General features: G+C 45.5%; 1 protein-coding gene across 1 annotated transcript; it reads left to right on the forward strand.

Annotated features, from left to right (window-relative positions):
* The first annotated feature begins 10,007 nt into the window (after positions 1-10,007).
* On the forward strand, positions 10,008-40,341 carry LOC121536458 (protocadherin-17). The gene is made up of 4 exons (XM_041843741.2): positions 10,008-13,503; positions 14,956-15,014; positions 15,300-15,472; positions 39,068-40,341. Exons 1-4 carry the CDS (start codon positions 11,023-11,025, stop codon positions 39,676-39,678), a joined length of 3,324 nt encoding a protein of 1,107 aa, XP_041699675.1. The 5' UTR covers positions 10,008-11,022; the 3' UTR covers positions 39,679-40,341.
* The last annotated feature ends 31,748 nt before the right edge of the window (positions 40,342-72,089 follow it).

The raw sequence follows: 72,089 nt of genomic DNA on the forward strand, positions 1-72,089 counted from the left end.
TAACTTCAGCAGGCTGGATAACTTCAGCAGGCTGGATAACTTCAGCCAGCTGGGTAACTTCAGCAGGCTTGATAACTTCAGCAGACTGGATAACTTCAGCAGGCTGGATAACTTCAGCAGGCTGGATAACTTCAGCCAGCTTGATAACTTCAGCAGGCTGGATAACTTCAGCCAGCTGGGTAACTTCAGCCAGCTGGGTAACTTCAGCAGGCTTGATAACTTCAGCAGGCTGGATAACTTCAGCAGACTGGATAACTTCAGCAGGCTGGATAACTTCAGCAGGCTGGATAACTTCAGCCAGCTTGATAACTTCAGCAGGCTGGATAACTTCAGCCAGCTGGGTAACTTCAGCCAGCTGGGTAACTTCAGCCAGCTGGATAACTTCAGCCAGCTGGGTAACTTCAGCCAGCTGGGTAACTTCAGCAGACTGGATAACTTCAGCAGGCTGGATAACTTCAGCAGGCTGGATAACTTCAGCCAGCTTGATAACTTCAGCAGGCTGGATAACTTCAGCCAGCTGGATAACTTCAGCCAGCTGGGTAACTTCAGCCAGCTGGGTAACTTCAGCCAGCTGGGTAACTTCAGCCAGCTGGGTAACTTCAGCCAGCTGGGTAACTTCAGCAGGCTTGATAACTTCAGCAGGCTGGATAACTTCAGCAGGCTGGATAACTTCAGCCAGCTGGGTAACTTCAGCAGGCTTGATAACTTCAGCAGGCTGGATAACTTCAGCCAGCTTGATAACTTCAGCCAGCTGGATAACTTCAGCCAGCTGGATAACTTCAGCCAGCTGGGTAACTTCAGCCAGCTGGGTAACTTCAGCCAGCTGGGTAACTTCAGCCAGCTGGATAACTTCAGCCAGCTGGATAACTTCAGCCAGCTGGGTAACTTCAGCCAGCTGGATAACTTCAGCCAGCTGGGTAACTTCAGCCAGCTGGATAACATCAGCCAGCTGGATAACTTCAGCCAGCTGGATAACTTCAGCATGAGAGAAACACTATACACATGTTTATATAGATTGGTGTCTATTAATTGAGTAGCATTTAGATAAGTGGTCAGTAGTTCAATCGGATTTCAACCAAAAACCAGATATTAACCAAAATAAGACATATTTTTCATGACATCTTCATCTTTTTCGTGACGTCAAAAAGATTTCATGAAAAATACGTCTTAATCTGGTTGTGATCTGGTTATAAGATGTCCCGACCAGTAAAACACGTCTTTATCATGTCGTATGCCCACTGGGTTAGTTTCCCTGTCACATTATAGTAGCATGTAACACTAATTTGGGTTGTTGTTCGTACCACCCTAGGTGTCAGGGTGTCTTTCACTTTGTAAGCCTAGACAGGGTAAACATCACTAAGAGACTTTAGAAATGAATAGATTGCTCTTTCAAACATTAGCAAATGAATGCATTGATATTCTTGTGGTAATGTTTGGATACAGAAGACACTGTGACACCGCTTTTGAAAATGACGTTTCCATCCCAACAGATATACATGTAAAGATAAGACGTCTCCCCCTTACAACCCAGTAGGCCTTGTCCTGTCTGTTGAATTGCTTCTACAACCCAGTAGGCATTGTCCTGTCTGTTGAATTGCTGCTACAACCCAGTAGGCCTTGTCCTGTCTGTTGAATTGCTGCTACAACCCAGTAGGCCTTGTCCTGTCTGTTGAATTGCTGCTACAACCCAGTAGGCCTTGTCCTGTCTGTTGAATTGCTCCTACAACCCAGTAGGCCTTGTCCTGTCTGTTGAATTGCTGCTACAACCCAGTAGGCATTGTCCTGTCTGTTGAATTGCTGCTACAACCCAGTAGGCCTTGTCCTGTCTGTTGAATTGCTGCTACAACCCAGTAGGCCTTGTCCTGTCTGTTGATTCGCTGCCTCGTCTCCAGTTAGGCATGCGCTGAGTTGCCATTGACTTGTTGGAGGAGATATCCACTGCTCTCCTTTGAGGCACCCTTCATTTGACAAGGAGAGGCAGTCGACCCTATAAAAGGGTTTTATTCTGAGTTAAAGTACATTCATTAGCAGCCTTGTATTGGGGATGGAGTGGGGGTGGTTCCTGCCACGCTACACTCCTTATCAGACTCTAATTGTCCTTATCCATAACAGAGGATGGCAGGGGACTGCAACGTCTTTCACATATGCCCCTTTACTGTCACAGGAGAAGTTGTACATTCGGAGCTTCCAGGAAATTGATCTTATGGAGTGGCACGCAGAACCCAGAGCAATGTGACGTCACCTTGAATGCACATTACTCCCCTGATTGGACTGGCAGGTGATATCAGAGGATAAAGCACGCTTTGACCTTGTGCTCACTCATCACAACAAAACACAAGGAGCAGACAGCGTCAAATCACCCATCCATCACCTAGCAAGTAGTATTGCCTTCAGATTGCTGATATCACCATGGCACCGTTTAAGATAGCTGCACTTTTTTTTTACATCTGAACCTAGATTATTTTAAGGGTCTTATTAAATATTGCATAACGAAATGTGTCTCCATTCATATTTCATCCTAGGGTGTAGTAATTGATTTCATCATCCCCCCCCCCAAGTTATTTTCATGATCAGAACGGGGGACATCAAAAAGCAGTGACCCTCGTTATAATCTCTTTGAAATGAAAACGTTTATTTTCTGCTCAGGATCTCTCCAGTAGCTCCAACTATGTCTCTAAGGTGATTCATTTCCTAACCTGCTTCTTCAGTGCCGGTCCAAGGAGTATTCAGCCATCCATCACACCTACTGTATATCACTTCCCCCACTGCCGTATGTGGGCCACTTGAGCTAGGAGTTAGACTAGGCGTCCGACACATCCCTCCCGAGGCTGAGGATCAGTGTGCTAGATTCTGTCTCGGTGGTGCACGGGCAGGCACAGGCACAGAAGTCAAGTGGCACACGTGTTATATTGACGCTGATAACACATGGGTCGTGTGAACTGAATGACGTCCCTACACTACACCACTCCATTTCTAAGCCAAGGGCTCTATTTCCCAGATCAACACAAACAGAAATAACCTGCTGTGCAGCATACTGCTTGTAGGCCTGCTGTTTTATATTGTAGTGTTGTTCTTTTTCTACTGAAAGACACAGAAAGTGGAGTTGTGGCTTCTATCAACGTAATTGTCTGCATCATTTCCAAGATCTATATTTTAATATATTTTCCTTTATTATTTTCTCCTAACCCTAAGGAACAATGTTGTTACTCTACTGTGATTACAGCATCACTACACAGGTATAAGAGAAACTGTACCCAGCTGTTGTCCGGCTCAGGGATGTACAGTAGGGGAAATGCTCTCATACTTGACCATATCAAGAGCACTTTCATCTACAAAGGATTTTAATTTATTACATCTACACAATGGCTCAAGAGACATTATAATGCTGACGGTTATACAACAAGTTCCTCTACTATCATACAGCACTCGTGGAGGGTATTGGACGGGCTTAGAATACCCCGTCTGAAAACGTGCAGGATTCTCCACTGGTGTTCCTTGAAAATAATTGATTGATAAGCAGTTAATTTGCATTGTTCAGAGCGTATAATTGCATTAGGTCTTTGAAGGCACATTGTCCATGGTAAACAGAGAGCTGGTCCCCATTGACTTACCTGACCAAAGTCTGTGTTCCAACACCGCGCATTATCGTGGTTCAGACGTGAAATGCTTTCTGTGATGCCTTGTACCAAATCTGTAACTACTACACATTCATTAACTTGGTGTTTTGGAGGTATTTCTTGGAGGCGATGAGCTGAAATACAGGCAGGCTGTGACTCAGATATGAGCTGATAAACAGGCAGGCTGTGACTCAGATATGAGGTGATAAACAGGCAGGCTGTGACTCAGATATGAGCTGATAAACAGGCAGGCTGTAACTCAGATATGAGGTGATAAACAGGCAGGCTGTGACTCAGATATGAGCTGATAAACAGGCAGGCTGTGACTCAGATATGAGCTGATAAACAGGCAGGCTGTGACTCAGATATGAGCTGATAAACAGGCAGGCTGTGACTCAGATATGAGCTGATAAACAGGCAGGCTGTGACTCAGATATGAGGTGATAAACAGGCAGGCTGTGACTCAGATATGAGCTGATAAACAGGCAGGCTGTCACTCAGATATGAGGTGTGTGACGTCACGAGAGGCTACACAGCTTTCATCGGGATTGCTCAAGTAGTGCAAGGAGACAAGGTTCAAACAACACAAGGATTTTATTATAGGTCTTGGGAAATTAACGAAAATATAACAAAATTCTGTTCTCTTGTGGCTCTTTAAGGGTTAACAGTTCAGGGATGTCTCTTCCACATCCAAAATCATAATTCTCACTCGCTCAGATAACTTTTCCCCCAGCCTTACTGTAGTCCACGTTGCAGCTAGTGGCCAACCCAGCAAAAAGTCCTTCCAAATGTCTCTCACGTATTTCCACAGGTGCATATATCCAAAGGTGAGTATTTCCCAAAGGTAAGTATCTCCAAATCCTTATATTCCTCATGGAAGTGGACGTGCAGCACTCTTGTCCTCCCGAGAGCCCAGGTTGGAGACTGTGTCTCTTCCCTTTCCAAACCTTCAGCTCATCAGCTCCTCATTTGTTTCAGCTGCGTGGGAAGATTGGCCATAGAGGGGTGGAGTTCCCGACCATACCAGCAGATGGAGCCATAGCTGTCTGGGTTTGCAGCCACCTCAGGGGGATGTAACGTCCCTCCAGGACACAGCCTCTCGTGACATCACACATCCCCCTCCTCGGGACCGACGTCCTCGTCGGGGTAAAGGCAGCGAAGAAGGCATCACGCCGGGAGAGGGCGTCCGCATTGCCGTGGTGCTTGCCAGACTGCTCTCTCTTCAACTCCTCCAACTCTAGGACCAGGGACTCAGCCTCCTGTTGTCTCTCCTTGAGTTTCTTACTGAACGCATCAGCCTTGGTTTTAGCAGAGTTTAGCTTCTGTTGAGCAGCTTTCAGTTCCTTCTCTCTCTCTGCCTCCGCATTCTTCATCTTGTTCTCCAACACCTTGTACTTCTCCTCTGCCTTCTTCTGGACCTCCTTACTACTGCGCAGGGTCTCCTCACACTCCTCGATGGTCCTGCGCAGCATCTCCAGCTCCTCCTGTTGCTTAGGGAAGGAGCTCTGTTGGAGTTTAGCCTGGAGGATATCTAACTCTTCTGTCTTCATGTCTAACTGTTGCTTTAACAAACGATACCTCTCAGCGGTCCCCTTCAGACCAGACAGTTCTTTGTCCAGATTCTGTAGCTCCGTCTCTGTGTCGGTCTGGGCACCTGCCATCCCTATCAGAGCCCGGGGCGGGGAGTGAGTAATTCGGAGGATTGCACCGGAGCCTTCCCAGGATGAGTCTTGCCTCTCCGTTTCCGAGGTACTCGGGTTATCCTCTCCTGAGACTCTCTCCAGAGTGGGTAAAAGGCTGGGCAGTCTCGTCCAATTAGGACAGGGACGGGGAGGGGAATCAACCACCCCCGCCGTCGTGTGTATGGTTCCCCGTGTGCTGGTCATTGTAAGTTCAGTAATGGGGTATTCTCTGGTGTCCCCATGGACACAGGGAAACTGGGAGGACTTTCCCCGGGGTCAGACACGTTGGGCCCACCAAATCCTTACGCACCAGGGTGGCCCGGCTACCAGAATCCAGTAAGGCCTCCACATCATGGTGATTCACAGTTACCGGGCAGGTGGGGGGTCGATCTGGGCCGCCATCTACGAGTCCCAAGAGCGAGGCAAAACGGTGTGTGGGTGCTGAGCTGGAGGACTCCGCAGTGGGCATAGGTTCCTCGGCTGGTTTCCCACACTGCCAGGAGATATGTCCCATCTCCCCACACCGGTAACACTGTCGAGTTTCCCCCTCCTGGTGTACTCTTCTTGGACCCGCCTGGTTTCTGGCTCCCCCTGGAGCCGGGATAAGTCCTGACGTGGCTGGGTTCGAGACCTTGGGGTCCTTTGGATGGGTTCTTCCCATTTGTGGTGGGGCCGCACTCCTGGGGTCTTTTCGGGAAGCATTCAGCATCTCCGCTGTGGCCTGGTACTTTTCCACAGCTTCCACGGTCAGATCAGCCGTGGTCAAGGCCTGTTGACTGATGAACCGTTTTGCCTCATAAGGCAGGGCGCGTGAGGTAACGATCCACCACAACGGCCTCCACCACCGCCGCTGCTGTATTCCTCTGCGGATCCAGCCATTTCCTTGCGATTCGGACAAGTTCATGCATCTGCGCCCGAGGAGGTTGGTCTGGTTGGAAGGTCCAGCTGTGAAAGCGCTGGGCCATACCAAACTTTGTGAGTCCATATCTGCTGAGGATCTCAGACTTCAGGGCATCATAGTCAGTAACCTGGTCAGGGCCCAGGTCCCGGACAGCATTCAGCGATTCCCCGGTTAGAAAGGGGGCTAACAGACCAACCCACTGTTGCTTGGGCCAGGCTTCCCTAGTGGCCGTGGCCTCAAATGCATGCAGGTATGCCTCAATGTCATCGGTAGCTCCCATCTTAGATATAAAGTCACTTGCCTTTATTGGGCGGGTATTTTGGACCACCCTCTGTCTCTGCAACTGCAATTCCTCTGCCTTCAGAAGGTTGGCTTTCTTTTGCTCCTCCAAGAGAGCCACGTTTGCTTGCATCTGGGCTTGCTGGCCAGCAACAAGGGCTTTCAATATGTCCTCCATTTCAGTCGGGCGGGGAGCCTACGGCCAACTTGGAAAACTGGGTGATCAAACCTTCGGTATCCTCCTCTGACATGCACTATTAACGCTTGAGCGTGCCCGTATTCTCCACCATCTGTGACGTCACGAGAGGCTACACAGCTTTCATCGGGATTGCTCAAGTAGTGCAAGGAGACAAGGTTCAAACAACACAAGGATTTTATTATAGGTCTTGGGAAATTAACGAAAATATAACAAAATTCTGTTCTCTTGTGGCTCTTTAAGGGTTAACAGTTCAGGGATGTCTCTTCCACATCCAAAATCATAATTCTCACTCGCTCAGATAACTTTTCCCCAGCCTTACTGTAGTCCACGTTGCAGCTAGTGGCCAACCCAGCAAAAAGTCCTTCCAAATGTCTCTCACGTATTTCCACAGGTGCATATATCCAAAGGTGAGTATTTCCCAAAGGTAAGTATCTCCAAATCCTTATATTCCTCATGGAAGTGGACGTGCAGCACTCTTGTCCTCCCGAGAGCCCAGGTTGGAGACTGTGTCTCTTCCCTTTCCAAACCTTCAGCTCATCAGCTCCTCATTTGTTTCAGCTGCGTGGGAAGATTGGCCATAGAGGGGTGGAGTTCCCGACCATACCAGCAGATGGAGCCATAGCTGTCTGGGTTTGCAGCCACCTCAGGGGGATGTAACGTCCCTCCAGGACACAGCCTCTCGTGACATCACAGGTGATAAACAGGCAGGCTGTGACTCAGATATGAGGTGATAAACAGGCAGGCTGTGACTCAGATATGAGGTGATAAACAAGCAGGCTGTGACTCAGATATGAGCTGATAAACAAGCAGGCTGTGACTCAGACACGAGCTGATAAACAGGATGGCTGTGACTCAGATATGAGCTGATATACAGTTCAATCTCACCCTCTAATCACGCTGTTACAAGGTGGAAAGTGAATTTCATAAATGAGACGGCTAAATATTGTATTCATCCTCGAAGCTGTGTACCTACTCTTCACTACTTGTCATTCTGGCTTCTCCAGTATTACAGCAGCTCAAAATGTGCAGTGGCATCGTAACGCACATTTGACTGTGAATCAATCAATGCACCCACGTGTTCATGCCACAAACAGATGCAGATGAAAGTTTATAACAGAAAGAAAAGCAATATGCTCGGGGGGAAGATTCTCACCGTGGCACAGGCTCTTCAATCTCCACAGAAACAATTGGGAAATGGACAGGCTCACGTGGAGGATAGAGGCATGCATTATGGATCTAAACTTCACATTCATTCAAAGGGATCTATGATAATAGTAAGAAAAATGGATGAATGTGTCAATAGTATTGTCAATAGCAGTCCTTTCCTGTTTTTTTTTTTACTGACAGAATGATAATTAGAGCTTGGCTTTTTTGCTCTTATCTCTCACCTGCAGAAATGTCCAATTTATGCGGGCTGCACCTTGGGCTGGCAAAGTTGATGCTCCCTAGAGGAAGACGGCAGCATGTTCCAGACAATATAAATTAACCTGGGGACGACTTAAGGTTGATTTAGAGCCGGAGAAACAAGCAATTTAATGATGAACCTGCAACTATACTGATCTTGACCTTAAACTGACATTATTCCCTCTAAGAAAGACCATGTCGGTGCATACTTTTGTATTACCTAGGAGACCGGTACTGCACTGCTCTGGCCAGGTGAGAATTAAAATGCAAATGTCACCTGATTGGAAAGAAGAGTGGATGAAATGTCAGTTCATCTTCCCAGGATCTGTCGGTGATAATAACTATGGCTATTGCATAGAAAAGGTGGAACAACAAGTGTGATATTTACGATATGAAATAGGAAACATTCTCTGAATATAGAGCACATCCCCACATAGACCAATAATCCCTTATACGAATTGAGAACGTGTTACGTCATCACTGTGATGTTGCTTTTTCTTTAATTTGATCCTCTTGTCAGACTTCTATCTATAGTGACTCACTACAACCACGTGAAGCTTGTATTCTTGAATCACGAATCCACAGTCAGACCCTGCAGAGAAAGGAGATGAGAACAAATCAAAATGTGTCATTACGGTAATATAAAAAATTACAATTGGGTGGATTGGGAGTATTGGATACAGGCTGTACAAAAGTTATTTCGGGTGATCATGTCCGCAAGCATTTCACCAGTCAGAAAACAAAGGGCTGTTGTTCTGATTGCCTAGCCCAGTAGCCTGGTACCAGCCCCTGGTATGACCCGCCTTTCTGGTTCAACAGGACTGACCACCTTTAACGAGCTCTTTCTGGTATGACCAGTGCTTGAATTGGGTAGGAGCTCACCTGAGTACCAGCAACTCAAATGTTCTACTGCTTGAGCTCCTGTTCCTCCAGCCTGGTCTCATTGACTAGACGTAACATATTAAAAATGTAAATCCGGGACACTCAAATTAAGGGAAAGGGAAGGTAAAAGGGGATACCTCGTCAGTTGTACAACTGAATGCATTCAACTGTAATGTGTCTTCCCGCATTTAACCCAACCCCTCTGGATCAGAGAGGTGCGTGGGGAATTAGCATGATATGTTACGTTTAGTATGGTTACATAAGACAGAAGGTTGCTTAAGGCAAAAACAAAAAGAGAGTGGTTGGTTGGGGTGGCCGTATAACGTGAACGTCTAGCAACCCAAAGGTTGCGTGTTCGAATCTCATCGCGGACAACTTTAGCTAATTAGCTACTTTTCTACTACTTACTATTTTTGAGCTACTTTGCAATTACTTAGGATGTTAGCTAACCCTTCCCCTAACCCTAACCCTTTTAGCTAACCCTTCCCCTAACCCTAACCCCTAGCCCAGGTAACGTTAGCAACAACAAATTGGAATTCGTAAAACATATCATACGAAATGGATTACTGAGATCCACAAATTAATACATACAATACGAAACATAACATCTCATACTAAATTGAGTATCTCGGATTTACGTACATAATAATAAGAAATGCTCTGAGACCAGGTTGGTTCCTCTTATAGAATATTAGTTTAAAAGTATTGTGGAACTCCTGCACCTAAATGTAAAAAGTAGCACCCAAAATGAGTAACGGAACCTATTTCAGTCCAAGTCATGCACTGGGTCACCACCCTACCCAAACCCTCACAGGTTTTACCAGTATTTCTATATTCATTCCTATTCACACACACACTATCTCTACTTCACATCCAGATGTATTAGGAACAACATCCACTAGCACGTTTTCATCTCCAGCTCTCTGCTCAGTGCGCTCACATCAGTAAGTGAGTCACGTACCAGTGGAACAGCCCTCCTTCAATGCGAACTTGCCAGACCTATTGGAGAAAACCCCCAAGGCAGGATCTGTCACTATTTCAGTCATTGGCTGGAAGACGATCAGAAACATGTTAAATGCACCAAGATATAAACTAGAGTCGGCGTAGGGCGTATTGAGGATTCTAGTGGTAACCAGATCTCAATGCCAAGACAAGAGCTGTTTTCAACTGTTGACGTGACCAGAGAATTGAACACAGAAAAAAAAAACGGGCAATTTTGAGCATATCGGGAAATCTACAACATTGTGCATCTGACTTGTTGGATTTTTGTAACCTCTAAAGGATCAGTGTTGATGTTCTTACCCCGAATCAATGCAGGATGCAAGAGTACAAGGTCCAACTGGACTGGATTACGGGATTACTGGACTGATTATAGGTCAATTATCGGGCAAAAGTCCTTATCGCTCTCCAGATGTTCGTGAATGAAAGGACGTAAAACGTGGTCCCGAAGGAGCATATTTAATGGTGCATCTGCAGCTATAGGATACTTTATGGGTTAGTTAATGCAGCCTACATGTTCATAACCTGTATGCAACAGTGTGTAGCCTAGCTCTCACAGTAAAAGTATACTGTGTAGATGTTAGCCGACTACGCTGGAAAATTTGTCGTTGAATGAATATCTCATTATTTTGCTGTAAACTAGGTGTAGATGTCGCATGGGCTTTGCGCATTTGTACTGCCTAACCTTCAGCATAGAGGGATGTACAAACGGTTGTAACCTTCTAGCAACAAGGGAAATCATGAACGCTTTAAAATTACTGAATATATTTTATTCACCGCACAAGTTAATCACGTCTGCCACATGTTAAATTGGGCGTTCATCTTTGTTTACAGAAATAGTTCATCATAGCTGTATATGGAATGTGAAGGAGGTTAGAATAACCGCGTAAAAGAGGGAAAAGGCTGGCTCATAAATCGATTAAATATCCTCTGTCGTCTTGGATACAAAACGACCTGTCTCGTGTCATTTTAGTCGTAGTGTGGCTGCTGGACAAATCAACAGGTTGGAAGTTAAAAGGGACATTTTTTAAGCACGCGCATCCTACACAGTAAAGGGATATGCGTCTTTCTGTCTTATTTTTCCTTCTCTTGTGGGCTAAAGCACGGACACTGAAAAATCTCAATTATTCCGTTCCGGAGGAGCAGGGACCTGGAACTGTTATCGGAAACATTGCTAAGGATGCCGGATTTGGACCGGTGGAGAGAGGGAAAAAATCGAACTTTAGAGTTCTGGAGAATTCTGCTCCACATCTCATTGATGTGGATCCGGAGAGTGGGCTGGTTTTTACCAAACAGCGTATTGACAGGGAGACATTGTGCAGACGCAACCCCAAGTGTCAGCTCTCCATGGAAGTGTTTGCCAACGACAAGGAAATATGCATGATCAAGATTGATGTAGTGGATATAAACGACAACTCACCCAGTTTCCCCTCAGATCACATCAATATAGATATTTCAGAGAATGCAGCTGCTGGGACACGGTTCCCTCTAACAATTGCGTACGATTCAGATTCTGGGCAAAACGGAATAAAGACTTATCAGGTCACCAGAGATGATTACAATACATTTTCTTTGGACTTGAAATTGAGGGGCGATGGAACCATATATCCTGAATTGGTGGTTCAGCGCCCTCTAGATAGGGAGGATCAGTCTCATCACACCCTCCTTTTGACAGCCATTGATGGAGGCGAGTATCCAAGATCAGGGTCCATGCAAATCAATGTGAGAGTTACTGATTCAAATGATAATAGCCCAGTATTTGAGAAACCTGCCTACATGCTGGAGCTCCCTGAAAACTCACCGCCTGGAAGAATGCTGATAGATCTGAATGCAACTGACCAAGATGAGGGCAGCAACGGACAGGTAGTCTATTCTTTCAGTGGATATGCATCCGATAGAGTCCAGGAGCTGTTTTCTATTGACCCCAAAACAGGTGTCATTAAGATTCAAGGAGAAATTGACTATGAGGATAGTCCGACCATTGAATTTGATGTGCAGGCCAAGGACCTGGGGCCTAACCCCATCCCTGGCCATTGTAAGATTTCAGTCAAAGTGCTTGACAAGAATGATAACTGGCCCGTTATAAGTTTTGTTTCCGTCCGCCAGGGAGCTATCAGTGAGGCAGCGCCTCCAGAATCTGTCATCGCCCTGGTGAGAGTCACTGATAAGGATTCTGGGAGAAATGGCCAGCTCCAATGCAGGGTGCTTGGCAATGTACCGTTCAGGCTGCAGGAAAACAATGATAATTTTTACACTCTGCTCACAGACAGACCTCTAGACAGGGAACTGAAAGATGAATATAATGTGACCATAGTGGCCAGAGACAATGGAATACCCTCCTTGAATTACACCAAATCATTTCCAGTGAAAATATTAGATGAGAATGATAATGCGCCACGTTTCACCAAGACAGTCTACGTGCTCCAGGTGCCTGAGAACAACATCCCAGGGGAGTACTTGGGCTCAGTTCTGGCTCATGATCCAGATATAGGTCCGAATGGGACTGTGTCCTACTCCATTTTGCCGTCGCACATCGGAGACGTGTCAGTTTACACCTACGTGTCTGTCAATCCTACCAACGGAGCCATATACGCCTCAAGGTCTTTCAACTACGAACAAACAAAGTTCTTTGAGTTCAAAGTTCAAGCTAAAGACGCAGGGTCTCCTCATATGGAGGGCAGTGCTACAGTCAGGGTCAGTGTGCTTGACGTTAATGACAATCTACCAGTTATTGTATTACCCCTCCTGCTAAATGACACTGCGGAAATCATGGTCCCTAGAAATGTAGGCCTGGGGTACGTAGTGACCACGGTGAGAGCAGTTGACCAGGACCACGGTGAGAGCGGTCGTCTGACCTACGAGATCTGGGAGGGTAACGAGGAGCACCTGTTTGAGATGGACCCCGTGGCCGGCGAGGTGAGGACTGCCCATGCTGTGTGGGAGGACGTGGCCCCAGCCGTGGAGCTGGTAGTGAAGGTAACCGATCACGGCAAGCCCCCGCTGTCTGCCGTGGCTAAGCTGATCATTAAGACCATCACAGGAGCCATGGCAGGAGGGGAGTCCAGCGCCAGTGAGGAGCAGCAGCGCTGGGACATGTCCCTGCCCCTCATCATAACCCTCTGCATCATCTCCCTCATGCTCCTGGCTGTCATGACTACCATCGCTTTTAAGTCCAGGCATCATGATAAGGAGGCTGGGAATTATAACTGCCGTATGGCCGAGTACTCCAACTCCAATCCCCCGGTTGGAAACGGCAAGAAGAAGAGGATCAACAAGAGCGACATCATGCTGGTGCAGAGCGAGATGGAGGAGAGGGACTCTGTGAGCAGGATGAACGTGGTGAGCAGCCCGTCTCTCATCTCCTCGCCCATCTGTTTCCACTACCAAGCGACCAGCCCCCTGCCTCTCACGCTGCCCAGGTCAGAGGTCATGTATCTGAAAACCACTTTCAACAGCCTGACGGTACCTCGGGCTGGCTGTCACTCAAGCTTTGCGGGGCTTACCACAGAGACTCCTATGAAGAGAATGTCAGTGATACAGGTAAGAAACAGAGTCATTGAGTTGTATTTCTGTCAGCCTTTTATTCTACCTTATCTCCGTTCATGGTATTCTAATCTGCCACAAGAGAGGTAATTCTTCAAAGCAATACCCACAGGCACCATGCAATCAAACTTCCTTGTTATCATTTTATTTACATTTTAGTCATTTTGCAGACGCTCTTATCCAGAGCAACTTACAGTTAGTGAGTGCATACATTATTTTTTTATTTTTCATACTGGCCCCCCATGGGAATCGAACCCACAACCCTGGCGTTGCAAACGCCATGCTCTACCAACTGAACTACATCCCTGCCGGCCATTCCCTCCCCTACCCTGGACGACGCTGGGCCAATTGTGTGCCGCCCCATGGGTCTCCCGGTCGTGGCCTGCTACAACAGAGCCTGGATTCGAACCAGGATCTCTAGTGGCACAGCTAGCACTGCGATGCAGTGCCTTAGACCACTGCACAACTCGGGAGGTTTTGCCAATTGAAGGACTCAAAAATGCAGCCGATACAGGATAATACACTACAAGCATATTGAAGAAATATATTAAAATATATGTTGGTAGACTGTTTGCAATCTACTTCTCCTCCACAGAGATCCTAACAATTTTGAAATTGGCCCATTATGAGTCACTTCTAGCAGCACCTTACAGGTGGTCTGAATAATCAGAAACTCATTTCTGTTAGATATGCAAACCATGTGAGTCTTGGACTGCGCTGCTGTGCTGTCACTGCCAAATCCGCCTGGGAAAACAAAACCCTGCCTGAAATCTGGGATTGGACAGCAGCTTGTCTGATCACGTTAGTAAAATGTTATGTGCCAGACAGCTAGATGCACACAGCATAACCTTACAATCCCATTTATTGCCCTCCACAAACATGGGCCAGTTCCACAAATCCAAATCCAATGTTGGCAAGATAAGGCCTTTACTAGGGTCCAGATCTGCCTTGTACAAAATGACAGGGTTGCTTATGCAAGCCAGCATATTCAATTGACAGGGAATGCATGTAATTTTATTCAGCACATCAGTATTTTTCGGGTTGTTAATGATGTAAATATCTAGGACAGTCTCCGAGATGATAACACTGATGACAAGGTCTGTTGCTAGGGCATGTTGCTAGGGCAAGTTGCAAGGGCATGTGATCAACACAAACACAATATTGTCATGATGAGTAAAAACGTGGATGCAGATGACAGTGGCTGATGCGTTACTGCTCACAGGCACATACAGTATGGACATGAAGGGGATTTGGTTATTTTCTTTTTATTAACATGTTTCATGTATTCCTAAATGATTCAAATGTACAGATCGGAATGCAGGCCAAGCCATAGCTATGGACATGTCCTTTGAATATCTCATGTTGTAAATATATTCTGTTGCACACATCAATGGAAAACAAATGTCTGGAGCATGATAAACGAATAATTATCTCTGGTTTTATTCTCAGACGGATAATTTCCCCTCGGAGCCCAATAACGCGGCCAACAGGCAGCCATTTGCTCAAAGGTAAGGTCACTAAATGATAACTACCTAACCACCTGAATTTACGTTGTAGTCAATATCAAGGCATCAGGCCAAGCATGTCAAAAAGGGCTCAGGTGCGATCACAAGACAGACAGACGGACGGACGGACGGACGGACGGACGGACGGACGGACGGACGGACAGACAGACAGGCAGGCAGGCAGACAGACAGGCAGGCAGGCAGACAGACAGACAGACAGACAGACAGACAGACAGACACCACCAGTGAGATATTTTTTTATTGAATGTTTCTCTCCCCATCCTGCAGCAGCTCAACGTTTAAGGATGCAGAGCGAGCGAGCCTCCGAGACAGTGGCCATGGTGATAGTGACCAGGCTGATAGTGACCTGGATACTAATAAAGGCTCCGCCTGCGACACGTCTGCCAGGGAGGCCCTCAAGATGAAAGCCACAGCAGTTAATGGCCAGCCTCTCGACCAGGGTGAGTGGAAGCTATCTCTCTGACATCTTGAAGACGCTAAACAGACCCTTGCATCAGACCCTTGTTTTCCCAATCACTGCACCAAGCCAACATGACCCTACATTTACATTTAAGTCATTTAGCAGACGCTCTTATCCAGAGCGACTTACAAATTGGTGCATTCAACTTAGGATAGCCAGTGGGACGACCACCACTGGGGGAGGGGGGGGTGTAGAAGGATTACTGTTAGACTATTCCAGGTATTCCTTAAAGAGGTAGGGTTTCAAGTGTCTCCGGAAGGTGGTCAGTGACTCTGCTGTCCTGGCGTCATGGGTGAGCTTGTTCCACCATTGGGGTGCCAGAGCAGCGAATAGCTTTGACTGCGCTACAAACTGGGCTACACTGGGCTACACTGGGCTACAAACTGGGCTACAAACTGGGCTACACTGGGCTACACTGGACTACACTGGGCTACAAACTGGGCTACAAACTGGGCTACAAACTGGGCTACACTGGGCTACACTGGGCTACAAACTGGGCTACCCTGGGCTACAAACTGGGCTACACCGGGCTACACTGGGCTACACTGGGCTACAAACTGGGCTACACTGGGCTACAAACTGGGCTACACTGGGCTACACTGGGCTACAAACTGGGCTACAAACTGGGCTACACTGGGCTACACTGGGCTACAAACTGGGCTACACTGGGCTACAAACTGGGCTACACTGGGCTACACTGGGCTACACTGGGCTACAAACTGGGCTACACTGGGCTACACTGGGCTACAAACTGGGCTACAAACTGGGCTACAAACTGGGCTACACTGGGCTACACTGGGCTACACTGGGCTACAAACTGGACTACACTGCGCTACACTGGACTACACTGGGCTACACTGGGCTACACCGGGCTACACTGGGCTACACTGGACTACACTGGGCTACACTGGACTACACTGGGCTACACTGGACTACACTGGGCTACACTGGGCTACACTGGACTACACTGGACTACACTGGACTACACTGGGCTACACTGGGCTACACTGGGCTACACTGGACTACACTGGGCTACACTGGGCTACACGGGGCTACACTGGGCTACAAACTGGACTACACTGCGCTACACTGGACTACACTGGACTACACTGGGCTACACTGGGCTACACTGGGCTACAAACTGGACTACACTGCGCTACACTGGACTACACTAGACTACACTGGGCTACACTGGGCTACAATGGGCTACACTGGACTACACTGGACTACACTGGACTACACTGGGCTACACTGGACTACACTGGGCTACACTGGGCTACACTGGACTACACTGGGCTACACTGGGCTACACGGGGCTACACTGGACTACACTGGGCTACACTGGGCTACACTGGACTACACTGGACTACACTGGGCTACACTGCGCTACACTGGGCTACACTGGACTACACTGGGCTACACTGGACTACACTGGGCTACACTGGGCTACAAACGGGGCTACACTGGGCTACACTGGGCTACACGGGGCTACACTGGACTACACTGGGCTACACTGGACTACACTGGACTACACTGGGCTACACTGCGCTACACTGGGCTACACTGGACTACACTGGGCTACACTGGGCTACACTGGACTACACTGGGCTACACTGCGCTACACTGGACTACACTGCGCTACACTGGACTACACTGGACTACACTGGGCTACACTGGACTACACTGGACTACACTGGGCTACACTGCGCTACACTGGACTACACTGGGCTACACTGGGCTACACTGGACTACACTGGGCTACACTGCGCTACACTGGACTACACTGGGCTACACTGGGCTACACTGGGCTACACTGGACTACAAACACGTGTGTTGACAGTCTGTCTATCCCTAATCCTACAGAACCGCCCTCAGTGTAAAGCTAAAATAAATGATGATTACACACTGTACACCTCAAAGAGATTACTGAAATCATAATACTTAAACGAGATTGTAGCGGTATGAATTCTATGCAGCAGTAATGAAATCTAAGCTCTGTTGAGACAGCTTCATATTGTAGCTCAGTGCTGTTGCAGAAATGTTGAACTACACTGCCAAGATGACATGAAGGCGCCATAGTGGAGAATGGATGATAGTTAAGAGGATAAAAGGGTCCGTTGGTGAAGGAAAGAATGTTCAAACATCCTCTGCCAGCTTTAGCAATCAAACGAGCTCATGTGCATTGTAAAGTGTACCTCGATGGCTGTCTCATTTGAACATTTCATTATTTGATTATTAACTTTCTGCAAGCCTTGCTTGAATCACGAGACAGGGACAAAAGAGCATGACAGACACCTTCAGTACAAACAGACAAAAAGCTTTTGGTGACTGCTGACAGAATGCGTTTCTTCTCAGTTGCCTTTAATGGACTGTTAGAATGGTGAAGATATACGTACAATATGGAATCATAAAAAGGAGTATTTCATGCCAGTTATGTCAAAAGTCTTGTTGATGTTCTCAATACATACAAGCATTGATGAGTTTGAAACAATTTCCACTAGTCAAGTCCTTTTCACCACTTCGTCGGATTATGATTGGTTTATGTAGCTCTTTTTCTGTTTGACACGATGCATATAAAAGATGAGGCACGTCTCCCATATACACCTTTCAAACCAATACGTTTTTCCGCCAACTTTAGCATCCCACCAACTTTAGCTTCCTGCCAACTTTAGCTTCCCACCAACTTTAGCATTCCGCCAACTTTAGCTTCCCACCAACTTTAGCATCCCGCCAACTTTAGCATCCCACCAACTTTAGCTTCCCACCAACTTTAGCATCCCACCAACTTTAGCTTCCCGCCAACTTTGGCTTCCCACCAACTTTAGCTTCCCACCAACTTTAGCATCCCACCAACTTTAGCTTCCCACCAACTTTAGCTTCCCACCAACTTTAGCATCCCACCAACTTTAGCTTCCCGCCAACTTTGGCTTCCCACCAACTTTAGCATCCCACCAACTTTAGCTTCCCACCAACTTTAGCATCCCAGCCAACTTTAGCATCCTACTAACTTTAGCATCCCGCCAACTTTAGCATCCCGCCAACTTTAGCATCCCGGCAACTTTTTGCCAACTTTTTGTTATATATGAAGTGTATTGCCGGCAACAAAGCCTGTACTTTTATTTCCGCTAACCAACCTAGTCATGATTGCGATAAAGTTCTGCCTATGGCTTACGACTCGATCACACCGACAGCGTCATTGCATTTTGGTACACCAGAAGTACATTCATTTCTAATGGAACGCTGCGTTTGCCTTGCAGCATTGCGTTGCAGAGGCAGTTGCAGTGCGTTCTCTGTGGTGCATACGTTGGATTTATTGAACGTATGCATCAAACTGTATGCGTCGACGGCTTGACAGAAATGGTAGCAGAAGGTGAATGTTGAACTTTTGTTGCACACATATCCAGATGATGCTGCGTACCATTTCGCGCAATGACGCTGTCAGTGTGATCGAGGCGTTGGTATGACGTCGCCGTAATGCTGAGGTGGCATTGGTAGCACTATGCTCTTAAGCTCTTGATGGTTGCTAAGCAGTGCCCGTTACTATCAATGATGTATATATAAATCATTGGTTACTATTCTCCTTCCAGTTCTAAACTTTGCGAGGCTTCACCAATCTCTTCACATAGCCCACCACATGCACTGTTTTCTTAACCACAACTGGATGGATCCATAAAGAATTACTGTGGGAATAAATATAACTGAATGACAATTTTTGTAAATAATAAAGTAAGGTAATGCAATTGAAGGCATCAAATTGTTGTTTACTGAAACTCCCCAAGTCATCCAATTGTTATAATATTGTCAATTATTTCAGCACCGTTTCGTGCTGCTTTGAGACAAGTGTGGGGACTCGTCTTGATAAATCAATCAATGTCAGAATTTTATTTTCACTGAATCGCCGTTTGGATATTGGTTAGGCTACAATTAGGCAGTAGAAATGTTAGCTAAATTGAGGTGAGTGCTGCTAATGATTGTCTTGTCCAGTTGGCTCATTTAGTATAGAACTTCTAAATGCCTCATGAGCTTAGTTCAAGTTTCGTTCCCCATCAGAACCCAAAATATACGCTTGTTTTACTCCAATGTTTGTAAACAAAGTAAATGTAAACAAACACTGTATAGCCTCAAAACATGGTTAAAACTATAATGTTGATATCATGGATGGTCAGACCTTGCATCCATAGCTCTGTCTTTGAATTTGAGAGTGGTTAAATTTCTCCAGCTTTTTATAGAAACACTTTGTTATTGTTTTAACTGATTTAACAAGTGGATTATTTAGCTCTTCACTCGCAGTCATTTAGTAGCCTAGGCCTGTGACTTGTCTTAACCCAGAGTCTAAGCCCTGTCTATGCCGGGGGAGGGGGGAGGGGGTCTAAGTTAAATTGTTTTAAGATGGTCATACCAAGGATCATTTAGCTATTTGATTTTGAATTTTAAGACCCCTTAAGGTATAAAAAAATATATATAAAACAATTATTGGATGAAACATTAATTTGGCATTACTGCTGTTAGCCAACAGAAACAAACAGATTCCCAACATGGAACAACAGATAGTCCCAAAATAAATCAAAATTAAGTTTGTTCTGAAGTATCTGTCCTATATCTGAGAGATATAAGAAGAGATATAAGAATGATCAGGAAACTATATATTTTTACATATACAGTGCCTTCGGAAAGTATTCAGACCTCTTGACTTTTTCCACATTTTGTTACGTTACAGCCTTATTCTAAAATTGATCAAATTGTTTTTTTTCCTCATCAATCTACACACATTACCCCATAATGACAAAGCAAAAACAGGTTTTTAGAAATTGAAATATCATATTACATAGGTATTCAGACCCTTTACTCAGTACTTTGTTGAAGCACCTTTGGCAGTGATTACAGCCTTGAGTCTTCTTGGGTATGATGCTACAAGCTTGGCACACCTGTATTTGAAGAGTTTCTCCCAATGTTCTCTGCAGATCCTCTCAAGCTCTGTCAGGTTGGATGGGGAGTGTCGCTGCACAGTTATTTTCAGGTCTCTCCAGAGATGTTAGATCGGGTTCAAGTCCAGGCTCTGGCTGGGCCACTCAAGGACATTCAGAGACTTGTCCCAAAGCCACTCCTGCATTGTCTTGGCTGTGTGCTTAGGATCTTTGTCCTGTTGGAAGGTGAGCATTCGCCCCAGTCTGAGGTCCTGAGCGCTCTGGAGCAGGTTTTCATCAAGGATCTCTCAGTACTTTGCGCCGTTCATCTTTCCCTCGATCCTGACTAGTCGCCCAGTCCCTGCCGTTGAAAACCACCCCCACAGCATGATGCTGCCACCACCATGCTTCACCTTTGGGGTGGTGCCAGGTTTCCTCCAGACGTGACACTTGGCATTCAGGCCAAAGAGTTCAATCTTGGTTTCATCAGACCAGAGAATCTTGTTTCTCATGGTCTGAGAGTCCTTTAGGTGCCTTTTGGCAAACTCCAAGCAGGCTGTCATGTGCCTTTTACTGAGAAGTGACTTCCGTCTGGCCGTTCTACCATAAAGGCCTGATTGGTGGAGTGCTGCAGATATGGTTGTCCTTCTGGAAGGTTCTTCCATCTCCACAGAGGAACTCTGGAGCTCTGTCAGAGTGACCATCGGGTTCTTGGTCACCTCCCTGACCATGGCCCTTCTCCCCCGATTGCTCAGTTTGGCCGGGCGGCCAGCTCTAGGAAGAGTTTTGGTGGTTCCAAACTTATTCCATTTAAGAATGATGGAGGTCACTGTGTTTTTTGGGGACCTTCAATGCTGCAGAAATGTTTTGGTACCCTTCCCCAGATCTGTGCCTCGACACAATCCTGTCTCGGAGTGCTATGGACAATTCCTTCGACCTCATGGCTTGGTTTTTGCTCTGACATGCACTGTCAACTGTGGGACCTTTATATAGACAGATGTGTGCCTTTCCAAATCATGTCCAATCAATTGAATTTACCACAGGTGGACTTCAATCAAGTTGTAGAAACATCTCAAGGATTATCAATGGAAACAGGATGCACCTGAGCTCAATTTTGAGTCTCATAGCAAAGGGTCTGAATAATTATGTAAATAAGGTATTTCTGTTTTTTTTTTAAATAAAATTGCCAACATTTCTACAAACCTGTTTTCACTTTGTCATTATGGGGTATTGTGTGTAGATTGATGAGGGAAATTATTTAATCAATTTTACAATAAGGCTGTAACTAAATAAAATGTGGAAAAAGGGAAGGGGTCTGAATACTTTCTGAATGCACTGTATATATCCCCTTATTTATCCCCCTGCTGGTCCAACATCTCATTCCAAAATCATGGGCATTAATATGGAGTTGATCCCCCCTTTGCTGCTATAACAGCCTCCACTCTTCTGGGAAGGCTTTCCACTAGATGTTGGAACATTGCTGCAGGGACTTGCTTCCATTCAGCCACAAGAGCATTAGTGAGGTTGGGCACTGATGTTGGGCGATTAGGCCTGGCTCGCAGTCGGCGTTCCAATTCATCCCAAAGGTGTTCGATGAGGTTGAGGTCAGGGCTCTGTGCAGGCCAGTCAAGTTCTTCCACACTGATCTCGACAAACCATTTCTGTATGGACCTCGCTTTGTGCACGGGGGCATTGTCATGCTGAAACAGGAAAGGGCCTTTCCCAAACAGTTTCCACAAAGTTGGAAGCACAGAATCGTCTAGAATGTAATGTAATTGTATGCTGTAGCGTTAAGATTTCCCTTCAATGCAACTAAGGGGCCTAGCCCGAACCATGAAAAACAGCCCCAGACCATTATTCCTACTCCACCAAACTTTACAGTTGGCACTATGCATTGGGGCAGGTAGCATTCTCCTGGCATCTGCCAAACCCAGATTCATCCGTCTGATTGCCAGATGGTGAAGCGTGATTCATCACGCCAGAGAATGCGTTTCCACTGCTCCAGAGCTATTTTACCAAGAAGGAGAGTGATGGAGTGCTGCATCAGATGACCTGGCCTCCACAATCCCCCGACCTCAACCAAATTGAGATGGTTTGGGATGAGTCAGACCGCAGAGTGAAGGAAAAGCAGCCAACAAGTGCTCAGCATATGTGGGAACTCCTTCAAGACTGTTGGAAAAGCATTCCAGGTGAAGCTGGTTGAGAGAATGCCAAGAGTGTGCAAAGCTGTCATCAAGGCAAAGGGTGGCTATTTGAAGAATCTCAAATATAAAATATATTTTGATTTATTAGTTCATAGTTTTGATGTCTTCACTATTATTCTACAATGCAGAAAATAGTAAAAATAAAGAAAAACCCTTGAATGAGTAGGTGTTCTAAAACTTTTGACCGGTAGTGTACAGTACTTCCATTCATTTTTTAAAACTGGTACCGGGGACCTTCAGATTAGTCTTGTGAGGCTTGTTGGCGTCCTGGAGCAAAACAGAGAACACCATCGTGTTCGTGAGAGTCTCAGCTTTCAATGAATTGTAGGCCATAATAGTTTGTAGGCCAAATCGTTCGGACGCTACAGACGTTTTCGTGAGAAGACCGATTTTCGGGATGTCTCGTGGTCTGACAAACACCGCTCTAGCTCTGTCACCTTTCACCGCAGATGCGGAAGGTTGACATCGGCGAATGCGGTGGATTGAGACACATATCACTAGCTTAAACAGACAGATTTTTATGGGGATTTTAAAAAAATATATGTTAATTACATTTCCACATGGAAAACTTCCACATGACCATTGTAGGCCAAGGGTTAATCAATCAATCAATGTGATTTATTTAGCTGAATCTCCGTCTGTATATTTGGTTAATTCTCTGGCAAATAAGTGGAGGATGTGTAGCTCAGGACTGATCAGAAACATTTAGCCTAAATCAAATGTAGGCCTATTATTTCTCTGGATCACGTAAAGGCAACTCCAAAAGCCTGCGGATGTTGTGATGAAGATACTCTCAATGTAAGACCCTACGCCCTACACCCTACGCCCTACGCCCTATGCCCTACACCCTACGCCCTACACCCTACACCCTACACCCTACGCCCTACGCCCTACACCCTACGCCCTACGCCCTACGCCCTACGCCTGCTCCCTACACCCTACGCCCTACGCCCTACGCCCTACACCCCTACGCCCTACGCCCTACACCCTAAGCCCTACACCCTACGCCCTACGCCCTACACCCTACGCCCTACACCCTACGCCCTACACCCTACGCCCTACGCCCTACGCCTGCTCCCTACGCCCTACGCCCTACGCCCTACGCCCTACACCCTACGCCCTACACCCTACGCCCTACACCCTACGCCCTACGCCCTACACCCTACGCCTGCTCCCTACACCCTACGCCCTACACCCTACGCCCTACGCCCTACACCCTACGCCCTACACCCTACGCCTGCTCCCTACACCCTACGCCCTACGCCCTACGCCCTACACCCTACACCCTACGCCCTACGCCCTACACCCTAAGCCCTACACCCTACGCCCTACGCCCTACACCCTACGCCCTACACCCTACGCCCTACACCCTACGCCCTACGCCCTACGCCTGCTCCCTACGCCCTACGCCCTACGCCCTATGCCCTACACCCTACGCCCTACACCCTACGCCCTACACCCTACGCCCTACGCCCTACACCCTACGCCTGCTCCCTACACCCTACGCCCTACACCCTACACCCTACGCCCTACGCCCTACACCCTACGCCCTACACCCTACGCCCTACACCCTACGCCCTACACCCTACGCCCTACGCCCTACGCCCTACGCCCTACACCCTACGCCCTACACCCTACACCCTACACCCTACGCCCTACACCCTACGCCCTACGCCCTACGCCTGCTCCCTACACCCTACGCCCTACACCCTACGCCCTACACCCTACGCCCTACACCCTACACCCTACGCCCTACGCCTGCTCCCTAACAAATCAGAGTGAGGGTAGGAAAGATATGGAACATGGATCATAAAAGCATTGGCTTGCAAAATAACACCTTTTTTTTAATATGACAGCACGTTGTCGTGACGCAAGTTGTGTGGGAAAAATATTATTTGTATTTTAATATTTAATTATTTTCTCAGCCTTCTATAAAATATATGTGTGTTAACTGTGATCAGGGTTGCCTAAGTGTGTCTTGTCTGTTTAATGAACAAAATAACTATTGATTTCATGTGCGTGGAGCATCCATGTAGCAAATAGGGTGCACAGACCAGCAACATTATGAAACTCTAAATATGCCGTTCTATTCTTTTGAAAATATATTTTATTAGTCTTATAATGTTTCTTAGGACCTGCCTAAAACAAAGTAATAATGGATTTCTTTGTGATGGTGTATATTCAATGGATTTATTAAAATAGACGTCCACCCACATCGGCCCATGTCTACTCCCACTCCTAAACTTGCCGGCATGTGCACGGGAGATATCATAGGCTGATCCCGGCAAGAATGTGGTAAAAATGGGACTGTACGAATTGGGCTGTAAAGAACATTGCCAGATATGTCCCTGGACAGAACTGTGGACATCAGGTCCCTGGACAGAACTGTGGACATCAGGTCCCTGGACAGAACTGTGGACATCAGGTCCCTGGACAGAACTGTGGACATCAGGTCCCTGGACAGAACTGTGGACATCAGTACTGACGTCATCAGGTCACTGGACAGTACTGAGGTCATCAGGTCCCTGGGCAGTACTGAGGTCATCAGTACTGAGGTCATCATGTGGACAGTACTGAGGTCATCAGGTCCCTGGACAGTACTGAGGTCATCAGGTGGGCTACTTTCCACTCCATTTGCTATGAGCTGTGTGTTTGTGGCATGCTCAAGAGGACAGAGATGGTTGCCAGGGGGATGTGTGGGATTGTGTGTATTTGTGTGTGTGTGTGTGTGTGTGTGTGTTGTCAGGGGAAACGGCAGGGCCAGACTCTCTGTGAGAGGTGTAAATTCAATCCCACCTTTCTGGAGCACATATTTCTGAATGTTATTCTCCAGACCCTGTTCAAAGGCCAATCAAATGGACCGATATTGAAAGAGATGTTTCATATGTGCAGAATGGAATTTACACTAAGCACTGATGCTTACTTGACTGGAATGTCAATTAATTTATAGACGTGCGTTTGTGAGATAAGATCAATGCAAAAAAAACTGGGGTAATGCATTTAATATGAATGGCTTGTGTTAATGCTTTTTTTTCTGATGTACTCAGAGTTGTGTCTTTGGTTGTACAAAATATTGTTTTAAAGCTAAACTAATTGTCACACTAAATGGTTACTGTAGGGGTTGGTCAGTTTTATATTGAATTGACATGTAGTTTGCAGACAGTTGATCCGCCAAGCAATCTGTTTCTGCATGATGTATTCTCTCTATAGGACCCAGTGCCCACGTAGTGAAGTGTAGGTTGAAATGTTCTTTACCTGGACAGGATCATATGGCCTGGAACAATAGTATAGACTTAATACAAAGTCACCACAAGCCCAAACAACAGTGTGGATTAAGTAGTGTTTTTGTATTTTCACCTTAATCAAAGACTCCAGTCTCCTCTCAGCTTTGATACAGGTAATGTATGCACCTGGGTGTCTCGCAATAGCTTTCCCCCTATAAAAATGTATTGTCTCCAGGAGCCTCTAGGTGCGTACAAACTGGGTGTCTCTGTTGCTAGGCTTTTTCTATTTACAACGACCAGGCAGGTTCTTTGTCTTTGAAAACGTGTTTTTCCCTTCAGCTTAGCCATAATACCCCACCCTTGTGATCCCTTTAAATAGCTCCTTTGTTTCCCTGGCTTTTAACAAGCATCCACAAGGCACACCCCAATTGTAGATCCATTAAAGATGATTAGTCTTGGAACTCTATGGTGCTCTAAGAGATTTTAATTACACTGACTCTGGCAGGTACATGGCAAAACACAGCCAGATGTCTAGTCTGTCTATGTTTTGTAAGATCAACGACAATGTCTTCAGAAATAGCTACAGTACTGTGTAGCTGTTCTCTCTTAATTTGACCACTCTGTTGTCGCTAAAAGAAATCCTGCGTCTCAGGAAATTCTAACGTGTATTTGAGTTTTAAAAAAGGTTTCTAAAGTTTGTAGTTTCCACTTTAACATTTCTGACTTAATTTGCCCTAATGAAAAATGTATCAACCCCTACAAAAATGTCCATTAATTATAATCTACATAATAATTCACATTTCCTGTTACTGCATGATTATTTTCCTGCTGTGAGAAACTGGTCAAATTAAGATCCTACATCTGTATGTACAAAGGGAATGGCGGTACCATGTGGGTGGTCTGTGTTGTGTGAGACATGGCAAATCTGCATAACCATCCACCACTGAAAGATGTATCTGGGCAAGGGGTGTGCAACTCGTTTGACACAAACACACTAACTTTGATAATGAAGAGCTATTGTTTCAGGCAAGGTGAGAGTCTTCGCCTGTAAGCTGTGAAAATAAACTTTCACTGTGAGTCAAGGTATGATAGTTTCCTATATTTAACCACTTGCCATATGCTTTGCAAAATAAACATAAAATGCCTTGATAGCACCTCTCTCAACAGGTGCTCAACCCATATATAAATTCTTAATTGTCTGAACTCATTTGAATTCAACGCATACATTTACATTACAGTGACTTACAAATTGGTGCATTCACCTTATGATAGCCAGTGGGACAACCACTTTACAATTATTATTTTTTATATTTGTCTAATTTTGTTATTTTTAATTTTTAGAGTATATATATATATTTTAAAAAAATTGTGTGGGGGTGGGGTGGGGGGTGTGGGGGTAGAAGGATTACTTTTATCCTATCCCAGGTATTCCTTAAAGAGGTGGGGTTTCAAGTGTCTCCGGGAGGTGGTCAGTGACTCCGCTGTCCTGGCGTCGTGAGGGAGCTTGTCCCACCATTGGGGTGCCAGAGCAGCGAACATTTTTGACTGGGCTTAGCGGGAACTGTGCTTCCGCAGAGGTAGGGGGACCAGCAGGCCAGAGGTGGAAGAACGCAATGCCCTCGTTTGGGTGTAGGGACTGATCAGAGCCTGAAGGTAAGGAGGTACCGTTCCCCTCACAGCTCCGTAGGCAAGCACCATGGTCTTGTAGCAGATGCAAGCTTCAACTGGAAGCCAGTGGAGTGTGCGGAGGAGCGGGGTGACGTGAGAGAACTTGGGAATGTTGAACACCAGACGGGCTGCAGCGTTCTGGATGAGTTGTAGGGGTTTAATGGCACAGGCAGGGAGCCCAGCCAACAGTGAGTTGCAGTAATCCAGACGGGAGATGACAAGTGCCTGGATTAGGACCTGTGCCGCTTCCTGTATAAGCTAGGGTCGTACTCTGCGAATGTTGTAGAGCATGAACCTACAGGATCGGGTCACCGCTTTGATGTTAGCGGAGAACGACAGGGTGTTGTCCAGGGTCACGCCAAGGTTCTCTGCACTCTGGGAGGAGGACACAATGGAGTTGTCAACCGTGATGGCGAGATCATGGAGCGGGCAGTCCTTCCCCGGGAGGAAGAGCAACTCTGTCTTGCTGAGGTTCAGCTTGAGGTGGTGATCCGACATCCACACTGATATGTCTGCCAGACATGCAGAGATGCGATTCACCACCTGGTTATCAGAAGGGGGAAAGGAGAAGATTAATTGTGTGTCGTCTGCGTAGCAATGATAGGAGAGACCATGTGAGGATATGACAGAGCCAAGTGACTTGGTGTATAGAGAGAATAGGAGAGGGCCTAGAACTGAGCCCTGGGGGACACCAGTGGTGAGAGCATGTGGTGCGGAGACAAATTCTCGCCACGCCACCTGGTAGGAGCGACCTGTCAGGTAGTACGCAATCCAAGAGTGAGCCGCGCCGGAGATGCCCAACTCGGAGAGGGTGGAGAGGAGGATCTGATGGTTCACAGAATCAAAGGCAGCAGATAGGTCTAGAAGGATGAGAGCAGAGGAGAGAGAGTTAGCTTTAGCAGTGCGGAGAGCCTCCGTGACACAGAGAAGAGCAGTCTCAGTTGAATGACCAGTCTTGAAACCTGACTGGTTTGGATCAAGAAGGTCATTCTGAGAGAGATAGCAGGAGAGTTGGCTATAGACGGCACGCTCAAGAGTTTTGGAGAGAAAAGAAAGAAGGGATACTGGTCTGTAGTTGTTGACATCGGAGGGATCGAGTGTAGGTTTTTTGAGGAGGGGTGCAACTCTTGCTTTCTTGAAGATGGAAGGGACATAGCCAGCGGACAAGGATGAGTTGATGAGTGAGGTGAGGTAAGGGAGAAGGTCTCCGGAAATGGTCTGGAGAAGGGAGGAGGGGATAGGGTCAAGCAGGCAGGTTGTTGGGCAGCCGGCCGTCCAAGTCGCAAAATTTCATCTGGAGAGAGAAGGGAGAAAGAAGTCAAAGCATAGGGTAGGGCAGTGTGAGCAGGACCCGCGGTGTCATTTGACTTAATAAATGAGGATCGGATGTCATCAACCTTCTTTTCAAAATGGTTGACGAAGTCATCCACAGAGAGGGAGGAGGGAGGGGGAGGAGGAGGAGGATTCAGCAGGGAGGAGAAGGTGGCAAAGAGCTTCCTAGGGTTAGAGGCAGAGGCTTATAATAATAATAATAATATGCCATTTAGCAGACGCTTTTATCCAAAGGGACTTACAGTCATGCGTGCATACATTTTTTGTGTATGGGTGGTCCTTGACATTTAGAGTGGTAGAAAGTGGCTTTAGCAGCAGAAACGGAGGAAGAGAATGTAGAGAGGAGGGAGTGGAAAGATGACAGGTCCGCAGGGAGTCTAGTTTTCCTCCATTTCCGCTCGGTTGCCCGGAGCCCTGTTCTGTGAGCTCGCATACAGTGAGAAGGCAATGTAACACTGGCTTTTTAGTCACCGCAGACATAAAAACTGTAGTCCAAAATATCAACTAGTGCAAATGCTTCTATTAACCTTTTCAATATACAGACCTCTTTCTCTGCATCATTGTCAAAGTCTAGTTTCTCTGCAGTGGTGATAGCTACCTGTAAAGATACATTCAAATGTGTCTCTTTCCTGGTCGTACTGCCTGTGTTGTGGTCGTTATATGTATATATATGTAAAACAGGTGGGTTTTTTCCTCTGATGAGATGAAAAGCAGGCAAAAACAAATGCATTTCCCATATTTGGTTCCTTGGAAGTTTTTAGTTTCCCATTGGTTCTGGTAACGAAGCCATACATTTCCTGACCAGTAAAAAGGAACGTTTTTTTTAAACGTTCTGAGAACGGAAGTGAAAACTTCGCCTGTTCTGGGAACGTTTCTTTTTAGGTTGCAGGGAGGTTCTGAGAACGTTTTACTCTGGTTTTATTAACGCTCTGAGAACAGAAATATATATATATATATATATATATATATATATTTTTTTTTTTTACCCCCTCCTTTTTCGGGATATCCAATTGGTAGTTACGATCTTGTCTCATCACTGCAACTCCCCAATGGACTTGGGAGAGGAGAACGTTGAGAGTCACGCGTCCTCCGAAACATGAACTGCCAAGCCGCGTTGCTTCTTAACACACTGCTCGCTTAACCCAGAAGCCAGCCGCACCAATGTGTTGGAGTAAACTGACAACCAAAGTCAGCTTGCAGGTGCCCGGCCTGCCACAAGGTGTCACTAGAGCACAATGAGCCAAGGAAATCCCTCCCTGGCCAAACCCTCCCCTGACCCGGACGACGCTTGGCCAATTGTGCGCCACCCCATGGGGCTTCCGAGATCAAACCCAAGGCTGTAGTGGCGCCTCAGCACTGCAATGCAGTGCCTTAGACCGCTGCACCACTCAGGAGGCCATTTTGAAGTTTTTTTATAACTTCCTTAAAACGTTCACTGAATGAATACTTTCAATAACACTGCTAGATTATTTTGGGTTAACTCTTTTTAGCTTCAAGCACAGATATAAATTAATTTCCTTAGGCATTAATCATGCAAACACATTTATGAGATTCACACCTATAATCTTCTGTTCTCTATCCATGGAATTAGTCCACTGTGCCACCAGGATGGAGCTAGCATGCCATGTTCTTTTTACGCATACAAAGCTGTTCATTATATTCAAACAGACCCCATTTCAAAGGAAACAAGTACTCATTAAGATCCGGTGTGGCCAATTAGTGGGTGAGGCCAACAAACCTGAACACACTTAACAATATAGAGGTTAGAGAGTTTTATTGATGCTGAGAATGGAATGTATATGTTTTTAAATAACCATGAGAACCATAAATATAACCATGAGGAAACCTGTAGGAAATGTTATGCTGAAGTACTGAAATTCCCATAGAAGAACGTTGTTTAATTAACGTTCTCTGAACTATTTGAAACATTACTTTAAATAGAACCATGAGGAAACCTGTAGGAAACGTTATGCTGAAGTACTGAAATATCCATAAAAGAACGTTGTTTAATTAACGTTCTCTGAACTATTTGAGAACATGACATTAAATAGAACCATGAGGAAATCTGCAGGAAACGTAATGCTGAAGTACTGATATTCCCATTGAAGAATGTTGTTTCTTAACATTCTCTGAAATATTTGTCAAACCAGTTGGAGAACATTCCTAGAACATTCCCAATGTCAAACCAGTTGGAGAACGTTCCTAGAACATTGCCAAAATTGCAATTAAATCTAACCATGTTTGAACTTTTAGGAAATCTTCTGTTAAAGAAATGAAATACCAAGAATAAACATTTTTTGGTCACGTTCCTTAAATGTGCTGAGAATATTCCAAAGCCATGCAACTATCCTGCAACATTCCCACAAAGTTGTGGGAAGGTTGTTTACTAAATAACCATAGGACAACCACGCTCTCACCAAGCTCTAAGAAACATATGGTTCTCAGAACGTTATGTGCTAGCTGGGATGGTTCTCAGAACGCTATGTGCTAGCTGGGATGGTTCTCAGAACATTATGTGCTAGCTGGGATGGATCTCAGAACGTTATGTGCTAGCTGGGATGGTTCTCAGAACGTTATGTGCCACCTGGGATGGTTCTCATAACGTTATGTGCTAGCTGGGATGGTTCTCATAACGTTATGTGCTAGCTGGGATGGATCTCAGAACGTTATGTGCTAGCAGGGATGGTTCTCAGAACGTTATGTGCTAGCTGGGATGGTTCTCAGAACGTTATGTGCTAGCTGGGATGGATCTCAGAACGTTATGTGCTAGCAGGGATGGTTCTCAGAACGTTATGTGCTAGCTGGGATGGTTCTCAGAACGTTATGTGCTAGCTGGGATGGTTCTCATAACGTTATGTGCTAGCTGGGATGGATCTCAGAACGTTATGTGCTAGCAGGGATGGTTCTCAGAACGTTATGTGCTAGCTGGGATGGATCTCAGAACGTTATGTGCTAGCAGGGATGGTTCTCAGAACGTTATGTGCTAGCTGGGATGGTTCTCAGAACGTTATGTGCTAGCTAGATTGACTGTAATCTGTAGTTAGTCTGCCTTGCTGGATATGCCTTCAAAAGCACAGGGATTGTAATGTATGGGATCCATGTTGCAGTTTTGCCAAATCGAACTGTTGTTGTTTTGTTCTTCCCTTTGATTTAATATGCATTTTGAACTCACATTTTCTCTTGATCTCAGTCCTGACAGACTGGAAATTGGAGTGGTTGTACTAATTCCCTAGAAATGATTTATTCAGTCTTCTATGTTTTTTATTTGAGTAGCTGTGGGAGGACATATGGGGTCTCTATTGCTGAGATTGAGCTGGCTCTGAATTTAATTTTATTATTTAACTTTCATATTTGATAATACTTCAAATGCACCTTTATTTTTTTATATATTTTTTTATTTCACCTTTATTTAACCCTCGTGTTGTCCTCCCCAAATGCCTTACGCCTTTTGTCCTCTGGGGTCAAAAATGACCCCGCCTGGTTTGACTGTTTATAAAGCATACAGTATACATTTTCAATCAATTCTGTGTTACATCTTTAGTCTTACTTCTGTTCAACCCATTACTAGAATTTTTTTCATTTGTTTTGGAATTTAGAGCCAATAGACCTTGTTTACATAAAAGTATACCCTGTTTTTAAGTAAAAAAATACAATGAAACTATGAATTATTTTGACCTATTATTATTTGACTATTTGACTTATCACTGAGTGGTATTTGTAAAAGTTTAGTGAGGATGCTGTTTTTGAATCATTTTATTTTTATTAATGACAGCCCATAATCACACCTTTTGTCCTCTGGGGTCAAAAATGACCCCGCCTGGTTTGACTGTTTATAAAGCATACAGTATACATTTTCAATCAATTCTGTGTTACATCTTTAGTCTTACTTCTGTTCAACCCATTACTAGAATTTTTTTCATTTGTTTTGGAATTTAGAGCCAATAGACCTTGTTTACATAAAAGTATACCCTGTTTTTAAGTAAAAAATACAATGAAACTATGAATTATTTTGACCTATTATTATTTGACTATTTGACTTATCACTGAGTGGTATTTGTAAAAGTTTAGTGAGGATGCTGTTTTTGAATCATTTTATTTTTATTAATGACAGCCCATAATCACACCTTTTGTCCTCTGGGGTCAAAAATGACCCCGCCTGGTTTGACTGTTTATAAAGCATACAGTATACATTTTCAATCAATTCTGTGTTACATCTTTAGTCTTACTTCTGTTCAACCCATTACTATAATTTTTTTCATTTGTTTTGGAATTTAGAGCCAATAGACCTTGTTTACATAAAAGTATACCCTGTTTTTAAGTAAAAATACAATGAAACTATGAATTATTTTGACCTATTATTATTTTGACTATTTGACTTATCACTGAGTGGTATTTGTAAAAGTTTAGTGAGGATGCTGTTTTTGAATCATTTTATTTTTATTAATGACAGCCCATAATCACACCTTTTGTCCTCTGGGGTCAAAAATGACCCCGCCTGGTTTGACTGTTTATAAAGCATACAGTATACATTTACAATCACTTCTCTGTTTCAACTTTTCAGTCAACTTTATTCCAACCTATTACCTGACATATAACACATGTTATAATTCATTTCCAAAACATTTTCAACTTCAAAACCTAACTTTTTAGTCTGAATGAGCCCTCAGTTGCATGCGAGGCAGGTAGTAATGGCGTGATCTTTGCAGATGTATGCATTGCATTTTGGCACATTTTGGATGTTTTGAAATCACTTCGGCGAGGGCAGAATTTGCACCTACTCCTTTTGGGTAATGGGCGAGGAAAGGGCTGGTCGGCATGAGGGAACTGGGAGAGGGGGAGCTGCTGCGGAGGTAGAGCTGGAGGAGACCTGCTGGATCTTCTTAACCAATTTGACAGCGGCTGACGTACGGGGAATAACCTTGCGTCGCTTGAGTGTGAGGTATCACCAGTTGTCGCCCAAGCTCCTCCATGAAGAGCCTTCTCTTGTTGTACTTTCCTTGATTCCAGGCTGGCTTGATTTCAGACCATAGGACAAAAGAGTTGTATGCAGACACGTCGAGAATGTTGTAGAAGACAACGAGTGGCCAACGGGCTGTCATTCTTTTGCACGTGTACACACTGGTAACTTTGTCAAGGATATCAACACCACCTTTGTTGTGATTGTAATCTTCAATGATTTTGGGCCTTTTGTCATCCCTGTTGCTCACAGCAGCATCCCGATGCAGAGTGCTCATCAGAAGAACATTTTTCTGTTTTTTGGGGTGATATGACACTAGAGCATGGGTCTCGGTGAAGGCAAACTTCGATGAGAACCGTGCCCGGTCCTTTTTTGACACCAGAGCAGGGGAAGCTCAGGCTTATTCCTCCGTACTGTTCCCACCATGCAGCTTTCTTTTCAGCAGCTGCAAGCCAAGAGCATGTGAAGTAAAAAAAGTTGTCACAGGTGATTGTTTTTCCCCGGAGACCTTCTGTCATGTCAAGGACAACTCTCATGCCCTGATTTTTTTCTGACTGGCGCACAGCCGGTTTGCCAGTGTATACCTGCATGTTCCATGCATAGCTAGACCTGGCATCGCATGCTACCCATATTTTTATCCCATATTTCCTGGTTTACTCGGGATGTACTGTTTGAATGGACAGCGACCTCTGAAGGGGACCAGGCGCTCATCCACAGTCACATCAGTACCTGGATCGTACATCAACGGCAGGAGAGACACCCACTTGTCCCATACATCTCGAATGGGAGCAAGTTTGTCTCGTGCACGGCGATTTTCTCTTGTGGCTTTATCATCAAATCTAATCACTCTTGAGATTTTATGAAACATCTTGAGTGTCATGGTAGCACGGAAAATTGTCCTACCAGACTCGGCATGCCATAAACTAGATGTAGCTTCCTTACTAGATCGGTATAACGCCAGCAAGAATCAACACACCCACATATGCCTGCAAATCCATTTGATCCATCTTTCTCCACTTGTTGCCATAAACGCGTTGCCCCCTCCTTGTTTGTCATGCTCAGCACTGCGTCTTCAAGAGGCTTTGGCAGAAACAGGTCAAAAGTGGACTTTATGTCATCAATCCGAGACCTTGCATATGCAGTTGGACCATGGTGGCTTGTATCTCTCTCTGCTGTCAACATGCGCGTCAAGTGGTCACTGGGAGGGATGGAAGACCAGATCAATGTTTCATCCTTTGACTGGAAATATTCTTCCATCTCAGCTGGGTCCTCTTCCTCAGATTCTACCTCATCTGTTGATTCTTCGTCTTCATCATAATAGATGATGTCCTCCACTTCTGACACTTCTTCCATTTCAACTTCAGATTCTACCTCATCTGTTGATTCTTCATCATAATAGGTGCAGTGCTCCACTTCTGACTCTTCTTCCATACCAGCTTCAGATTCTACTCGTCATCACGTTCATCCATTTCCTTATATTCATAATCATCTTCCATTTCTGCAGCAGGAGATGTGGGGGAATCTTCGGAGGAAGAAGTAGCATGCTGTCTGTATGTTGGATCTATCACCTCATCATTATGTTCCTTCTCTTCTGACCCTGAACCCTCTTCATCAGTTGATTCATCCTCATTATGTGCAGCATTGTCCTCCTGGTCATTATTTTCTTTTATTTCAAAAATTATCTTGCAAGCCTCCTGTGCATTATAAAACTTCTGCCTCCTCATTGTGCTGCCTGTCTCTCTCAGACTAAAATGTGAAATGCCCAAACACCTGTGAGAAAATACTTTTTTGTTGTTGTTGTTGTCATAACCATTGCTTGACCCCACACATCAAAGAAACATGATCAAAGATGTTTACCTTGACCCCACACATCAAAGAAACATTATCAAAGAACTTTTGACCCCACACATCAAAGAAACATGATCAAAGATGTTTTGCCAAGCAGTATGTAAACTTTGTGCTGCGGGTCTTTTTGACCCCAGAGGACAACAGAAGTTATTACATTTAGTAAAACACCCATAATTCAATCAAATTACTTCAAATTTGTTTGAATCATAAAGAGCATAGTATTAAACAACTACCGTTATTTCAGACCAATTGATGAATAAAAACATATTTTGTCGGCAAAAGATTTAATTTGGGGTCAGAATGACCCCAGGACAACAGGAGGGTTAACCAGGTAGGCCAGTTGAGAGCAAGTTCAAGCATTTACAACTGCGACCTGGCCAAGATAAGGCAAAGCAGTGCGATAAAAACAACAACACAGAGTTACACATGGAATAAACAAAACTTACAGTCAATAACACAATAGAAAATCTATATACAGTGTTTGCAAATATAGTAAGTTATAGCAATAAATAGGCCATAGTGCAAAATAATTACAATTTAGGATTAACACTGGAGTGATAGATGTGCAGAAGATGATGTGCAAATAGAGATACTGGGGTGCAAATGAGCAAAATAAATAACAATGTAAATAACAATATGGGGATGAGGTAGTTGGGTGGGCTAATTACAGATGGGCTGTGGACAGGTGCAGTGATCGGTAAGCTGCTCTGACAACTGATGCTTAAAGTTAGTGAGGGAGATAAGAGTCTCCAGCGTCAGAGATTTTTGCAGTTCGTTCCAGTTATTTGCAGCAGAGAACTGGAAGGAATGGCGGCCAAAGGAGGTGTTGGCTTTGGGGATGACCAGTGAGATATACCTGCTGGAACGCATACTACGGGTGGGTGTTGCTATGGTGACCAATGATCTAAGATAAGGTGGGGATTTGCCTAGAAGTGATTTATAGATGACCTGGAGCCAGTGGGTTTGGCGACGAATATGTAGTGAGGACCAGCCAACGAGAGCGTACAGGTCACAATGGTGGGTAGAATATGGGGCTTTGGTGACAAAACGGATGGCACTGTGATAGACTATATCCAATTTGCTGAGTAGAGTGTTGAAAGCTATTTTGTAAATGACATCGCCGAAGTCAAGGATCTGTAGGACAGTCAGTTTTACGAGGGCATGTTTAGCAGCATGAGTGAAGGAGGCTTTGTTGCGAAAAAGGAAGCCGATTCTAGATTTAACTTTTGATTGGAGATGCTTAATGTGAGTCTTGAAGGAGAGTTTACAGTCTAACCAGACACCTAGGTATTTGTAGTTGTCCACATATTCTAAGTCAGACCCGCCGAGAGTAGTGATTCTAGTCGGGCGGGCAGGTGCAAGCAGCGTTCGATTGAAGAGCATGCATTTAGTTTTACTAGCGTTTAAGAGCAGTTGGAGGCTACGGGAGGAGTGTTGTATGGCGTTGAAGCTCGTTTGGAGGTTTGTTAACACAGTGTCCAATGAAGGGCCAAATGTATACAAAATGGTGTCGTCTGCGTAGAGGTGGATCTGAGAGTCACCAGCAGCAAGAGCGACATCATTGATATACACAGAAAATAGAGTCGGCCCGAGAATTGAACCCTGTGGCACCCCCATAGAGACTGCCAGAGGTTCAGACAACAGGCCCTCCGATTTGACACATTCAATTCTATCTGAGAAGTAGTTGGTGAACCAGGCGAGGCAGTCATTTGAGAAACCAAGGCTATTTAGTCTGCCAATAAGAATGCGGTGATTGACAGAGTCAAAAGCCTTGGCCAGGTCGATGAAGACAGCTGCACAGTACTGTCTGTTATCGATCGCGGTTATTATATCGTTTATGACCTTGAGCGTGGCTGAGGTGCACCCATGACCAGCTCAGAAACCAGATTGCATAGCGGAGAAGGTACGGTGGGATTCGAAATGGTCGGTAATCTGTTTGTTAACTTGGCTTTCAAATACTTTCGAAAGGCAGGGCAGGATGGATATAGGTCTGTAGCAGTTTGGATCTAGAGTGTCACCCCCTTTGAAGAGGGGGATGACCGCGGCAGCTTTCCAATCTCTGGGGATCTCAGACGATACGAAAAATAGGTTGAACAGGCTAGTAATAGGGGTTGCGACAATTTTGGCGGCTAATTTTAGAAAGAAAAGGTCCAGATTGTCTAGCCCAGTTGATTTGTAGGGGTCCAGATTTTTCAGCTCTTTCAGGACATCAGCTATCTGAATTTGGGTGAAGGAGAAGCGGGGGGGGCATGGGCAAGTTGCAGCGGAGGGTGCAGAGCTGGTGGCCGGGGTAGTGGTAGCCAGGTGGAAAGCATGGCCAGCCGTAGAAAAATGCTTATTGAAATTCTTGATTATCGTAGATTTATCGGTGGTGACAGTGTTTCCTAGCCTCAGTGCAGTGGGTAGCTGGGAGGAGGTGCTCTTATTCTCCATGGACTTTACAGTGTCCCAATTTTTTTTGGAGTTAGTGCTACAGGATGCAAATTTATGTTTGAAAAAGCTAGCCTTTGCTTTCCTAACTGCTTGTGTATATTGGTTCCTGACTTCCCTGAAAAGTTGCATATCGCGGGAGCTGTTCGATGCTAATGCAGTACGCCACAGGATGTTTTTGTGCTGGTCAAGGGCAGTCAAGTCTGGGGTGAACCAGGGGCTATATCAGTTCTTAGTTCTGAATATTTTGAATGGGGCATGCTTATTTAAGATGGAGAGGAAAGCACTTTTGAAGAACATCCAGGCATCCTCTACTGACGGAATGAGGTCAATATCCATCCAGGATACCCCGGCCAGGTCAATTAGAAAGGCCTGCTCACTGAAGTGAGTTTTAGGGAGCGTTTGACAGTGATGAGGGGTGGTCGTTTGACCGCGGACCCATTACGGACGCAGGCAATGAGGCAGTGATCGCTGAGATCCTGGTTGAAGACAGCGGAGGTGTATTTAGAGGGTAAATTAGTCAGGATGATATCTATGAGGGTGTCCATGTTTACGGATTTAGGGTTGTACCTGGTAGGTTCCTTGATGATTTGTGTGAGATTGAGGGCATCTAGTTTAGATTGTAGGACGGCCGGGGTGTTAAGCATATCCCAGTTGAGGTCACCAAGCAGTACGAACTCTGAGGATAGATGGGGGGCAAGCAATTCACATATGGTGTCCAGGGCACAACTGGGGGCTGAGGGGGGTCTGTAGCAAGCGGCAACAGTGAGATACTTATTTCTGGAAAGGTGGATTTTTAGAAGTAGAAGCTCAAACTGTTTGGGCACAGACCTGGATAGTATGATAGAGCTCTGCAGGCTATCTCTACAGTAGATTGCAACTCCGCCCCCTTTGGCAGTTCTATCTAGACGGAAAATGTTGTAGTTTGGAATGGAAATTTCTAAGATTCAGACTGCTAGAACATAAAGTGATTATCATTTAATAGCAACTTTGTAACTCTTTCCTTAGGACAAGACAGATCTGTTCACTGCACAGATGAATGTCGTGCGCTGGGCCATTCTGACAGATGCTGGATGCCAAAGTTACGGGTAGGAAGCCAAGCAGACAGCGCCGATAATCGCACCAACCTTTTAATTGCAGTGGGAATGGAGGCCACGGTGGAGACAGAGATTTATGGCAGCCACAACCGCAGCGCAGCCAGAAAAACCCTCAGCACATTCGGCAAGGAGCAGCGGGACAGCACCATCCTAGTGGCCAACATCAAACCCTACTTCAAGTCTCAGCGTGCCCTAAGTCCCCAGCTGCAGGAGTGCTCCTCTGCATCCAGCAGTCCCACCAAGGGGAACACACCACTGGACTCCCACACCAAAGGGCCTAGGGAGGAGGTGGGGAGGGACGGGGAGGGGGGCTCAGACAGCAGTGCCTACGGACCCCCAGATGGCCAGTGTTCACCGCCCCGTACGGAATTGGAGGAGCCGTCATACCTGGCCTGCGACCTCAGGCCCAAGTCCCTGTCCAACAGCCTTATCCACAGCTCTGAGATCAGATCTGTGATCATCAGCCAGGAGTGTGGGGGGATGGAGTGTACCAGTCTAAACCAGCGGGACTCTGGGAACTGAAAGGTCAGGGTCTGGGCCTTGCTCTCATCTGGGTGCCGTGTGATGAGGTCACAGATGAATGACGGAGGGGTTAATTTGTGTCCACCCGGGAAGGTTCCAGACATGCATTGTACTGTATAACCAAAAACCATCAGACATTAGCTATGTATTCTTTTGATTCTGTGGTCTGTTGTTCAAAGTAAATAAAAAAAATGTATGTCCATGGTTCTGACTGCTGTGAGCAGAAGGGGAAGAAAACCATTGCTTTCATGCTATTATGTGTTTTCATGGTATACTGTTCAATTTAGATGTCCGTGTTTTACACAATTCAAGCTCCAATTTTGTGAGGCTGTTGAACTAATTGCTGCTGTTTAAGGTATTGAGTCCTGTCTGCTTCTGTTAAGTGATATGCTTTTGTCTTCACTTACTGTAGTGTATGAGAAACATCCGCTTGGATATATCATTTAAGTGAAATACAACGTGAAGTGTCTTATGAACGTTTAAAGGTCACTGCTCTGGTAAACCAGGGAATGTCCCTTTTCATAAAAAAACATTTGAGGTTCCTGAAAAATCAAGCAGTTTTTTACAAATGTATTTGTAATTTTATCGTCAGTTTATGTGCAAAAAAAGCTGAGCTTTTAAGTGAATATGAGCTACTGTTCTTGTGTGTTGTATTAAATTTGTATACACACGTGCTACAGCAGAACACAGAATGTAATTATTTTTTCACAAATGGAACCCCTAAAGCTATCAGGCTTTATTGTGCCTGAGGATCATAATTATCTCTCCAAGGGATGGTTCAAGGGCTGACATGATTTATCTTGCTTAATCAACTGTCAGGAAAAGCTGCAACCCCACAAACACACACCAAAACGAGCTGTGACTGTTTACAATAGCGGTCGAGACCCCACTCTAGTTAACTTGATATTATCATACTCATTATGCAATCATGACTCAGTCACCTTTCTTTTTAACACCAACTAATTATCTTTAACACCAACTAATTATCTTTAACAGCACACAGATTAAATGAGGGTGGTTTAGTTTATTCAAGGTGTGTCGACCTCAGCCCGCTAGTGTACCTCATTACACAGCAAATCTGCCAAGCCAATGCTGCTTCTATGCTGCTCAAGCATTAAAGTAACTGCCCAGTGAAAATCTCACTTTTAAAAGTTCATATTTGGTTAACTCCAAATAATGTTGTTGACTCGTCCTAAACTCGTATTTGTGGCAGAGGCATAAATTGGAGAAGAAACTGTTAACCCCCCCACCTCAAACAAACTGTTAACCCCCCCACCTCAAACAAACTGTTAACCCCCCCCACCTCAAACAAACTGTTAACCCCCCACCTCAAACAAACTGTTAACCCCCCCACCTCAAACAAACTGTTAACCCCCCCACCTCAAACAAACTGTTAACCCCCCACCTCAAACAAACTGTTAACCCCTGCACCTCAAACAAACTGTTAACCCCCACCTCAAACAAACTGTTAACCCACCCACCTCAAACAAACTGTTAACCCCCGCACCTCAAACAAACTGTTAACCCCCCACCTCAAACAAACTGTTAACCCCCCACCTCAAACAAACTGTTAACCCCCCCACCTCAAACAAACTGTTAACCCCCCCACCTCAAACAAACTGTTTCAAAACTGCTTGCTATTTTCTCATAGAACATGATGTCATCTCCCTGAGGAGGATAAACTGGCCAATCAGCAGTCTAGAGGAATGATGAACAATCAGTCTGTATACTTGCGTGAATATTTTTTATGACGTATACACCCACAACATTCTGTTGTTGGGATATGCCCACACCATTCCAACACAGAAAAGCTGCTTTTTTAACATACTTTATTACCTCTTTTTTTTAAGGAAAACTATTTCACTCATATTGTAAGTAATTATAGGTCATATTTCATAGAAATCTGGAAACACTGATAAGCTACTTGTAACAAGTCTCCAATGTATGTATGGTACAAGGAGATATATTGATGTAGTAGCACTGGCATGCCTGCATTTAAAGCCAGCTGAATCAATGTTCCTCTACCTCTGTACCACACTGAGGAGTATAGAAACAGTTTGACAAGAACCACAAGAAAAAAGCCTCAGTGCAATACAATCCACAGCAGAGGTAAGTACTTCAGGTAAAAGTGATGGACAACAGCAATGATATGGCAGCCCAAAACAAAACATTTGGAACGCCTTCCTAATATTGAGTTGCACCCCCCCCCCCCACTTTTGCCCTCAGAACAGCCTGAATTCGTCGGGGAATGGTGAATACAAGGTGTTGAATGCGTTTCACAGGGATGCTGGCCCATGTCCAATGCTTCCCACAGTTGTGTCAAGTTGGCTGGATGTCCTTTGGGTGATGGACCATTTTTGATACACATGGGAAACTGTTGAGTGTGAGAAACCCAGCAGTGTTGGAGTTCTTGACACACTCAAACCGGTGCGCCTGGCACCTACTACCATACCCCGTTCAAAGGCACTTAAATCTTTTGTCTTGCCCATTCACCCTCTGAATGGCACACACACAATCCATGTCTCAATTGTCTCAAGGCTTGAAAATCCTTCTTTAACCTGTCTCCTCCTCTTCGGCTATACTGATTGAAGTGGAATTAGTAAGTGACATCAATAAGGAATCATAGCTTTCACCTGGATTCACCTGGTCAGTCTGTCATGAAAAGAGCAGGTGTTCCTAATGTTTTGTGCACTCAGTGTATATGGTTGAGCTCTTTACCAACATACCCAGTTATTCCCTCAGCTGTCTGTAACTCTTTCAAACAGTGGAATGGATTCTGCTAGGGCCTGTTTCCGATTTAGGAATGTATGCCTTTCCTACGTACACCTTTTCTACGCACTTCTCAGTATTTGGTATTTATGCCTCGTTCAAAACAACTGGGAACTGGGAACTGGGAACTGGGAACTGGGAAATCTCTGACTTCCGACTTCAGTGCATTCAAAACAACTGGGAAATCGGGGAAAAATACCAGGTCAAATCATGACGTCAGTGATCTTCAGGACGGAAAGTCGGAGTTCTACTCTACTACTCTACAGAGTTCCCAGTTCCCAGTTGTTTTGATCGTGGCATCAGACCACCTTATTCAGTCGCATAAAGCGCTCTGCGTGTGTGGCTACCTCATGCGCTCTGAATACATTTCATTCAACCGCTAAAAACCCCTCCCACTTGCTGGCCAACAGATTTTCTCGTGGCGTTTTCATTCAATAGGGTTTTCAGTACATTTATCAAGACATTTATTTAAATACGGTGTACCTTTTAGTTAGAATTTTCTTGACAGATTACAATATAGTGAGAGAACGGGTTCAGAATTGTAGGGATCAATGAAAGAAAGCCATCTAAATATATGCATATTTGTCTCAGTTTCAGCACCAATACTCTGATCTTGTAGATTATTTAGGTTTAGGAAAATAAAAAAAAAATTAAAAGGAAAGTATTTATGAATCATTAAAAACAAGTTTGGGGAGCCTTTATGCAGGAAAGAAAGAAAACTGTGGTTTGATGCATTCTGACCCATGGTAATGTTGGAAGATTAATGTACACATAATTATAATAGGGAGAATATTGTACAATAGTAGGCTATAACCTCATCTAGTAGACTATACCCTCATCTAGTAGACTATACCCTCATCTAGTAGACTATACCCTCATCTAGTAGACTATACCCTCATCTAGTAGACTATACCCTCATCTAGTAGACTATACCCTCATCTAGTAGACTATACCCTAATCTAGTAGACTATACCCTCATCTAGTAGGATATACCCTCATCTAGTAGACTATACCCTCATCTAGCAGGATATACCCTCATCTAGTAGGATATACCCTCATCTAGTAGACTATACCCTCATCTAGTAGACTATACCCTCATCTAGTAGGATATACCCTCATCTAGTAGACTATACCCTCATCTATTAGACTATACCCTCATCTAGTAGGATATACCCTCATCTAGTAGGATATACCCTCATCTAGTAGACTATACCCTAATCTAGCAGGATATACCCTCATCTAGTAGACTATACCCTCATCTAGTAGACTATACCCTCATCTAGCAGGATATACCCTCATCTAGTAGACTATACACTCATCTAGTAGACTATACCCTCATCTAGTAGGATATACCCTCATCTAGTAGACTATACCCTCATCTAGTAGACTATACCCTAATCTAGTAGACTATACCCTCATCTAGTAGACTATACCCTCATCTAGTAGACTATACCCTCATCTAGTAGACTATACCCTCATCTAGTAAGATATACCCTCATCTAGTAGACTATACCCTCATCTAGTAGACTATACCCTCATCTAGTAGGCTATACCCTCATCTAGTAGACTATACACTCATCTAGTAGGATATACCCTCATCTAGTAGACTATACCCTCATCTAGTAGACTATACCCTCATCTAGTAGACTATACCCTCATCTAGTAGACTATACCCTCATCTAGTAGACTATACCCTCATCTAGTAGGATATACCCTCATCTAGTAGACTATACCCTCATCTAGTAGACTATACCCTCATCTAGTAGGATATACCCTCATCTAGTAGGATATACCCTCATCTAGTAGACTATACCCTCATCTAGTAGACTATACCCTCATCTAGTAGACTATACCCTCATTTAGTAGACTATACCCTCATCTAGTAGACTATACCCTCATTTAGTAGACTATACCCTCATCTAGTAGACTATACCCTCATCTAGTAGACTATACCCTCATCTAGTAGACTATACACTCATCTAGTAGGATATACCCTCATCTAGTAGGATATACCCTCATCTAGTAGACTATACCCTCATCTAGTAGGATATACCCTCATCTAGTAGGATATACCCTCATCTAGTAGACTATACCCTCATCTAGTAGAATATACCCTCATCTAGTAGACTATACCCACATCTAGTAGACTATACACTCATCTAGTAGGATATACCCTCATCTAGTAGACTATACCCTCATCTAGTAGGATATACCCTCATCTAGTAGACTATACCCTCATCTAGTAGGATATACCCTCATCTAGTAGGATATACCCTCATCTAGTAGGATATACCCTCATCTAGTAGACTAGACCCTCATCTAGTAGGATATACCCTCATCTAGTAGGATATACCCTCATCTAGTAGACTATACCCTCATCTAGTAGACTATACCCTCATCTAGTAGACTATACCCTCATCTAGTAGACTATACCCTCATCTAGTAGGATATACCCTCATCTAGTAGACTATACCCTCATCTAGTAGACTATAACCTCATCTAGTAGACTATACCCTCATCTAGTTGGATATACCCTCATCTAGTAGACTATACCCTCATCTAGTAGACTATACCCTCATCTAGTAGGATATACCCTCATCTAGTAGACTATACCCTCATCTAGTAGACTATACCCTCATCTAGCAGGATATACCCTCATCTAGTAGACTATACCCTCATCTAGTAGACTATACCCTCATCTAGTAGGATATACCCTCATCTAGTAGACTATACCCTCATCTAGTAGACTATACCCTCATCTAGTAGACTATACCCTCATCTAGTAGACTATACCCTCATCTAGTAGACTATACCCTCATCTAGTAGGATATACCCTCATCTAGTAGGATATACCCTCATCTAGTAGACTATACCCTCATCTAGTAGGATATACCCTCATCTAGTAGACTATACCCTCATCTAGTAGGATATACCCTCATCTAGTAGGATATACCCTCATCTAGTAGACTATACCCTCATCTAGTAGGATATACCCTCATCTAGTAGACTATACCCTCATCTAGTAGACTATACCCTCATCTAGTAGACTATACCCTCATCTAGTAGACTATACCCTCATCTAGTAGGCTATACCCTCATCTAGTAGACTATACCCTCATCTAGTAGGATATACCCCCATCTAGTAGACTATACCCTCATCTAGTAGACTATACCCTCATCTAGTAGACTATACCCTCATCTAGTAGACTATACCCTCATCTAGTAGGATATACCCTCATCTAGTAGATTATACCCTCATCTAGTAGGATATACCCTCATCTAGTAGGATATACCCTCATCTAGTAGACTATACCCTCATCTAGTAGAATATACCCTCATCTAGTAGACTATACCCACATCTAGTAGGATATACCCTCACCTAGTAGACTATACCCTCATCTAGTAGACTATACCCTCATCTAGTAGGATATACCCTCATCTAGTAGACTATACCCTCATCTAGTAGAATATACCCTCATCTAGTAGACTATACCCACATCTAGTAGGATATACCCTCATATAGTAGGATATACCCTCATCTAGTAGACTATACCCTCATCTAGTAGAATATACCCTCATCTAGTAGACTATACCCTCATCTAGTAGGATATACCCTCATCTAGTAGACTATACCCTCATCTAGTAGACTATACCCTCATCTAGTAGGATATACCCTCATCTAGTAGGATATACCCTCATCTAGTAGACTATACCCTCATCTAGCAGGATATACCCTCATCTAGTAGACTATACCCTAATCTAGTAGACTATACCCTCATCTAGTAGACTATAACCTCATCTAGTAGACTATACCCTCATCTGGTAGACTATACCCTCATCTAGTAGGATATACCCTCATCTAGTAGACTATACCCTAATCTAGTAGACTATACCCTCATCTAGTAGACTATAACCTCATCTAGTAGACTATACCCTCATCTAGTAGACTATACCCTCATCTAGTAGACTATACCCTCATCTAGTAGACTATACCCTAATCTAGTAGACTATACCCTAATCTAGCAGGATATACCCTCATCTAGTAGACTATACCCTCATCTAGTAGACTATACCCTCATCTAGTAGACTATACCCTCATCTAGTAGGATATACCCTCATCTAGTAGACTATACCCTCATCTAGTAGACTATACCCTCATCTAGTAGACTATACCCTCATCTAGTAGACTATACCCTCATCTAGTAGACTATACCCTCATCTAGTAGATTATACCCTCATCTAGTAGACTATACCCTCATCTAGTAGACTATACCCTCATCTAGTAGACTATACCCTCATCTAGTAGACTATACCCTCATCTAGTAGACTATACCCTCATCTAGTAGATTATACCCTCATCTAGTAGACTAGACCCTCATCTAGTAGACTATACCCTCATCTAGTAGACTATACCCTCATCTAGTAGGATATACCCTCATCTAGTAGACTACACCCTCATCTAGTAGGATATACCCTCATCTAGTAGACTATACCCTCATCTAGTAGACTATACCCTCATCTAGTAGACTATACCCTCATCTAGTAGACTATACCCTCATCTAGTAGACTATACCCTCATCTAGTAGACTATACCCTCATCTAGTAGACTACACCCTCATCTAGTAGGATACACCCTCATCTAGTAGACTATACCCTCATCTAGTAGACTATACCCTCATCTAGTAGGATATACCCTCATCTAGTAGACTATACCCTCATCTAGTAGACTATACCCTCATCTAGTAGACTATACCCTCATCTAGTAGACTATACCCTCATCTAGTAGACTATACCCTCATCTAGTAGACTATACCCTCATCTAGTAGACTACACCCTCATCTAGTAGGATATACCCTCATCTAGTAGACTATACCCTCATCTAGTAGACTACACCCTCATCTAGTAGGATATACCCTCATCTAGTAGACTATACCCTCATCTAGTAGACTATACCCTCATCTAGTAGGATATACCCTCATCTAGTAGACTATACCCTAATCTAGTAGACTATACCCTCATCTAGTAGACTATACCCTCATCTAGTAGACTACACCCTCATCTAGTAGGATATACCCTCATCTAGTAGACTATACCCTCATCTAGTAGACTATACCCTCATCTAGTAGGATATACCCTCATCTAGTAGACTATACCCTAATCTAGTAGACTATACCCTCATCTAGTAGACTATAACCTCATCTAGTAGACTATACCCTCATCTAGTAGGATATACCCTCATCTAGTAGACTATACCCTCATCTAGTAGACTATACCCTCATCTAGTAGACTATACCCTCATCTAGTAGACTATACCCTCATCTAGTAGACTACACCCTCATCTAGTAGACTATACCCTCATCTAGTAGACTATACCCTCATCTAGTAGGATATACCCTCATTTAGTAGACTATACCCTCATCTAGTAGACTATACCCTCATCTAGTAGACTATACCCTCATCTAGTAGACTATACCCTCATCTAGTAGGATATACCCTCATCTAGTAGACTATACCCTAATCTAGTAGACTATACCCTCATCTAGTAGACTATACCCTCATCTAGTAGACTATACCCTCATCTAGTAGACTACACCCTCATCTAGTAGGATATACCCTCATCTAGTAGACTATACCCTCATCTAGTAGACTATACCCTCATCTAGTAGGATATACCCTCATCTAGTAGACTATACCCTAATCTAGTAGACTATACCCTCATCTAGTAGACTATAACCTCATCTAGTAGACTATACCTCATCTAGTAGGATATACCCTCATCTAGTAGACTATACCCTCATCTAGTAGACTATACCCTCATCTAGTAGACTATACCCTCATCTAGTAGACTATACCCTCATCTAGTAGACTACACCCTCATCTAGTAGACTATACCCTCATCTAGTAGACTATACCCTCATCTAGTAGATTATACCCTCATCTAGTAGACTATACCCACATCTAGTAGATTATACCCTCATCTAGTAGACTATACCCTCATCTAGTAGATTATACCCTCATCTAGTAGACTATACCCTCATCTAGTAGATTATACCCTCATCTAGTAGACTATACCCACATCTAGTAGACTATACCCTCATCTAGTAGATTATACCCTCATCTAGTAGACTATACCCTCATCTAGTAGACTATACCCTCATCTAGTAGACTATACCCTCATCTAGTAGACTATACCCTCATCTAGTAGACTATACCCTCATCTAGTAGACTATACCCTCATCTAGTAGACTAGACCCTCATCTAGTAGGCTATACCCTCATCTAGTAGATTATACCCTCATCTAGTAGACTATACCCTCATCTAGTAGACTAGACCCTCATCTAGTAGGCTATACCCTCATCTAGTAGACTATACCCTCATCTAGTAGACTATACCCTCATCTAGTAGACTATACCCTCATCTGGTAGACTATACCCTCATCTATTTCCTGCACTAAACATGGAACTGTGTGATGACACGGCTAAGTATTGCGCCATGCGTTTGGTTCAAACTGTTATGGCTTGGTATGCGCACCGCTCCATAATTATTTATTAGCTTACCTGTCTTTAAAAAACATATATATTATCAACTGTTACTAATGATCCTCAGCAAGAACCACACGGCCGTGACGGCGTTTACAGAGGAAGCAAATGAAGGTAAACAAAACAATGTAATGAAATGGAATGATAATGTAGACTATACCAACTGAAGGGAACTAACAGTAAATTGGCTGTTAATATGTCTGGTTATGAGACCTACTGACGGACGATACCGATAGTGGCTAATATTTAACATGATAGAAATAGGAAACAGAGAAAGTCTGGGTAGCCTATAATTAAGACATTCCACAGTGCCCATCCCTGCAAGTTAAAGTTGTAAATCACAATGCATGGAGTATGGTGTTATTTCTATGTGAAAAAAATTAAAGTAGATGCTTTTTCTACTTGGAACCGATAGGTTCGCTGGACCTTATTCATGGTTTGCTCGCATGTAAAGGTGGTGGAATTATGATGGAATTAAGTCAAGGTCATAATACGGTGTATCCGTAGACACACCTCCGCCACACCTTTAATGTATTCGATCTCCACCCCGAACGAATAGCGGTGAACAGCACGCTATTCTCATGCTGAAGTTCAAGGTCAGAATACGCATAGAGAAAGTGGATAAAAAGGGAACTACGTTCCAATTCACACTTAACTCGGGTCGGAAGGAATCACAGGGGAACTTGAATCCCTTGAGGCTCATCTGGTTCTGATACAACAGGCTACTCCAGTGCTCCTCTGCTGGCTATTCACACAATGTTTTTGTTATTATGACGCATTGATTTCTAGTTAGATCACCACACGCGTCAGCAGCCTCTAAAAAAAGGCTGTGTTTCACAATAGCCAAATGATCCCAATGAATTGATGTTTCTATTTTCTGCTGTCTCTTATCTGAAGCAGTAGAAGATATGTGACTTCTGTGTGTCATCTCACTGGGAACGCCACAAGTGCTGGTTTTCTGGATAACAGGATCCTGTCATGTTCCCTCCTCAGGGGAAAACAAATTCATTTTGATTTTGATTTGCATTTGTTTTCGTTACTAGTATTGACACAATTCCAGACCGAGATGTTGCTGCTCAGCAGGCAGCTCTGATGAGCTCATCTGCATAAGTTGAAATACTCTTTGAGGGGGAAATTGCGTGGGTCACCGTAACAGATTCCAATTAAAATGGCAGGAACTAACATCACATCTCTCGCCCTCCACTACTTTAGTCCCCAGAATTTTTAAACACTAGAAAGGAAAAAATAGGTGATAGCAGAATGTCAATCTGAAAGTACTCAAACAATTTGGTCACATTTACCCCCTGAGATCCTTTAAGATATCTCTTACTCTCAACAAATGGCTACAGGTTAAACTCTCAAGTCAGCTGCAATTATGCAAAATGTGTTCTTTGAAGAAAACACTCCTTTAATTGACACCGTGCGACAACATGAAGTGGTGTTGAGGAGTGCTGAATGCAGATTATGGACAGGCAGAGCACACACTGTAGGATGGATGAACATGCCTTGTCTCTCACAATGATTACAGTCAGAGTGAATAGGAATTACAGACAATGAAAGCGATCTCTGTAATAACCCCATTCTTCACCATTTTACACAAATGATTTATTCAGATGAAAAAGGACCATTCAGTTGTGATAAATTGACATGCTTACCCTGAGCACATAAGCTTTTAATTCAATAACACATAGGCGATAAAAGTTTGTCTTTACCTACACCAAATGCTTTGGGAAATGGTTCCGCTTGGTTGAAAGCTGCTGGTGGAGAAAAACCCTGAGAGCATGTCATAAACAATATTGAGAGAGTACCTTCCCTTCAAGTTAAAAACACCAGTCAACATTAGTCAGCCCATAGAGACTCTCTTTTTCAAGTTAAAAACACCAGTCAACATTAGTCAGTCCATAGAGACTCTCTTTTTCAAGTTAAAAACACCAGTCAACATTAGTCAGCCCATAGAGACTCTCTTTTCCAAGTTAAAAACACCAGTCAACATTAGTCAGCCCATAGAGTACCTTCCCTTCAAGCTAAAAACACAAGTCAACATTAGTCAGCCCATAGAGTACCTTCCCTTCAAGCTAAAAACACAAGTCAACATTAGTCAGCCCATAGAGACTCTATTTTTCAAGTTAAAAACACCAGTCAACATTAGTCAGCCCATAGAGACTCTCTTTTTCAAGTTAAAAACACCAGTCAACATTAGTCAGCCCATAGAGACTCTCTTTTTCAAGTTAAAAACACCAGTCAACATTAGTCAGCCCAAAGAGACCTTCTTTCTCAAGTTAAAAACACCAGTCAACATTAGTCAGCCCAAAGAGCCCTTCTTTTTCAAGTTAAAAACACCAGTAAACATTAGTCAACCCAAAGAGCCCTTCTTTTTCCAATCCTCCTTTCGACATGTCTATTTTTCGCTGACGTGTAAATGGAAGAATTTTGTCATAAGAATGATCTAAGTGTTGAAGTAAGGAAACTTTCAGCTGATATGACTGGACAAAAAAAACTAGAGTATCGTGAAGGTTTATTGTCTGTTTTTTTTTACAGCATTTCCAAGACTGTGGACTCTAGAGGCTTTTGCAAACCCTCAGGATTTCACTAGGGTAGAGAGAGTATTTATCCACAATGTGTTTACACACTGGAAGTAAATTGAAAAAGAACTAGTAGTGGTGCTAAGTCTTTTATTCTTAGAAGATCACGACACTGTTGACTACATGTTGTTTTCAGCCTCACCCCTGGGAATTAACATCCGTTTTATAGACCCTGTCTAATGCAAGAGAGATGGAGGAAAAACACTTGAGTCCACATCCATCCTTTCTTAAGTGCTTGTTAGAATTGTGTTACTGGTGGCTTTTCCCCACTGGGAAGTGTTGCAATGCAGCTCCAACCTGTCAATCAACGCTAAGTGTTACAGATCAAGACAGGATAAAGAATCAGGGATGTTTCAGCTCAACTTCTGATGGGCTCCTTTGTGGGTCAAAACATCAATTTCTCTCTTACTGCTGTCCTCTGTAGAGTAAAGTAGTAGAGTAGTAGAGTAGAGTAGTAGAGTAGAGTAGTAGAGTAGAGTAGAGTAGTATAGTAGAGTAGTAGAGTAGAGTAGTAGAGTAGTAGAGTAGAGTAGAGTAGTATAGTAGAGTAGTAGAGTAGAGTAGTAGAGTAGTAGAGTAGAGTAGAGTAGTATAGTAGAGTAGTATAGTAGAGTAGTAGAGTAGTAGAGTAGAGTAGAGTAGTAGAGTAGAGTAGTAGAGTAGTATAGTAGAGTAGTAGAGTAGAGTAGAGTAGTAGAGTAGAGTAGTATAGTAGAGTAGTAGAGTAGTAGAGTAGAGTAGAGTAGTAGAGTAGAGTAGTAGAGTAGAGTAGAGTAGTATAGTAGAGTAGTAGAGTAGTAGAGTAGTAGAGTAGTAGAGTAGTAGAGTAGAGTAGTAGAGTAGAGTAGTAGAGTAGAGTAGTAGAGTAGAGTAGAGTAGTATAGTAGAGTAGTAGAGTAGTAGAGTAGTAGAGTAGTAGAGTAGTAGAGTAGTATAGTAGTAGAGTAGTAGAGTAGTATAGTAGTAGAGTAGAGTAGTAGAGTAGTAGAGTAGTAGAGTAGAGTAGTAGAGTAGAGTAGAGTAGTATAGTAGAGTAGTAGAGTAGTAGAGTAGTAGAGTAAAGTAGAGTAGTAGAGTAAAGTAGAGTAGTAGAGTAGTAGAGTAGTATAGTAGAGTAGTAGAGTAGTATAGTAGAGTAGTAGAGTAGTAGAGTAGTAGAGTAAAGTAGAGTAGTAGAGTAAAGTAGAGTAGTAGAGTAGTAGAGTAGTAGAGTAGTAGAGTAGTAGAGTAGAGTAGTAGAGTAGTAGAGTAGTATAGTAGAGTAGTAGAGTAGTATAGTAGTAGAGTAGTAGAGTAGTATAGTAGTAGAGTAGTAGAGTAGTATAGTAGTAGAGTAGAGTAGTAGAGTAGTAGAGTAGTAGAGTAGAGTAGTAGAATATAGTAGAGTAGTATAGTAGAGTAGTAGAGTAGTAGAGTAGTAGAGTAGTAGAGTGGAGTAGTAGAGTAGTAGAGTAGAGTAGTAGAGTAGAGGTAGAGTAGTATAGTAGAGTAGTAGAGTAGTAGAGTAGTAGAGTAGAGTAGTAGAGTAGTAGAGTAGTAGAGTAGAGTAGTAGAGTAGAGTAGAGTAGTATAGTAGAGTAGTAGAGTAGTAGAGTAGTAGAGTAGTAGAGTAGAGTAGAGTAGTATAGTAGAGTAGTAGAGTAGTAGAGTAGTAGAGTAGTAGAGTAGTAGAGTAGTAGAGTAGTAGAGTAGTAGAGTAGTAGAGTAAAGTAGAGTAGTAGAGTAAAGTAGAGTAGTATAGTAGTAGAGTAGTAGAGTAGTAGAGTAGTAGAGTAGAGTAGTAGAGTAGTAGAGTAGTATAGTAGAGTAGTAGAGTAGTATAGTAGTAGAGTAGTAGAGTAGTAGAGTAAAGTAGTAGAGTAGAAGTCGAGTAGTAGAGTAAAGTAGAGTAGTAGGGTAGAGTGGTAGAGTAGAAGTAGAGTAGTATAGTAGAGTAGTAGAGTAGTAGAGTAGTATAGTAGAGTAGTAGAGTAGTAGAGTAGTAGAGTAGTAGAGTAGAGTAGTAGAGTAGAGATGAGTAGCAGAGTAGACTACAGTAGAAGAGGAGAGTAGTAGAGTAGAGTAGAGATGTAAAGTACAGTAGAGTAGTATAAAGTAGACTACAGTAGTAGAGCAGAGATGAGTAGTAGAGTAGAGTAGTAGAGTAGAGTATAAAGTAGTAGAGTAGAGTAGTATAGAGTAGACTACAGTAGATGAGTAGAGTAGTAGAGTAGAGTAGTAGAGTATAGCAGAGTAGTATAGAAGTAGAATAGTAGAAAATAGAAGAGTAGTAGAGTAGAGTAGAGTAGTAGAGTAGTAGAGTAGTAGAGTAGAGCAGTATAGTAGAGTAGTAGAGTAGTAGAGTAGTAGAGTAGTAGAGTAGTAGAGTAGTAGAGTAGAGTAGTAGAGTAGTAGAGTAGTAGAGTAGTAGAGTAGTAGAGTGGAGTAGTAGAGTAGTAGAGTAGTAGAGTAGAGCAGTAGAGTAGAGTAGTAGAGTATAGCAGAGTAGTATAGAAGTAGAATAGTAGAAAATAGAAGAGTAGTAGAGTAGAGTAGTAGAGTAGTAGAGTAGTAGAGTAGTAGAGTGGAGTAGTAGAGTAGTAGAGTAGTAGAGTAGTAGAGTGGAGTAGTAGAGTAGTAGAGTAGTAGAGTAGTAGAGTGGAGTAGTAGAGTAGTAGAGTAGTAGAGTAGTAGAGCAGTAGAGTGGAGTAGTAGAGTAGTAGAGTAGTAGAGTAGTAGAGTAGAGTAGAGTAGTAGAGGGGAGTAGTAGAGTAGTAGAGTAGTAGAGGGGAGTAGTAGAGTAGTAGAGTAGAGTAGTAGTTTAGAGTAATATAGTATAGTAGTATAGTAGAGTGGAGTAGCAGAATAGAGTAGAGTAGTAGAGTAGAGTAGTAGAGTAGTAGAGTAGTAGAGTAAATTAGAGTAGTAGAGTAGTAGAGTGGAGTAGAGTAGACTAAACTAGAGTAGTACAGTAGAGTAATAGAGTACAGTAGAGTTACTGGTGATACTTTTGGTAAGGTAACTAGTAACTGTAACGGATGACATTTAGAAAGTAACCTACCCAACCCTGAGTAGGGTAGAGTAGAGTAGAGTAATGTATACCAGTCTTTATTATCCCTGAGGGGCAATTCATTTTGCAGCACATACTAATGGACACAAAATACACACAAAATAAACCATATACAGCCCTGTACACAAGAAGTAGACCTGTAAACCAAACATGACTAGAGAGTCAGTCCTCTTCAGTACATGACTAGAGAGTCAGTCCTCTTCAGTACATGAGTAGAGAGTCAATCCTCTTCAGTACATGAGTAGAGAGTCAGTCCTCTTCAGTACATGACTAGAGAGTCAGTCCACTTTCAATGCATGACTAGAGAGTCAGTCCTCTTCAGTACATGAGTAGAGAGTCAGTCCTCTTCAGTACATGAGTAGAGAGTCAGTCCTCTTCAGTACATGACTAGAGAGTCAGTCCTCTTCAGTGCATGACTAGAGAGTCAGTCCTCTTCAGTACATGAGTAGAGAGTCAGTCCTCTTCAGTACATGAGTAGAGAGTCAGTCCTCTTCAGTACATGAGTAGAGAGTCAGTCCTCTTCAGTACATGAGTAGAGAGTCAGTCCTCTTCAGTACATGAGTAGAGAGTCAGTCCTCTTCAGTACATGACTAGAGAGTCAGTCCTCTTCAGTAGATGAGTAGAGAGTCAGTCCTCTTCAGTACAGGACTATAGAGTCAGTCCTCTTCAGTACATATTCTGTACCTTTCTACTTCAGAGACAAAGTGTGTCAACATCTGAATGTACAGCACAGTAAGACTGTTCTTCAACCTCTTTTCTATCACAGCATGTAGGCCAGGGATGGCCAATGGGTGGGACCCCCTTTTGAAGGCCCTAGGCTCGAATTTCCCCCCCAAAAAATTATTATTATTATTGTTTTTATCATGACTCAGGATAAGACCCAGATGCAGACAGTTCGAAATAGCAAAAGTTTATTTACAAAAACAGGGGGCAGGCAAACGACAGGTCAAGGGCAGGCAGAGGTCAGAAAATCCAGAGCAAAATCCAGAGTCCGAAAGGAACAGAAACGGCAGGCAGGCTCAGGGTCGGGGCAGGCAGAGGTCGGTAATCCAGAACACTGTCACAAGGCACAGAACGGCAGGCAGGCTGAGGGTCAGGACAGGCAGAATGGTCAAAACCGGGAAAAACTGTAAACGGGCTAGAGCAAAACAGGAGTACGGGAAAAAACGTCGGTAGGCTTGACGAGACAAGACGAACTGGCAACAGACAAACAGGGCAGGCAGGGGGTCAGATTCCGGGTCGAGAGCCAAACCCAATCACCCGGTACAAAGACAGGGGCCTCCCTGCGGTGGCGGTCAGCGTTGGCCTTCCGGCGACGTACGGCGCGTTGGAGGTCGACGTGGGCAGCGTTCCACGTCTCCTCCGCGCGGCGAAACCAGTCATCCACCGCAGGAGCCTCGGTCTGGCTCTGACGCCACAGTGCCAGAACCGGCTGATAACCTAAAACACATTGAAATGGCGTTAGGTTAGTGGAGGAGTGGCGGAGAGAGTTCTGGGCATATTCGGCCCATGGCTAGAACACCGACCACTCCCTCGGCCGGTCCTGGAGGTAGGACCGCAGGAACCTACCCACATCCTGATTCACCCATTCCACCTGCCCATTAGACTCGGGGTGAAAACCAGACGTTCCATGAACGCCTTCAAGACCCCGGATGTGAACTGGGGACCCCAGTCAGACACTATGTCCTCTGGCACCCCGTAGTTCCCGGAAGACGAGTGTAAACAGGGCCTCCGCGGTCTGCAGGGCCGTGGGGAGACCCGGGCAGAGGAAGGAGGCAGCAGGCTTTGGAAAAGCGGTCCACAACGACCAGGATGGTGGTGTTACCTTGAGAGAGGGCAAGATCAGTAAGGAAGTCAATACACAAGTGGGACCATGGCCGTTGTGGAACTGGTAAGGGCTGTAACTTACCCGCTGAGAGGTGCCTAGGTGCCTTAGTCTGGGCGCACACCGAGCAGAAGGAGACATACATCCTCACTTCCTTAGCCAAGGTAGGCCATCAGTACATTCCGGTCAGACAGCGCACTGTACGACCGATACCTGAGTGACCAGAGGAGAGGGACGTGTATGTCCAATAGATCAGACGGTCACGGACAAGAGAAGGCATGTACTGCATCCCAGCTGGACACTGAGGTGGCGATGATTCTGTGCATAAAAGGGTGTTTCGCCCCCTTGAGCCAGTGCCTCCACATGGTCAGGGCTCGGACAATAGCCAACAGCTTCCAATCACCAACGTCGTAGTTTTGCTCCGCCGGGCTGAGCTACTTGGAGAAGAAGGCACAGGGTTGGAGCTTGGGTGGCGTGCCCGAGCGTTGAGATATGACAGCGCCTATCCCTACCTCGGACGCATCCACCTCCACTACGAATGGTAGTGATGGATCGGGATGGGCCAGTACCGGGACTGAGGTGAACAGAACCCTCAGGTTACTGAAGGCCCTGTTAGCCTCAGCAGACCAGCGGAGCCGGGATGGCCCACCCTTCAACAGAGATGTGATGGGAGCTGCGACCTTGCCAAAGCCACGGATAAACCTCCGATAGTAGTTGGCAAAGCCAATAAAGCTTTGCACCTCCTCAACCGTGGATAGAGTTGGCCAATTACGCACGGCTGAAATGCGATCTCCCTCCATCTCCACACCTGAGGTGGTAATGCGGTATCCGAGGAAGGAGACGGACTGTTGGGAAAACAGTTTCAACAGTCGGGCTAGCACTTTGCGAACCAGGGACACATGCACGTGTAGCGGAATACACCAGAATGTGTATCATTGTAGACCACTACACCACGACCAAGCATGTCCCGAAACACCTCGTTCACAAAGGACTGGAAGACGGATGGAGCATTCATCAAACCGTAAGGCATCACCAGGTATTCATAATGACCCGTGGTGGTACTGAATGCCGTCTTCCACTCGTCCCCCTCTCGGACACGCACCAGGTTGTACGCACTCCGGAGATCAAATTTTGTGAAGAAGCGCGCCCCATGCATTGACTCGAATCACAGATGGAATGAGGGGTAAAGGATAACTGTAACGTATTGTCCCCTTGTTCAGTGCTCGGTAATCAATGCAAGGTCTTTGTTCTTCACAAAAAATAAACTAGAGGAGGCAGGCGAAGTGGAGGGACATATGAACCCCTGGAGCAGGGACTCGGAGAACTACAGTATGTATCCATAGCCTCCGTTTCAGCCTGCGACAGGGGATACACATGACTCCTGGGAGGCACACCGTCTACCCGGAGGTTTATCATGCAATCCCCTGCCCGATGAGGTGGTAATTTGGTCGCCTGCGTTTTGGAAAACCTGTGCGCCAAATCGAGGTACTCGGGGGGGAATGTGCACGGTGGAGGTAGTGTCTTGGCTTTCCACCGTGGTTGCACCAACGGAAACACCTAGACACCTACCCTGACCACCCCGTGAGAACCCTCTGCGGCTATGAAAAGGTGGGGTTGTGTACATTTTAGTCATTTTAGCAGACGCTCTTATTCAGAGCGACTTACAGTTAGTGAGTGCATACATTTTTCATACTGGCCCCCCGTGGGAATCGAACCCACAACCCTGGCATTGCAAGCACCATGCTCTACCAACTGAGCTACAGGAGGCCTAGTGTAGTGCTAACCAGGGAAGACCTAACACAACAGGTAAATCAGGAGACTCAATCATTTAAATAAAAAAAAGTGACTTGCTCTCTGTGAGTCTTGTGCGTAACCATAGTGACTGGTGCTGTAACTTCCCTAACGAACCCGGACCCTAATGGTCGACTGTCAAGTTCTCTGATGGGGAGTGGAATGGATAGGGGAACCAATGTAATGCCTAGACTATGTGCAAATGACCTGTCCATAAAGTTCCCAGCTGCGCCTGAATCGACCAGCGCCTTAAACTAGGGAACTACTGTGTAATCAGGAAAGTGGATGTGTAGGGTAAAGTATGCAGCAGATGGCTCTGAACAAGTGTGTGTGTTCGATACCTAGGGTGATGCGAGAGTGCCCTGCCCCTGCCGCCTCCAGACCCAAAAGAACGCTGAAGACAGCGTGCAGGAGAGAGTGACACTGGCGCTGTCGTCCTCCGCTCTCCTGGATCGGCAGGCCCCTTCCAGGACGTCCTCTAGCAGCCAGCAGTTTGTCCAACTGGTTGATCGAAGGACAACATGGTGTCCCTGCAGGCTAGCTCCCTTCGGACATCCTCTCGTAGATGGCACCGGAAGTGGTCGATGAGGGCCCGCTCATTCCACCCGGACCCAGCCGTTAGAGTCCGAAACTCCAGGGATAAGTCCTGCGCAGTCGTCGTCCCCTGCCTCAGATGGACCAGCCGCTCGCCAGCCTCTCTACCTTTGGGCGGGTGGTCGAAGACTGCCCGGAAGAGGCGAGCGAACTCCCCGTAGTTGTCCAACGTGGCTCCTCCTTCACTCCAAACCGCGTTGGCCCTCTCCAGGGCTTTCCCCGAGAGACAGGAGACGAGGGCGGACACCTTCTCCCACTCCGATGGAGCCAGGCTGATGTTTGAATAATATAGCTCCAGTTGTAGGTGGAATCCCTGGCAGAGAGCAGTTGTCCCGTCTAAATCCCGTGGTCAGGATATATAGATCCCTCTGGGTGCTGGGGTGTGGGTGGCTGCATCTGGTCGCCCAGCTGGTCCCGACAGATCGGGTCCTCTTCTCTCCAGGCGTTGGACGACCTGGAGAACCCAATCCATCGCTTCTCCCAAGCTGGCTAGCATCGTAGAATGCTTCCGGACCCGTGCCACGACTCCAGGCATGTGCTCCTCTCCTGCTGACTCCATCGCGGGTGTGTGATTCTGTGATGGGTGATTTGAAGGAGTCAGGCGCACTGGAACCAACAAGGCACACGGGGAAAAAATTACCTGGCGATACAAAATACAAGGAGGTCCACCGAGCTTCACTATCCTTCACAATAAACAATCACAAATAAAGACAAGGGGGGGGCAGAGGGAACACTTATATAGTTACTGATGAAGGGATATGAACCAGGTGTGTGTAATAAACAAGACAAAACAAATGGAATGATGAGATGAGGAGTGGCAGTGGCTAGAAGGCCGGTGACGCTGAACGCCGAAGCCTGCCCAAACAAGGAGGGGAGGCAGCCTCTGAGGAAGTCCTGACAGCTGCCAGACTAGAACAGACATACGTTAAATAGAAGGCCCTGATTATGCATTGCCTGGTGGGCTAGGACTGTTCTATCCCGGTAAGATAGAAGGTGCTTTTCTCACAGGATACAAGATAGGAGGCCTATTATGAAGAAAGACAGTACACCTTTGTACTGTTCTAACGTTGACGGAAGGTTCATGCTTTAATGGAACTTTTCAATGACGTGATCCATCAAACTGTTTCTATTTAAACTCTAAACTTGTCTCCTCTCCCATTTTGACAAAGGGGATGTGCATAACAACCCTTTAACTACACTTTAATGGTGGAGTGAAAAGACGAGTCCATATTCATGTGACCTTGAACTGTCAGAACAATATTCTCTGAAAAACCTGATATGACATTGTGTCCCGCGTTATTCTGTGAATGGATTCCAATCAACGCATCATTAATGGCTTTGGAGTGGAGCCAGTCACTCATGACACCGTGCTTTATAGCGTTGCCGGAAATCTCCGCTCTGAAATGAAGGGGTCAAAGATATTTACAGTGAAGCCATTTTCTGACTAGAGGATAGGGCCTTTTCTCAATTTGATTTACTCAACTCCAGCCTCCTCTCTCCTCCGTCCTCTCTTGCCTCCTCTTGAAAAAGGTCTAAGGTAATCGAGGAGAGGCGACGAGGAGAGGGAACTTGGATGAAAATGTGCTTGTATGAAATGAGGCTCTCCTCCACTCTTGCGTCATCAGGTAAATGACGTTTACAGGGGTAGATCACAAAATAAGTGATCAAAACAAATTAAATTCGTTTTGCATTTTACAGATAAAACGATACGTAACATATTGTTTTTAAACGTGAGCATGCTTTTCTCCTCCGACAAAACAACAGCTGATTCAACTCTTCCGCGAAAGACTCATGTAGGATGTCTATCGAGGAGGGGAGGACACTCTTCCGTTCGCCTACTAACGAATTTACATCTCCTCAACGACTTATCAGTTTCTGGGTCACAGAGGAGAGAAAGCGGAGGAGAGAGGGAGACAGACTTTTGCCCAAAAAGAGAAAAGGCCTATGTTTGATTAATGACTGTCTTTCCCTGAAAAGTAATCTGGGTAATCCAAAGGAATAATCATCTAATTCATGTGAAACCAGAGAGTGGCCACAGGGAGGGAAATTAGCAGCTGCAGTGTGTTCACAGATGGCAAATGAATCACACATCTCTATGACTGATCTAAATACTAGGACCTTGTGACATCCATCACTCTAATGGAACGGCACTCATGCCTATACACCCTTGTGGTATGACTCATTCACCTAGAGCAGTGCTTCATATTACTGCTACTTTTAAGTGCTTTTAAAAAGCTTGTACCCTTTACTTCTGAAGTGTTAGTGTTACTCCTCCCCTCTGTGGAAAGGTAAGTCTCTCACGAACACGTACTGTACGTGTTGGTTGTTTTGTTCTAGGACGCCCACAAGCCTCACAAGACTCGTCTGAACGTCCCCAGTTCCAGTTTTTAAAAATGAATGGAAGTACAGTATACAGTGGGGGAAAAAAGTATTTAGTCAGCCACCAATTGTGCAATTTCTCCTACTTAAAAAGATGAGAGAGGCCTGTAATTTTCATCATAGGTACACGTCAACTATGAGAGACAAAATGAGGGAAAAAAATCCAGAAAATCACATTGTAGGATTTTTTATGAATTTATTTGCAAATTATGGTAGAAAATAAGTATTTGGTCAATAACAAAAGTTTCTCAATACTTTGTTATATACCCTTTGTTGGCAATAAAACAGGTCAAACGTTTTCTGTAAATCTTCACAAGGTTTTCACACACTGTTGCTGGTATTTTGGCCCATTCCTCCATGCAGATCTCCTCTAGAGCAGTGATGTTTTGGGGCTGTCGCTGGGCAACACAGACTTTCAACTCCCTCCAAAGATTTTCTATGGGGTTGAGATCTGGAGACTGGCTAGGCCACTCCAGGCCCTTGAAATGCTTCTTACGAAGCCACTCCTTCGTTGCCCGGGCGGTGTGTTTGGGATCATTGTCATGCTGAAAGACCCAGCCACATTTCATCTTCAATGCCCTTGCTGATGGAAGGAGGTTTTCACTCAAAATCTCACGATACATGGCCCCATTCAATCTTTCCTTTACACGGATCAGTCGTCCTGGTCCCTTTGCAGAAAAACAGCCCCAAAGCATGATGGGGAAAAAAAGTATTTAGTCAGCCACCAATTGTGCAAGTTCTCCCACTTAAAAAGATGAGAGAGGCCTGTCATTTTCACCATAGGTACACGTCAACTATGACAGACAAATTGAGAATTTTTTGTAGGATTGTAGGATTTTTAATGAATTTATTTGCAAATTATGGTGGAAAATAAGTATTTGGTCACCTACAAACAAGCAAGATTTCTGGCTCTCACAGACCTGTAACTTCTTCTTTAAGAGGCTCCTCTGTCCTCCACTTGTTACCTGTATTAATGGCACCTGTTTGAACTTGTTATCAGTATAAAAGACACCTGTCCACAACCTCAAACAGTCACACTCCAAACTCCACTATGGCCAAGACCAAAGAGCTGTCAAAGGACGCCAGAAACTAAATTGTAGACCTGCACCAGGCTGGGAAGACTGAATCTGCAATAGGTAAGCAGCTTGGTTTGAAGAAATCAACTGTGGGAGCAATTATTAGGAAATGGAAGACATACAAGACCACTCATAATCTCCCTCGATCTGGGGCTCCATGCAAGATCTCACCCCGTGGGGTCAAAATGATCACAAGAACGGTGAGCAAAAATCCCAGAACCACACGGGGGGACCTAGTGAATGACCTGCAGAGAGCTGGGACCAAAGTAACAAAGCCTACCATCAGTAACACACTACGCCGCCAGGGATTCAAATCCTGCAGTGCCAGACGTGTCCCCCTGCTTAAGCCAGTACATGTCCAGGCCCGTCTGAAGTTTGCTAGAGTAGAACATTTTGGTAAAAACTCAACTCGTCGTGTTTGGAGGACAAAGAATGCTGAGTTGCATCCAAAGAACACCATACCTACGGTGAAGCATGGGGGTGGAAACATCATGCTTTGGGGCTGTTTTTCTGCAAAGGGACTAGGACGACTGATCCGTGTAAAGGAAAGAATGAATGGGGCCATGTATCATGAGATTTTGAGTGAAAACCTCCTTCCATCAGCAAGGGCATTGAAGATGAAACGTGGCTGGGTCTTTCAGCATGACAATGATCCCAAACACACCGCCCGGGCAACGAAGGAGTGGCTTCCTAAGAAGCATTTCAAGGTCCTGGAGTGGCCTAGCCAGTCTCCAGATCTCAACCCCATAGAAAATCTTTGGAGGGAGTTGAAAGTCCGTGTTGCCCAGCGACAGCCCCAAAACATCACTGCTCTAGAGGAGATCTGCATGGAGGAATGGGCCAAAATACCAGCAACAGTGTGTGAAAACCTTGTGAAGACTTACAGAAAACGTTTGACCTGTGTCATTGCCAACAAAGGGTATATAACAAAGTATTGAGAAACTTTTGTTATTGACCAAATACTTATTTTCCACCATAATTTGCAAATAAATTCATAAAAATCCTACAATGTGATTTTCTGGATTTTTTTTTCTCATTTTGTCTGTCATAGTTGACGTGTACCTATGATGAAAATTACAGGCCTCTCTCATCTTTTTAAGTGGGAGAACTTGCACAATTGGTGGCTGACTAAATACTTTTTTTCCCCACTGTATATATATATTTTTTCATACTTCAATGGGTCTTACATTTCAAAATTAAATAGCTAAATGATCCTTGGTATGTGTAAAACAATTCAAACTACTTTAAGCCTCTCCAAACTAACTCATTTGTTTCCTTGAATCCAGCAAATTAACATGGCTGCTTTTCCTCAACCCCAATCAAATGCTGCTTTCCCTCAACCCCAATCAAACACTGCTCTCCCTCAAACCCAATCAAACGCTGCTCTCCCTCCCTCCTCACTCCCATTGAACGCTGCTCTCCCTCCTGCCTCCTTCCCATTGACTGGCCAGTGACTTTGAAAATCTGGCAGTAGTGTGTTAACAGCAATTAAACCCATGGCGCCACTCTGTAAGTCTGCAGCTGGGGTGACACATGAAGGATAACAGACCCCCGTTACCTTCAGCTTTCATCTGACATGGATTAAATGGCACTGGACTCTTGGTTTTCCTGACATTTGGCAGAAATCGATTGCAATATAATCACTCAGCGAGGCGTTGTCAGCCATGTGTACCCCAGCTAACTATACAGGCTAATCATCATCAAGCAGAACAGGGAGACTAGCACAAACAGTAGAAGGCAGTTGAGGTATATTAAACCTTTTTTGATGTACTCAGAGGACCCTCTTCAACATAGAAATGCTACTAAAAAGAATTGACTGAAACTTGTTACAAATGATGGAGTGCCCATGATTCACCAAACGATATTTTGAAAGAGGAAGCAAAGTACTTTAAGCACGTTTTCGGTTCAGTCTCCTCCTTCACCACTAACCTGAAGATAATTGTATGGATTTTTTTTGTAAATGTAAAATTAACAGCTGTACAGAAAGACTCATGTGAATGCCAAATTACAGAGGAGGAACTTTTTGATGCAATTAAAGCCTTTAAGTCCGGGAAAACTCCAGGGTTGGATGGCATACCAGTGGAGGTATACCAAACCTTTTTTATATATATACTCAGAGGACCGTTATTAGCATGTTTTAACCACTCCTATAAAAATGGTAGACTATCAGATACTCAACAAGAAGGTCTGATTTCACTATTACTAAAACAGGACCCAGGTGGTAAATATAAAGAGGCCCCTTACACTTCAGTGTTGTGATCCAAAGATTCTAGCAGAATGTATAGCGCAGAGAATTAAAAAGGTATTGTCGGATATTATTTATCCTAATCAGAGAGATTTTTTACATAGACGATACATTGGAGATAATATCCGCAGGCACATACTGTAGCCCATCTGGACACTGAGGTGGAGAGGGATCCGTGCGTAATGCCTGCTCTATATCCGCGTCCATCGCCCATACTACGGCGCCACAATGCAGGAATGTGGGTGTTGCCGCTGGGCCTCTCCTCTGTGTCATACAGCCGGGACAGTGCGTCTGCCTTCACGTTCTTCATACCCGGGATGTATGATAGAGTGAAATCAAACCGGGTGAAGAATAGGGCCCACCTGGCCTGGCGAGGATTCAGCCTCCTCGCTGCCCGGATGTACTCCAGGTTACGGTGGTCCGTACAGACGAGGAAAGGGTGTTTTGCCCCCTCGAGCCAATGCCTCCATACGGTCAAAGCTCGGACAACAGCCAACAGCTCCCGATCACCAACGCCGTAGTTCTGCTCCGCCAGGCTGAACTTCTTCGAGAAGAACGCACAGGGGCAGAGCTTGGGTGACGTACCCGAGCTTTGAGACAGGACAGCTCCTATCCCAACCTCGGAAGCATCCACCTCCACTACGAACGGTAGTGATGAATAGGGGTGGGCCAGTACTGGGGCTGAGGTGAACAGACCCCGCAGTTTGCTGAAGGCCAGGTCAGCCTCAGCAGACCAGCAGAGCTGGGACGGCCCACCCTTCAACAGGGAGGTAATGGGAGCTGCGACCTTTCCAAAGCCCCAGATAAACCTCAGATAGTAGTTGGCAAAGCTAAGGAAGCGCTGCACCTCCTTAACCGTGGTTGGAGTCGGCCAATTACGCACGGCTGAAATGCGATCTCCCTCCATCTCCACACCTGAGGTGGAAATGCGGTATCCAAGGAAGGAGACGGACTGCTGGAAAAACATACACTTCTCTGCCTTAGCATAAAGGTCATTTTCCAACAGTCGGGCCAGCACCTTGCGAACCAGGGGACACATGCTCGGCGTGCGTAGCGGATTACACCAGGATGTCATCGATGTAGACCACTACACCGTGACCAAGCATGTCTCGAAAACACCTCGTTCACAAAGGACTGGAAAACTGAGGGAGCATTCATCAAACCATAGGGCATCACCAGGTATTCATAATGCCCCGTGGTTGTGCTGAATGCTGTCTTCCACTCATCTCCTTCTCGGATACGTACCAGTTTGTACACACTCCTGAGATCTAATTTGGTGAAGAAGCGCGCCCCATGCATTGATTCAATCACTGAAGGAATGAGGGGGAGAGGATAACTAAATCTTATCGTCTCCCTGTTCAGTCGTCGTTCAGTAATCAATGCACGGGCGCAGACCTCGGTCCTTCTTCTTCACAAAGAAGAAACTCGAGGAGGCGGGTGAAGTGGAGGGACGTATATACCCCTGGCGCAGGGACTCGGTGACATATGTCTCCATAGCCACCATTTCAGCCTGAAGGACAACATTGGGTCACGGCAGGCTAGCTCCCGTCGGACGTCCTTTCGCAGATGGCACCGGAAATGGTCGATCAGGGCCCGCTCGTTCCACCCGGACCCAGCTGCCAGAGTTCGAAACTCCAGGGCGAAGTCCTCATCCCCTGCCTCAGGTGGACCAGCTGCTCTCCCGCCTCTCGACCCTCGGGCGGGTTATCGAAGACCGCCCGGTAGAGGTGAGCGAACTCCCCTTAGTTCTCCAACGCGGCTCCTCCTTCGTTCCACACCGCATTGGCCCACTCCAGGGCTTTCCCCGAGAGGCAGGAGACGAGGGCAGACACCCTCTCCCACTCTGATGGGACCGGCCAGATGCTGGAGAAGTAGAGCTGCAGTTGGAGAAGGAATCCTTGGCACAGCGCCGCTGTCCCATCGAACTCCCGTGGTCGGGATATCTGGATCCCTCCGGGTGCTGAGGTGTAGGTGGCGGGATCCGGTTGGCCAGCTGGTCTCGACGGATCGGGCTCTCTCCTCTCCAGGCATTGGACGACCTGAAGAACCCGATCCATCGCTTCACCCAAGCTGGCTAGCGTAGTTGAATGCTCCTGGACCCGTTCCACGACTCTCCCGCTGACTCCATGAAGGGTGTGGGATTCTGTGATGAGGTGGTGTTGAAGGAGTCAGGCGCAGGAGGGTAAATCACAGAATAACAGGCTTTAATCCGCAAAATACAGGTTTACGCAGAAATGCGTCAACACACATTCCAGGGCACAAAACAGGTGCACTGGAAAATACAAGGCACACGGGAAATACTCCCGTCTATACAAAATACACGAGCTCCACCGAGCTTCACTAACCTCCACAATAAACAATCACCCACACAGACAAGGAAGCAGAGGGAACACTTATACAATGGCTCATGAGGGAATAAGGACCAGGTGTGTGTGATTGAAGACAAGACAAATGGAGTGATGATAAATGGATCGGCAGTAGCTAGTAAGCCGGTGACGCTGAACGCCGAAACCTGTCCGAACAAGGAGGGGAGGCAGCCTCGGCGGAAGTCGTGACATTTTGGTTAAAGTACGACTGGAATTTATATATAACTCTTATACAATGGGTTAAAGTTATGTATAATAACCTAGGTGTAAAATAATAAATAATGGCTACTTCTCAGAAAGTATTAAACTGTCAAGAGGAGTAAAAACAAAGGTGTTATCGTACGCTGATGATTCATGTTTTCTTTTAAATCCACCATTTTAATCCCTCCACAGCCTCATAGAGGATCTAGATAATTTTTCTAACCTCTCTGGATTACAACCAAATTATGATAAGTGTACTATATTACGTATTGGATCACAAAAAAATGCAACTTTAACATTACCGTGTAGTTTACCAATAAAATGGACTGACGGTGAAGTGGACATACTCGCTATTTATATCCCAAAAGTAAGAAACAATCTCGCTACAATACATTTTTATAGAAAATTAGCAAAACTAGATGGAAAGGAAAATACTTGTCTATTTGTGGAAAAATCATGCTTATTAACTCTTTAGTCATACCCCTGTTTACCTACAGTATTTGTTTATGGCCCTGCCTACACCTAACGACTTGTTTTTTTTTATATATTCCTGTTTATTTGGAATGGCCAGCCAGACAAAATTAAACGGGCCTATTTACATAATGAATATGAATTTGGAGGGCAGAAATTGTCACGGTTTCGGCCGAGGCTGCTCCTTCTCCTTCTTCTGACCGAGTTCCATCGTGGTCATCCTACGCGCCCTGCTCCGCGTCTTCCTGGTCGTCCCCGAGGCCGGGGTCGGCGCACGGCTGGAGCCGCGCGTCAAGGGGGGGGTACTGTCACGGTTTCGGCCGAGGCTGCTCCTCCTTGTTCGGGCAGGCTTCGGCGGTCGTCGTCTCCGGAGTACTAGCTGCCACCGTTCTATGTTTCTATGTTTGATTGGTTTTGTCTGTTTGTTACACCTGTTCCTTGTTAGTGTTCATTATGCGTCCTATTTAGTTCTCTTGTGTTTGGTCAGGTGTTGTGTGTAATTGTTCGATGTCACGTGTTGTATTAGTTCGCTGTTCTGTTCTCTCTGTATTAGTTTTGTTAGAGAGAGTCCCGCACGTTGTGCGCTTTTATTTTTGGTACTTTCCAGTGTGCGTATTATTCGCCTGTGGCCTGTTGCCATGGTTGGCTTGTTTCCTTGGACTTCACTAAAGACATCTGTTTCGAACCTCTGTGTGTCCTGCGTGTGATTCCACGTTACCTCTACACTCAACCCTGACATAATTACACACCATCTCAATGGAATCAGCAGGAGCAACCGCACCCACGGAGATCATCGAGGAGCGCCTTCGTGGACAGGAGGACAGGATTAACCAAATCGGGCACGCCCTGGACAGAGTGATGAACACCCTCCATCGATGGGAGACCAGCGGAGTGTCCACACTCCCACCTACCACACCCTCACCGTCGGTCAGCCCGCCTGTCCAACTTCCGGAACCCAGTGGGATTCGGCTCTCGCTCCCGAGGGCGTACGACGGCACCGCTGCCGGGTGTCAGGGGTTCCTGTTGCAAGTTGAACTCTACCTCGCCACCGTACACCCGGCGCCCTCGGGACACGAGGCGTTTCCGCCCTCATCTCCTGTCTCACCGGCAAGGCGTTGGAGTGGGCCAACGCCGAATGGAGGAGAATAGACGCCGCAACTATCACCTATGCAGAGTTCTCCCGCCGCTTCCGTGCAGTGTTTGACCATCCACCAGAGGGGAAGGCGGCGGGGGAGCGTCTATTCTACCTCCGGCAGGGGATGAGGAGCGCTCAGGAGTTTGCACTGGAGTTCCGGACTCTAGCGGCAGATGCAGGGTGGAATGAGCGGGCACTCATAGACCACTTCCGCTGCAGCCTCCGGGAGGACGTCCGCAGAGAGTTGGCGTGCAGGGATACCACGCTTTCATTTGACCAATTGGTTGACATGGCCATTCGGCTGGACACCCTGCTCGCTACCCGTGGGCGTCCCAGATGGGGGTCGCCCATTCCACCCTCCAGCACCTCCGAGCCGAGCCCTATGGAGCTCGGAGGTGCTGGCGCTAGAGGAAGGAGGAGAAGGAGCCCGAGGGGGGCCGTCCCCTGCACCAACTGTGGCCATGGAGGGCACACCGCGGCTAGGTGCTGGGGAGGGTCTCCTGGTGGAGGAGAAGGTAGGCCACACATTGGGGAGTCCTCCCAGGTGAGTAGGCGCCCCACTTACCCAGAGCTTTCTGTCGTTCACATAACCATACCTGTTTGTTTTCCACAGGTTGCACCTCGTTCCCAGCATAAGGCGCTAGTCAATTCAGGCGCAGCTGGGAATTTTGTAGATCGCAAATTCTGTGTAGAGTTAGGGATTCCCCTCCTTCCAGTAAATAATCCTTTCCCTGTACATGCCCTAGATAGCCATCCATTAGGATCCGGGTTGATTAGGGAGGTCACAGCGCCACTTAGGATGGAGACGCAGGGGGGTCATGAGGAGACGATTCAGCTCTATCTGATCGACTCTCCTGCGTATCCGGTGGTGCTGGGGCTTCCCTGGTTGATTACACATGATCCTACTATTTCGTGGCGAGAGAGGGCTCTTAAGGGGTGGTCTGCTCAGTGTGAGGGGCTATGTCTGGGTGTTTCCGTAGGGGCGACCTCGGTGGAGAGTCCGAACCAAATGCCCGCACTGCACATTCCCCCCGAGTATGAGGATTTGGCACTCGTGTTTAGCAAGACGAGAGCGGCGCGGTTGCCACCTCATAGACAGGGGATTGTGCGATAGACCTCCAGGCAGGAGCTGCGCTCCCGCGGGAGCCATGTGTATCCTTTGTCACAGGAGGAGAAGAGGGCGATGGAGACATACATTGCCGAGTCTCTGAGACAGGGATACATACGGCCCTCCACTTCACCCGCGTCCTCAAGCTTCTTTTTGTGAAGAAAAAGGATGGAGGTTTGCGCCCGTGTATTGATTACCGCGGTCTCAATCAGATTACTGTGAAATATAGTTATCCACTCCCTCTGATTGCGACTATGACGGAGTCATTACACGGGGCACGGTTCTTCACAAAATTGGACCTCAGGAGCGCATATAACTTGGTGCGCATTAGAGAGGGCGATGAATGGAAGACAGCATTTAGTACTACCTCCGGTCATTACGAGTATCTCGTCATGCCATACGGGTTAATGAATGCTCCATCAGTCTTCCAATCCTTTGTAGATGAGATTTTCCGGGACATGCAGGGGCAGGGAGTAGTCGTGTACATAGACGATATTCTGGTGTACAGTTCTACCCGAGCCGAACATGTAGCCCTGGTGCGCCAGTATTGAGGAGGCTGTTGGAGCATGACCTGTATGTCAAAGCAGAGAAATGTCTGTTCTTCCAGGAGTCGGTCTCCCTTTTTGGGTTATCAGTTGTCTGCGTCAGGGGTGAGGATGGAGGTTGACCGTGTGTCAGCCGTGCGTAATTGGCAAACCCCAACCACAGTTAAAGAGGTGCAGCAGTTCTTGGGTTTTGCGAATTACTACCGGAGGTTTATCCGGGGGTTTTGGACAGGTGGCAGCTCCCATAACGTCCCTTCTGAAGGGGGGTCGGTGCGCTTGCGGTGGTCAGCTGAGGCGGACAGGGCTTTGGGAGACTGAAGGACCTGTTTACCTCGGCTCCAGTGCTGGCGCATCCGGATCCCGCTTTACCATTCCAAGTAGAGGTGGACGCGTCTGAAGCCGGTATCGGGCCGTTCTCTCACAACGGTCCGGCACACCACCTAAACTCCGCCCCTGTGCTTTTTATTCTAAAAGCTCAGTCCGGCGGAGCGTAATTATGACGTAGGGGACAGGGAGCTGTTAGCCGTGGTACAAGCCCTAAAGGTGTGGAGGCATTGACTTGAGGGGGCTCAACACCCTTTTCTCATTTTGACCGACCACCGTAACCTGGAATACATTCGGGCAGCTAGGAGACTGAATCCTCGCCAGGCTCGGTGGACTATGTTTCTAGCCCGGTTCGTGTTTAAGATCACTTACATCCCTGGGTCCCAGAACGGGAAGGCAGATGCCCTGTCTCGGCGGTATGACACGGAGGAGAGGTCCGTTGAGCCCACTCCCATACTACCTAAGTCTTGTCTGGTTGCACCGGTGGTATGGGAGGTCGATACGGAGATCGAGCGGGCGTTACGCACCGACCCCTAGCCCTCCACAGTGTCCGGTGGGTCGGACGTACGTCCCGCTCTAGGTCCGGGGATCGACTCATTTATTGGGCTCACACGTCACCCTCCTCTGGGCATCCAGGTATTGGCCGGACAGTGCACTGCCTTAGCACAAAGTACTGGTGGCCAACGTTAGCCAGGGATGTGAGGATTTATGTCTCCTCCTGCTCGGTGTGTGCCCAGTGTAAGGCGCCCAGACACTTGCCCAGGGGTAAGTTACAACCCCTGCCCGTTCCACAACGACCCTGGTCTCACCTCTCGGTGGATTTTGTTACAGACCTTCCCCCCTCACAGGGGAATACCACCATCCTGGTCGTTGTGGATCGGTTCTCGAAGGCCTGTCGTCTCCTTCCCATGCCGGGTCTGCCTACTGCCCTACAGACCGCTGAGGCTCTATTTACCCACGTCTTCCGGCATTACGGGCTACCCGAGGATATAGTGTCTGATCGAGGCCCCCAGTTTACCTCCAGAGTCTGGAGAGCGTTTATGGAACGATTGGGGGTTTCGGTGAGCCTTACCTCGGGTTACCACCCGGAGAGTAATGGGCAGGTCGAACGTGTCAACCAGGATGTGGGTAGGTTTCTGAGGTCGTATTGCCAGGGCCGGCCGGAGGAGTGGGCGAGATATGTTCCCTGGGCCGAGATGGCACAGAACTCTCTCCGCCACTCCTCCACTAAACTAACCCCTTTCCAGTGTGTGTTGGGGTACCTGCCGGTTCTGGCACCTTGGTATGAGAGCCAGATCGAGGCCCCTGCGGTGGATGAGTGGGTGCGGCGCTCGGAGGAGACGTGGAACGCTGCACACATCCATCTGCAGCGAGCCATCCATCGACATAAGACGAGCGCCGATCTCCACCGC

The sequence above is a fragment of the Coregonus clupeaformis genome, chromosome 23, assembly GCF_020615455.1.
Source record: "Coregonus clupeaformis isolate EN_2021a chromosome 23, ASM2061545v1, whole genome shotgun sequence".
Classification (NCBI taxonomy): domain Eukaryota; kingdom Metazoa; phylum Chordata; class Actinopteri; order Salmoniformes; family Salmonidae; genus Coregonus; species Coregonus clupeaformis.

Bases quoted from the DNA above. Each gene is read 5' to 3' on its own strand.
- LOC121536458 (XM_041843741.2), top strand. From the start codon at position 11,023: ATGCGTCTTTCTGTCTTATTTTTCCTTCTCTTGTGGGCTAAAGCACGG. The intron at 13,504-14,955 runs GTAAGAAACAGA...TTTTATTCTCAG, and splicing joins AGAGAATGTCAGTGATACAG to ACGGATAATTTCCCCTCGGA. The intron at 15,015-15,299 runs GTAAGGTCACTA...CCCATCCTGCAG, and splicing joins AGGCAGCCATTTGCTCAAAG to CAGCTCAACGTTTAAGGATG.